Source organism: Bombina bombina, chromosome 11 (assembly GCF_027579735.1).
Source record: "Bombina bombina isolate aBomBom1 chromosome 11, aBomBom1.pri, whole genome shotgun sequence".
Taxonomy (NCBI): domain Eukaryota; kingdom Metazoa; phylum Chordata; class Amphibia; order Anura; family Bombinatoridae; genus Bombina; species Bombina bombina.
Genome location: NC_069509.1, coordinates 33,128,914 through 33,184,372, shown reverse-complemented (window position 1 = coordinate 33,184,372; position 55,459 = coordinate 33,128,914). Strand labels below are relative to the sequence as shown.

Here is a 55,459-nt window from a genome sequence, read left to right as displayed (position 1 = left end):
TACACCACGCTTGTTAATTAAATTATGTCTTCTCAATGGTAACCGAAGCCACTCTTGGACTTCACTTAACTACAAAGAGTAAAAAACTAGTGAAGACAATCATGAACATTAGGGGACCACTTTTGGGTCTCCAATGATAAACCTCTATTTCTGATTATATAGAGTAGTATTCTATAGAACTATTAACACAAACGCTATATCTAGACCACTATAAGCATTTAAGCATATAGGACCACTCTTGGGTCCTTAGGACTATAGTGATATGTCCTAGTGGAGAAAATTATACCTAAAGACTTGTCAGATGATCTTTAATATACATGTAGAGATACTAGAAAATTGAAATCCTTAAAGTTAAACGTGCAACTGTTATATAATATACACAATCAGCTTACAATGACCGTAGCCATCCAAACCAGTGTATATCTCCTCATATGACAAATTAATGGGAGGAAGCAAATTTGTCATTAATTCAATTATTAGTGCAGAAGTTAGTCACATAGCTTTTGTTTTACTTCAGTGGCCTTAATGGCTTTGTGATAGGTGTAACTAGGCCTTTAACCTTTTCCCCTAAAAACTATTTCAGAGGTCTTAAAACCATAACAACTCAAATAATTACTGTATATGAGCATTATAATTACTACCTTCACCTCAGTAGATCCTTTACTGAGATATCTAAAAAAGGGCTGAACCAGAAACATAGCACCTTCTAATATAGAGCAAAAGCTCTCATATATACTCAGTGCTGTATAGAAAGTTGGTGTAAACTTAGAGCTAAGATACAGCTATAGTAATATGAGAGAAAAATTACTGTCCATAGTAACATGTAGTTATACCCAATTTCCCTGGCACGGGCCCTATACCCAGGAGACCGGTGAATTTATCGTATTAATTGTTGGGGAACGATAGGAAATAAATGTTTAGCTTTAGATTATGTTCTACATTAACTAGGGTTAGCATTAACTTTCTGATTAACTTAGATACTATCCTTGAAGCATAATGGAGCACATATACAGTGTTAACATGAGAAGGCACAATTCAGTATGATCAAGTATGCTGAGAGCTATCCGGCCCTAACATGTAAAAACTAAGTAGCCCTAATAATAGAGGTAAAGAATTGCGGGGCTACATTAAGATAGGAAAGAAGTATGCATTAGTCCCTAGCTAAAGTTTAAACTAAATTAAGTGTGGGTTGGCACAAACATTGAAGTTAACAAACCAGATAACCTATAAGAGGTAAATATCCACTAAAAATATTTCTCCTGTAATATGCAGTTCAGTATTTCACGGTGCACAAATATCAAAGGAGTCACGAGCATACAGCAATGCTAGTAAGGGACAAAGTAGCTCAAGACTAACTTGTCAATAAAAAATAAATACAAAACCAACAAAACATACTGTTCAGCTCGGGAGTTAATCTGATAAATAAAATTCCAGAAATATATTGTGCCTCATGCGTCGATAGTATAGTTACTCATAATTGCATTATGGCGGGTCTACAACTGTGAGGATCTATCCTATTCCAACTCTCAAGTGTATCCTCAGTCGGACATATAGCAATATTCCAGGTCGAGAATGCTTTTATGTCTTCCAGGATGTCATGAATAAAGCAGTGTATTTCATACGTATGGTATGCCTTAGTCTGTGTGCAAGGTACCTGATCTGGATAGTACATCCGCAAAACAGTCTGTATTCAAGGCTTCTCTTTTTCTGTCAGTGTTGACAGTCACCGCTGCATAAGGATCTGCTGCCTCGTCTGAGCTACTATGTCGGTAATCGGATAGCGGCTGCAAGTCGCGTGGACCTCCGATCTCCTCTGTGGCAAGGCCTGTTTCCAAACCATCCTTCACTGGTTTGCCCAGGGCCTCTGCAGCATCATGACACTCTGTGGGACTCTGAGATCCATATGAATGTCGGGCTAGTGGGACCCAGCCTGTGTAGCGATACGGTTTGCAGGGTAGAAGTGTTTGGAGATCTTTTAGTTGTTGTTGGAAATTGCTACAGCAATCTCTAATTAGCTGTGAGGACTGACGTTCCCATCTGTCAAGTAATTAACCCATTTCCTTGGCATACAAATATTTTAGGTAGGTTTGTTCTTGACATCCTTAGTATCTATTGAGCAGTATTGGGCATTTGATGAAGACAGTCATGGTACTATTCACTCTCTCTTGTACTGTAAAATTTGTAAGATTTATCACTCAAACTCTGTTTGCTTACCCCCGAGGGGGGGGGGGGGTGTTGCATCTCGTGTTAGGCCGCCACCTAAGATCCAACGGTCCAGTGCAGTCCATGAAAGTACACAAAAACAGTGTGTTTTGCTAGAGATAAAGATATATTCTGGTTGTTCAGTGTCCAGTCCTAGAATGTCGTTATAAAAAGTAAATTATGGGATATTCTACTGATAATTGGCGGATTATCCTCAGGTATCTCAAAGCTTTTCTTTTTTTTTTTTTTTTTGTCTTTCATGGCTGAAAAAAAAAAAACACACCCTGTTTTTTTTTTTTTTTAATGTGTTTGTTTTATTTATATTTTTATATATACAGACATACCTTGAGATTTCCACTAATACCAGACAAGTAATAAATTGCAAAGCACAAGTAAAAAAAAAAATTCTCTTAACATTTAATTTACTAGTATTTTTTTCTTTCCTGATTAGTAAACTATATATAGATTTTTTTTTTCTACCCCAAATATTTGCCATGGCATTCATATAAATTGCTGAGTAGAAAGTATGACTGCATACAGCCCACTCTAAGGACATGATAAATCAGAATAAAACTTTCATGATTCAAATAGAATGTACAATTTAGGTGGCCATTATAGTTGAAGAAATTACCTGCTCAAATCTGTTAATGTGACCCAGAACCTCCTGTATTTAAAGGGTCAGTTTACTTAAAAAAATTTCTCTCCTAAATTTGTTCCCAATGATCCACTTTACCTGCTGGATTGTATTAAATTGTTTACAAGTATTTCCTTTACCCTTATATTGGCATTTGAAAAAGTTGAATTAGCCAGTGGTATCCTCACCTATTCTGAAAGTTTTTAGCCTTAGGGCCAAGCTATAAATAAGATGTGTAAACACCGCCAGCAGAAGAAATTACTCTCCCTGTGGGAGTATAGAAGAGATAAGGTTATACATTTTGTTAAATTTCCATTGCTCTCCAAGTATTGGTGATCGCTAGTTGCACAGCCGAGTCGTGATCCAATCGGCATCGCTAGTTGCACAGCCGAGTCGTGATCCAATCTGCATCGCTAGTTGCACAGCCGAGTCGTGATCCAATCTGCATCGCTAGTCGTGCAACTAATGATACCAAGATAAGATACAGTAAATTGGATTTTTAAATTGTACACTCAGATTAATTTTGAGATATATAGTTTCCTGAGAATCTCTCTAGCTGTTTTAATAAAGCTACTCTTATTAATACATCTCCCTTTATGAATACTGGCATCAAATTCAATTCAAGCTAGAGTTCACATGTTTTTTCTTTTGATGTGCAAATACTACATCAAAAACAGCTCTAATTCCACTTATCACTAAAATAAATTACAAAACTGGTTATTTAACCCCTTAAGGACTGGGCACTTCAGACAAAAACTTCCCCAAAAGACCAGAGCAATTTTACCATCACTACATTTAAACAGAAATAGAGCCTCCTTTTTAACCTATAAAAACTATAAATATTTTTTTTTTTGCCTGGGAAGGCAGCTGTTGTAAAAGACCAGAAACGGATTTGTCAAGAAAGCAGTGACTTATCCGTAAAGCACACAAACTTTTGACTGGCACTTCCCTTCTAGAAGGCCTGTGCAGAGACTGTCTGTGATGCATCTTTCGCATTTCTTCCTGGGAGTGGAGTGGGCTCTTCGTCTGGGAATTTTTTCTCAAGAGATATTCCTAACATAGGGGTGGTCCAGAGTTAGAATCATGAGTTCTTGTAGTCTCCTTGACTGTTCCGTGAGGTCCTTCCTCACAGGATCTTTGCCTGCATCAATCAGGAGTGGGTCTCTGTGATCTAATTGCTTGCAGGGCTTGGTTTGTGGATCTGATGAAAATGTTGTCCTCTGTGGGTATTCCTGCTGAGGGGGGACCTTCAGGATCCGTTCTTCTTACAAGCCTAGATTCTATGAGGCTGACTGCAGTGAGATTGATTGCCTAGTCTTGTCTAAATTAGTTTTTTCTTATAGGGTTTTCGTTACCTTGATCCAGGCTCGTAACCGGTAACTCGCTATATATTCCATAAAGTTTGATGCACATATTTATTCTGGTGTGATTTTCGGGGGTTTTTCCTTGGCATAAATGAGAGTTCCCATTATTTTGCCTTTTCTCCAGGAGGGTTTGGAGAAGGGTTTGTCAGTTAGTCCTCTGAAGGGTCAGATTTCTGCCCTTTTGGTTCTATTGCTTAAACGTTTGGCCGATTTACCAGATGTTCAGGCCGTGGTTTGAATCAGGACTGTGCTCAATCTGGTTGCTCCACTTTGGAATCTTAATCTTGTCCTTCGGGTCTTGCAGCAGGCTCCCTTTGAGCCTATGCATCCTGTTATCTTGGATGGTTTTGTTTTTATTAGCTATTTCTTCTGTTTGTAGTGTCTCAGAACTTTCGGGTCTGCAGTATTTCCCTGATCTTTTTTTCCCATGCGGCTAAGGCGGTCCTTTATACCAAGTTGGGGTTTCTTCCTAAGGTGGTTTCGGACCACAATATCAAGCAGGAAATTGTTGTTCCTTTGTGTCCTAATCCTTTTCAGAAGGAGTGTCTGTTTCACAATCTAAATGTGGTTCATGCTCTAAAGATCTATCTCCAGGCTACTAAGGAATTTTGTCAATCTTCTGCCCTTTTTTGTGGAATTTGCTGGCAAACAAAAGGGCCAGAAGGCCTCATCTACTTCTCTTTCTTTTTGGTTGAGGAGTATCATTCGGTTGGGTTATGTGACAGCTGGACAACAGCCTCCTGAGAGGATTACAGCTCATTAAATTTGGGCTGTTTTCTTCTTCCTGGGCCTTTAAGAACGAGGCTTCTGTGGATCAGATTTGCAAGGCGGCCTCTTAGTCTTTGTTATATAATTTTTCAAAATTCTATTTTTGCCTCAGCTAAGACTCTGTGGGGGAAAAAGTGCTTCAAGCGGTGGTGCCCTCAGTTTAGATCTGCCTGTCTTGTTTCTCCCTCCCTTTCCATTCTGTGTCCTCTAGCTTGGGTATTGGTTCCCACTAGTAATTAGAATGGATTTATGGACTCTCCATGCCATTGGAAAGAAAACAACATTTATGCTTACCTGATAAATGATTTTCTTTCTTGGCATGGAGAGTCCACGACCCGTCCTTGTCTATTTCAAGACGGCTTATTATTTTGGTTTCTAAACTTCAGGCACCTCTATACCCCTGGTATTCTTCTTTCTGTATTCCCTCGGCTGAACGACTGGGGGTTATGGGAAGTGGGAGGAATACTTAAGACTTTGCTGGGGTGTTCTTTGTCTCCTCCTGGTGGCCAGGAGTTGAATTGCCACCAGTAATTAGAATGGATTCCTGGACTCTCCATGCCAGGAAAGAAAATAATTTATCAGGTAAGCATACATTTTGTTTTTTTAAATAACATTGTACTGATTTTTAGACTCCTAACCAAGCCCCAAAGTTTTAGATGTATACTGATGTATACAGACTGCTTCTGTTTTTATAATGGTTCTTTTCATATGTAGGGGATGGTTTCTGCTATCATCCCCTTTCAGTGGGTGTCCCATGCTTATCTTAACAGAGCTAAACTGGGAGCTTGTGAGTTTTTTTTAAAAGGTTTTACATTGTTTTTTTAGATCAGTATCTGCATATTATTTTTTTTATAGTAGTGTTTATTACACGCAGTTAAATGGAAATTTGTGTATTCTGCCCCTTTAAAATATCAGTTGAATTTCAATCCTAAAGGAGATTTTAAAGGGAATTACCCAAGAATGTTTGTTTAAAAAGATAGATAATCCCTTTTATTACCCATTCCCCAGTTTTGCATAATCAACATTGTTATATTAATACACTTATTCCTGGTGATTATCTTGTATCTAATCCTCTGCGGACTGTCCCCTTATTTCAGTAATTTTGACAGACTTGCATTATAGCCAATCAGCGCCCTCTCATAAGTAGCTAGTTTATACATGCATTTATTTTAGTACTTTTTATCTATGTTCTCACAGAACTGCAGGCTGTGCATAGCTGGAAGAAGGAAACCATTTTAAATAAAAACTTTATAGTTATGACTTATTCCCAGCATTAAAGTATGAGATCGACAAGACAAAAAATTCAAAACCCTATATGCAATAATAATTCCGGAAGCTGGTTTCTATGGCAACAACATCAATACACGTGTCAGGCACGTTAGGTTAACTCAACGGTTCCATTTTGTAATGTCTGTTGGCCTCTGCGCGTGCGCAACGTGCTTCCGCGTTAGTGTCCGTTGCGCATGCCCATTAGAAAAGCTGAATCTAGAACGGGTAATTGCAGCGCTTTCCTATTGTGAATATGAGTAATAATACAGAGGGGTACATGGGGTAGGTGATGAGGAGGGATAGACACATTGACTAGTATTTTGGCTACCAAAGAAGGATATGTTGCTGTTTTTCGTGGTTTGCGATAGCTCCCGCGATGCTTTGCAGTTATATCCATAACCGTAGTGCATTGTGGGATATACACGGGTTCAAATCCTCCCATTAATAATCATCTGGGCGTAAGTATGACGTTGATCACATGGTTAATGGTTATCACTGCTGAGTGTGCTGAGACAATGCTAGTATTAAGCTCCCACTAGTGAGGTGGGACAGTATACTGAGCCCCACGGCTGCCCTGGTAATGTAACTGTCTGCTTTACTGGTGCGCTGTAATGGGACAGTATACTGAGCCCCACGGCTGCCCTGGTAATGTAACTGTCTGCTTTACTGGTGTAATACACTTAGCTCCCAGTGCTGTAATGGGACAGTATACTGAGCCCCACTGCTGCCCTGGTAATGTAACTGTCTGCTTTACTGGTGTAATACACTTAGCTCCCAGTGCTGTAATGGGACAGTATACTGAGCCCCACGGCTGCCCTGGTAATGTAACTGTCTGCTTTACTGGTGTAATACACTTAGCTCCCAGTGCTGTAATGGGACAGTATACTTAGCCCCACTGCTGCCCTGGTAATGTAACTGTCTGCTTTACTGGTGTAATACACTTAGTGCTGTAATGGGACAGTATACTGAGCCCCACGGCTGCCCTGGTAATGTAACTGTCTGCTTTACTGGTGTAATACACTTAGCTCCCAGTGCTGTAATGGGACAGTATACTTAGCCCCACTGCTGCCCTGGTAATGTAACTGTCTGCTTTACTGGTGTAATACACTTAGTGCTGTAATGGGACAGTATACTGAGCCCCACGGCTGCCCTGGTAATGTAACTGTCTGCTTTACTGGTGCTGTACACTTAGCTTGCAGTGCTGTAATGGGACAGTATACTGAGCCCCACGGCTGCCCTGGTAATGTAACTGTCTGCTTTACTGGTATAATACACTTAGCTCCCAGTGCTGTAATGGGACAGTATACTGAGCCCCACTGCTGCCCTGGTAATGTAACTGTCTGCTTTACTGGTGTAATACACTTATCTCCCAGTGCTGTAATGGGACAGTATACTGAGCCCCACTGCTTCCCTGGTACTGCAACTGTCTGCTTTACTGGTGTTGTACACTTAGCTCTTAGTGCTGTAATGGGACAGTATACTGAGCCCCACGGCTGCCCTGGTAATGTAACTGTCTGCTTTACTGGTGTAATACACTTAGTGCTGTAATGGGACAGTATACTGAGCCCCACGGCTGCCCTGGTAATGTAACTGTCTGCTTTACTGGTGTAATACACTTAGCTCCCAGTGCTGTAATGGGACAGTATACTTAGCCCCACTGCTGCCCTGGTAATGTAACTGTCTGCTTTACTGGTGTAATACACTTAGTGCTGTAATGGGACAGTATACTGAGCCCCACGACTGCCCTGGTAATGTAACTGTCTGCTTTACTGGTGCTGTACACTTAGCTTGCAGTGCTGTAATGGGACAGTATACTGAGCCCCACGGCTGCCCTGGTAATGTAACTGTCTGCTTTACTGGTATAATACACTTAGCTCCCAGTGCTGTAATGGGACAGTATACTGAGCCCCACTGCTGCCCTGGTAATGTAACTGTCTGCTTTACTGGTGTAATACACTTATCTCCCAGTGCTGTAATGGGACAGTATACTGAGCCCCACTGCTTCCCTGGTACTGCAACTGTCTGCTTTACTGGTGCTGTACACTTAGCTCTTAGTGCTGTAATGGGACAGTATACTGAGCCCCACGGCTGCCCTGGTAATGTAACTGTCTGCTTTACTGGTTCTGTGCACCTAGCTTACAGTGCTGTAATGGGACAGTATACTGAGCCCCACTGCTGCCCTGGTAATGTAACTGTCTGCTTTACTGGTGCTGTACACTTAGCTTACAGTGCTGTAATGGGACAGTATACTGAGCCCCACTGCTGCCCTGGTAATGTAACTGTCTGCTTTACTTGTGCTGTACACTTAGCTTACAGTGCTGTAATGGGACAGTATACTGAGCCCCACTGCTGCCCTGGTAATGTAACTGTCTGCTTTACTGGTGCTGTACACTTAGCTTACAGTGCTGTAATGGGACAGTATACTGAGCCCCACTGCTGCCCTGGTAATGTAACTGTCTGCTTTACTTGTGCTGTACACTTAGCTCCCAGTGCTGTAATGGGACAGTATACTTAGCCCCACTGCTGCCCTGGTAATGTAACTGTCTGCTTTACTGGTGTAATACACTTAGTGCTGTAATGGGACAGTATACTGAGCCCCACGGCTGCCCTGGTAATGTAACTGTCTGCTTTACTGGTGTAATACACTTAGCTCCCAGTGCTGTAATGGGACAGTATACTTAGCCCCACTGCTGCCCTGGTAATGTAACTGTCTGCTTTACTGGTGTAATACACTTAGTGCTGTAATGGGACAGTATACTGAGCCCCACGGCTGCCCTGGTAATGTAACTGTCTGCTTTACTGGTGCTGTACACTTAGCTTGCAGTGCTGTAATGGGACAGTATACTGAGCCCCACGGCTGCCCTGGTAATGTAACTGTCTGCTTTACTGGTATAATACACTTAGCTCCCAGTGCTGTAATGGGACAGTATACTGAGCCCCACTGCTGCCCTGGTAATGTAACTGTCTGCTTTACTGGTGTAATACACTTATCTCCCAGTGCTGTAATGGGACAGTATACTGAGCCCCACTGCTTCCCTGGTACTGCAACTGTCTGCTTTACTGGTGCTGTACACTTAGCTCTTAGTGCTGTAATGGGACAGTATACTGAGCCCCACGGCTGCCCTGGTAATGTAACTGTCTGCTTTACTGGTGTAATACACTTAGTGCTGTAATGGGACAGTATACTGAGCCCCACGGCTGCCCTGGTAATGTAACTGTCTGCTTTACTGGTGTAATACACTTAGCTCCCAGTGCTGTAATGGGACAGTATACTTAGCCCCACTGCTGCCCTGGTAATGTAACTGTCTGCTTTACTGGTGTAATACACTTAGTGCTGTAATGGGACAGTATACTGAGCCCCACGACTGCCCTGGTAATGTAACTGTCTGCTTTACTGGTGCTGTACACTTAGCTTGCAGTGCTGTAATGGGACAGTATACTGAGCCCCACGGCTGCCCTGGTAATGTAACTGTCTGCTTTACTGGTATAATACACTTAGCTCCCAGTGCTGTAATGGGACAGTATACTGAGCCCCACTGCTGCCCTGGTAATGTAACTGTCTGCTTTACTGGTGTAATACACTTATCTCCCAGTGCTGTAATGGGACAGTATACTGAGCCCCACTGCTTCCCTGGTACTGCAACTGTCTGCTTTACTGGTGCTGTACACTTAGCTCTTAGTGCTGTAATGGGACAGTATACTGAGCCCCACGGCTGCCCTGGTAATGTAACTGTCTGCTTTACTGGTTCTGTGCACCTAGCTTACAGTGCTGTAATGGGACAGTATACTGAGCCCCACTGCTGCCCTGGTAATGTAACTGTCTGCTTTACTGGTGCTGTACACTTAGCTTACAGTGCTGTAATGGGACAGTATACTGAGCCCCACTGCTGCCCTGGTAATGTAACTGTCTGCTTTACTTGTGCTGTACACTTAGCTTACAGTGCTGTAATGGGACAGTATACTGAGCCCCACTGCTGCCCTGGTAATGTAACTGTCTGCTTTACTGGTGCTGTGCACTTAGCTCTTAGTGCTGTAATGGGACAGTATACTGAGCCCCACTGCTGCCCTGGTAATGTAACTGTCTGCTTTACTGGTGCTGTACACTTAGCTCTTAGTGCTGTAATGGGACAGTATACTGAGCCCCACGGCTGCCCTGGTAATGTAACTGTCTGCTTTACTGGTTCTGTGCACTTAGCTTACAGTGCTGTAATGGGACAGTATACTGAGCCCCACTGCTGCCCTGGTAATGTAACTGACTGCTTTACTGGTGCTGTACACTTAGCTTACAGTGCTGTAATGGGGCAGTATACTGAGCCCCACTGCTGCCCTGGTAATGTAACTGTCTGCTTTACATGTGCTGTACACTTAGCTTACAGTGCTGTAATGGGACAGTATACTGAGCCCCACTGCTGCCCTGGTAATGTAACTGTCTGCTTTACTGGTGCTGTGCACTTAGCTTACAGTGCTGTAATGGGACAGTATACTGAGCCCCACTGCTGCCCTGGTAATGTAACTGTCTGCTTTACTGGTGCTGTGCACTTAGCTCGCAGTGCTGTAATGGGACAGTATACTGAGCCCCACTGCTGCCCTGGTAATGTAACTGTCTGCTTTACTGATGCTGTACACTTAGCTCTTAGTGCTGTAATGGGACAGTATACTGAGCCCCACTGCTGCCCTGGTAATGTAACTGTCTGCTCTACTGATGCTGTACACTTTGCTCCCAGTGCACTGTAATGGGACAGTATACTGAGCCCCACTGCTGCCCTGGTAATGTAACTGTCTGCTTTACTTGTGCTGTGCACTTAGCTCCCAGTGCTGTAATGGGACAGTATACTGAGCCCCACTGCTTCCCTGGTAATGTAACTGTCTGCTTTACTGGTGCTGTACACTTAGCTCTCAGTGCTGTAATGGGACAGTATACTGAGCCCCACTGCTGCCCTGGTAATGTAACTGTCTGCTTTACTGGTGCTGTGCACTTAGCTCGCAGTGCTGTAATGGGACAGTATACTGAGCCCCACTGCTGCCCTGGTAATGTAACTGTCTGCTCTACTGATGCTGTACACTTTGCTCCCAGTGCTGTAATGGGACAGTATACTGAGCCCAACTGCTGCCCTGGTAATGTAACTGTCTGCTTTACTGGTGTTGTGCACTTAGCTCCCAGTGCTGTAATGGGACAGTATACTAAGCCCCACTGCTTCCCTTGTAATGTAACTGTCTGCTTTACTGGTGCTGTACACTTAGCTCTCAGTGCTGTAATGGGACAGTATACTGAGCCCCACTGCTGCCCTGGTAATTTAACTGTCTGCTTTACTGGTGCTGTGCACTTAGCTCCCAGTGCTGTAATGAGACAGTATACTGAGCCCCACTGCTGCCCTGGTAATGTAACTGTCTGCTTTACTGGTGCTGTGCACTTAGCTCCCAGTGCTCTAATGGGACAGTATACTGAGCCCCACTGCTGCCCTGGTAATGTAACTGTCTGCTTTACTGGTTCTGTGCACTTAGCTCCCAGTGCTGTAATGGGACAGTATACTGAGCCCCACTGCTGCCCTGGTAATGTAACTGTCTGCTTTACTGGTGCTGTGCACTTATCTCCCAGTGCTGTAATGAGACAGTATGCTGAGCCCTACTGCTGCCCTGGTAATGTAACTGTCTGCTCTACTGGTGTTGTGCACTTAACTCGCAGTGCTGTAATGGGACAGTATACTGAGCCCCACTGAACTGGTAATGTAACTGTCTGCTGTACTGGTGCTGTACACTTAGCTCCGAGTACTGTAATTAGAGTAAACTGAGCCCTCACTACTGCTTTTGTTTATATTGCTAACTACTTTACTGGGAAAATATACTTAGCCCTCAGTGCTGTAATGGGATCGTGTAATGAGACAGTATGCTGAGGTCTCAAGTCAAGTCAGGAACACTTTATTAGCATGACATTACATGTGTTGCCAAAGTAATATACTACAATAAAACAGATCAATAAACATTTATAAAACAGGAGTGTAGTGGAGTAAATATTATGACAGTTTATTGACAGTCTGTTACATATTTTGCTACTATCCTGGTAGCTTTGTTATATTTCTCCAAAAAGTATAAACTGCTGCCCTGGTAAATGTAACTTATTGCCTCTGCTGTCCTGGGGCAGTGCACTTTGCTACTAGTAGATGTAATAAAATACCACTGCTGTTCTGGGGCAGTGCATTTTGCTACCAGTACTGTACCGGTAGATGTAATGAAATACCACTGCTGTACTGGGGCAGTGCACTTCGCTACCAGTGCTGTACCGGTAGATGTAATGAAATACCACTGCTGTTCTGGGGCAGTGCACTTCGCTACCAGTGCTGTACCGGTAGATGTAATGAAATACCACTGCTGTCCTGGGGCAGTGCACTTCACTACCAGTACTGTACCGTTAAATGTAATGAAATACCACTGCTGTACTGGGGCAGTGCACTTCGCTACCAGTACTGTACCAGTAGATGTAATGAAATACCACTGCTGTACTGGGGCAGTGCACTTTGCTACCAGTACTGTACTGGTAGATGTAATGAAATACCACTGCTGTACTGGGGCAGTGCACTTCGCTACCAGTGCCGTACTGGTAGATGCAATGAAATACCACTGCTTTACTGGGGCAGTGCACTTCGCTACCAGTACTGTACCAGTAGATGTAATGAAATACCACTGCTGTACTGGGCAGTGCACTTCGCTACCAGTGCTGTACCAGTAGATGTAATGAAATACCACTGCTGTACTGGGGCAGTGCACTTAGCTACCAGTGCTGTACCGGTAAATGTAATGAAATACCACTGCTGTACTGGGGTAGTGCACTTCGCTACCAGTGCTGTACCGGTAAATGTAATGAAATACCACTGCTGTCCTGGGGCAGTGCACTTTGCTACCAGTACTGTACCAGTAGATGTAATGAAATACCACTGCTGTACTGGGGCAGTGCACTTCGCTACCAGTGCTGTACCGGTAGATGTAATGAAATACCACTGCTGTACTGGGGCAGTGCACTTCGCTACCAGTGCTGTACCGGTAGATGTAATGAAATACCACTGCTGTCCTGGGGCAGTGCACTTCGCTACCAGTACTGTACCGTTAAATGTAATGAAATACCACTGCTGTACTGGGGCAGTGCACTTCGCTACCAGTACTGTACCAGTAGATGTAATGAAATACCACTGCTGTACTAGGGCAGTGCACTTTGCTACCAGTACTGTACCGGTATATGTAATGAAATACCACTGCTGTACCGGGGCAGTGCACTTCGCTACCAGTGCCGCACTGGTAGATGCAATGAAATACCACTGCTTTACTGGGGCAGTGCACTTCGCTACCAGTACTGTACCAGCAGATGTAATGAAATGCCACTGCTGTACTGGGGCAGTGCACTTTGCTACCAGTGCTGTACCAGCAGATGTAATGAAATACCACTGCTGTACTGGGGCAGTGCACTTTGCTACCAGTACTGTACCGGTAGATGTAATGAAATACCACTGCTGTCCTGGGGCAGTGCACTTAGCTACCAGTGCTGTACCAGTATATGTAATGAAATACCACTGCTGTCCTGGGGCAGTGCACTTCGCTACCAGTGCTGTACCGGTAGATGTAATGAAATACCACTGCTGTACTGGGGCAGTGCACTTTGCTACCAGTACTGTACCGGTAGATGTAATGAAATACCACTGCTGTACTGGGGCAGTGCACTTCGCTACCAGTGCTGTACCGGTAGATGTAATGAAATACCACTGCTGTCCTGGGGCAGTGCACTTCGCTACCAGTACTGTACCGTTAAATGTAATGAAATACCACTGCTGTACTGGGGCAGTGTACTTCGCTACCAGTACTGTACCAGTAGATGTAATGAAATACCACTGCTGTACTAGGGCAGTGCACTTTGCTACCAGTACTGTACCGGTAGATGTAATGAAATACCACTGCTGTACTGGGGCAGTGCACTTCGCTACCAGTGCAGCACTGGTAGATGCAATGAAATACCACTGCTTTACTGGGGCAGTGCACTTCGCTACCAGTACTGTACCAGCAGATGTAATGAAATGCCACTGCTGTACTGGGGCAGTGCACTTTGCTACCAGTACTGTACCTGTAAATGTAATGAAATACCACTGCTGTACTGGGGCAGTGCACTTTGCTACCAGTACTGTACCGGTAGATGTAATGAAATACCACTGCTGTCCTGGGGCAGTGCACTTCGCTACCAGTGCTGTACCAGTAGATGTTATGAAATACCACTGCTGTACTGGGGCAGTGCACTTTGCTACCAGTGCTGTACCAGTAGATGTAATGAAATACCACTGCTGTACTGGGGCAGTGCACTTTGCTACCAGTGCTGTACCAATAGATGTAATGAAATACCACTGCTGTACTGGGGCAGTGCACTTTGCTACCAGTGCTGTACCAGTAGATGTAATGAAATACCACTGCTGTCCTGGGGCAGTGCACTTCGCTACCAGTGCTGTACCAGTAGATGTAATGAAATACCACTGCTGTACTAGGGCAGTGCACTTTGCTACCAGTACTGTACCGGTAGATGTAATGAAATACCACTGCTGTACTGGGGCAGTGCACTTCACTACCAGTGCCGCACTGGTAGATGCAATGAAATACCACTGCTTTACTGGGGCAGTGCACTTCGCTACCAGTACTGTACCAGCAGATGTAATGAAATACCACTGCTGTCCTGGGGCAGTGCACTTCGCTACCAGTGCTGTACCAGTAGATGTTATGAAATACCACTGCTGTACTGGGGCAGTGCACTTAGCTACCAGTGCTGTACCAGTATATGTAATGAAATACCACTGCTGTCCTGGGGCAGTGCACTTCGCTACCAGTGCTGTACCGGTAGATGTAATGAAATACCACTGCTGTACTGGGGCAGTGCACTTTGCTACCAGTACTGTACCGGTAGATGTAATGAAATACCACTGCTGTACTGGGGCAGTGCACTTCGCTACCAGTGCTGTACCGGTAGATGTAATGAAATACCACTGCTGTCCTGGGGCAGTGCACTTCGCTACCAGTACTGTACCGTTAAATGTAATGAAATACCACTGCTGTACTGGGGCAGTGTACTTCGCTACCAGTACTGTACCAGTAGATGTAATGAAATACCACTGCTGTACTAGGGCAGTGCACTTTGCTACCAGTACTGTACCGGTAGATGTAATGAAATACCACTGCTGTACTGGGGCAGTGCACTTCGCTACCAGTGCCGCACTGGTAGATGCAATGAAATACCACTGCTTTACTGGGGCAGTGCACTTCGCTACCAGTACTGTACCAGCAGATGTAATGAAATGCCACTGCTGTACTGGGGCAGTGCACTTTGCTACCAGTACTGTACCTGTAAATGTAATGAAATACCACTGCTGTACTGGGGCAGTGCACTTTGCTACCAGTACTGTACCGGTAGATGTAATGAAATACCACTGCTGTCCTGGGGCAGTGCACTTCGTTACCAGTGCTGTACCAGTAGATGTTATGAAATACCACTGCTGTACTGGGGCAGTGCACTTTGCTACCAGTGCTGTACCAGCAGATGTAATGAAATACCACTGCTGTCCTGGGGCAGTGCACTTTGCTACCAGTGCTGTACCGGTAGATGTAATGAAATACCACTGCTGTACTGGGGCAGTGCACTTTGCTACCAGTGCTGTACCAATAGATGTAATGAAATACCACTGCTGTCCTGGGGCAGTGCACTTCGCTACCAGTGCTGTACCGGTAGATGTAATGAAATACCACTGCTGTACTGGGGCAGTGCACTTCACTACCAGTGCCGCACTGGTAGATGCAATGAAATACCACTGCTTTACTGGGGCAGTGCACTTCGCTACCAGTACTGTACCAGCAGATGTAATGAAATACCACTGCTGTACTGGGGCAGTGCACTTCGCTACCAGTGCTGTACCAGTAGATGTAATGAAATACCACTGCTGTCCTGGGGCAGTGCACTTTGCTACCAGTGCTGTACCAGTAGATGTAATGAAATACCACTGCTGTCCTGGGGCAGTGCACTTTGCTACCAGTGCTGTACCAGTAGATGTAATGAAATACCACTGCTGTACTGGGGCAGTGCACTTTGCTACCAGTGCTGTACCAGTAGATGTAATGAAATACCACTGCTGTCCTGGGGCAGTGCACTTTGCTACCAGTGCTGTACCAGTAGATGTAATGAAATACCACTGCTGTACTGGGGCAGTGCACTTTGCTACCAGTACTGTACCGGTAGATGTAATGAAATACCACTGCTGTACTGGGGCAGTGCACTTTGCTACCAGTACTGTACCAGTAGATGTAATGAAATACCACTGCTGTCCTGGGGCAGTGCACTTCGCTACCAGTGCTGTACCAGTAGATGTAATGAAATACCACTGCTGTACTGGGGCAGTGCACTTTGCTACCAGTACTGTACCAGTAGATGTAATGAAATACCACTGCTGTCCTGGGGCAGTGCACTTTGCTACCAGTGCTGTACCAGTAGATGTTATGAAATACCACTGCTGTACTGGGGCAGTGCACTTTGCTACCAGTGCTGTACCAGTAGATGTTATGAAATACCACTGCTGTCCTGGGGCAGTGCACTTCGCTACCAGTGCTGTACCGGTAGATGTAATGAAATACCACTGCTGTCCTGAGGCAGTGCACTTCGCTACCAGTACTGTACCGGTAGATGTAATGAAATACCACTGCTGTCCTGGGGCAGTGCACTTTGCTACCAGTGATGTACCAGTAGATGTAATGAAATACCACTGCTGTCCTGGGGCAGTGCACTTTGCTACCAGTGCTGTACCAGTAGATGTAATGAAATACCACTGCTGTACTGGGGCAGTGCACTTTGCTACCAGTGCTGTAACGGTAGATGTAATGAAATACCACTGCTGTACTGGGGCAGTGCACTTTGCTACCAGTGCTGTAACGGTAGATGTAATGAAATACCACTGCTGTCCTGGGTCAGTGCACTTCGCTACCAGTGCTGTACCAGTAGATGTTATGAAATACCACTGCTGTACTGGGGCAGTGCACTTTGCTACCAGTGCTGTACCAGTAAATGTAATGAAATACCACTGCTGTACTGGGGCAGTGCACTTCGCTACCAGTGCTGTACCAGTAGATGTAATGAAATACCACTGCTGTACTGGGGCAGTGCACTTCGCTACCAGTGCTGTACCAGTAAATGTAATGAAATACCACTGCTGTACTGGGGCAGTGCACTTTGCTACCAGTGCTGTACCAGTATATGTAATGAAATACCACTGCTGTCCTGGGGCAGTGCACTTTGCTACCAGTGCTGTACCAGTATATGTAATGAAATACCACTGCTGTACTGGGGCAGTGCACTTCGCTACCAGTGCTGTACCGGTAGATGTAATGAAATACCACTGCTGTACTGGGGCAGTGCACTTCGCTACCAGTGCTGTACCAGTAGATGTAATGAAATACCACTGCTGTACTGGGGCAGTGCACTTTGCTACCAGTGCTGTAACGGTAGATGTAATGAAATACCACTGCTGTCCTGGGGCAGTGCACTTTGCTACCAGTACTGTACCAGTAGATGTAATGAAATACCACTGCTGTCCTGGGGCAGTGCACTTTGCTACCAGTACTGTACCAGTAGATGTAATGAAATACCACTGCTGTACTGGGGCAGTGCACTTTGCTACCAGTGCTGTACCAGTAGATGTTATGAAATACCACTGCTGTACTGGGGCAGTGCACTTTGCTACCAGTGCTGTACCAGTATATGTAATGAAATACCACTGCTGTACTGGGGCAGTGCACTTTGCCTTGTTTTGATTGAAAAATAATAGTTTTCTCATGTACTGTTAGCATCTTATACCTGAAACCGTTTGTTGATGCATCTTCTAATGTTACATTTATACAACAGGTTCTAGTAAATTGCTGGATATAATTTAACCAAGATAAAACCATGGTATGGGGTGCGTGACTCACCCTGCTTAATAAGAATAGTGTATATAGCCTTTAGAGCCCAACACAGTTTATTAAAGATTTAGGCAAACATAGTAATGCACACTAAATCAGCAAGCGCTATCCAGGTTCTGAACCAAAAACCCAGTTTATTAAAGATTTAGGCAAACATAGTAATGCACACTAAATCAGCAAGCGCTATCCAGGTTCTGAACCAAAAACCCAGTTTATTAAAGATTTAGGCAAACATAGTAATGCACACTAAATCAGCAAGCGCTATCCAGGTTCTGAACCAAAAACCCAGTTTATTAAAGATTTAGGCAAACATAGTAATGCACACTAAATCAGCAAGCGCTATCCAGGTTCTGAACCAAAAACCCAGTTTATTAAAGATTTAGGCAAACATAGTAATGCACACTAAATCAGCAAGCGCTATCCAGGTTTCTGAACCAAAAATGGGCCGGCTGCTAAGCTTACATTCCTGCTTTTTCAAATAAAGATACCAAGAAAATGAAGAGAAATCGATAATAGGAGTAAATTAGAAATTTGCTTAAAATTGCTGCTCTATCTGAAACATGAAAGAAATAATTGGGTTCAGTGTCCCTTTGTATTTAAATTAAAAATATTTAAAAGAGCAGTAATAAATACTAGAGCATTTCAATATTGCACTACGCATTATAGTGCAAACATTAAAATGTGTTAGATCGTGTCATTTTAGCACTAGAGACATAGTTAAAGTACCGCTCAGGTGCCATAGACCGCTGGTCCGGATTGGATATTACCAGTAAGCCAATCAGCAGCTGCCTCCACTGCTCAGGACAATGCACCAAGTTTCCGCTGCATTCCCGGGACAGAATGTCTGCTCAGAGATCCAGCGTTCCGTTACCAACGGTTTAGTTTGTTTTGGGGTTTTTAAATGCTTGTGCACAAAGCATATCTGTATATGATCCATGTGCTTGCACACAAGAAAGCTCTCACAGAGACACAGAAGAAATGTTGTAAATACACTTTTATGTCCCTTTAAACAACTTCTGTGTGAGAGGCCTGGAGGAAGCATTTATTTGAGCACTCAGTTACAAAGGCTAAAAGAGGAATTGTGTGCTATCACTAGCTACTGTAACAATACACAGAATGCACTCAAAGTGAAAGTATTCTAAAATACAATGACATTATAACTTGTTTAGCATTAAATTTGTGCTTCAGACAGAGTGTGTAGCTTTAAGACACCGTCACATTCAGTTTTATTATCAAATTTACTTTTTTCTTTTGGTATCTTTTGTTGAAAAGCATACCAAGATATGCTCATGAGCTGCAATGCTAGAAGCTGATTGGTAGCTGCACATACATGCCTCTTGTTGTTGGATCACCACATGTGTTCAGCTAGCTCCCAGTAGTGCATTGGTGCTCTGAAGGCGACTTTAGCTTCTTTGCAGGGGTTAAACACACAGTTAAATACAAGCAATAGTGCAGTTGTAAAATGGTAACATATTAGAGCATTTTCTTTCTCTTGTAAGGTGTATCCAGTCCACGGATCATCCATTACTTGTGGGATATTCTCCTTCCCAACAGGAAGCTGCAAGAGGATCACCCACAGCAGAGCTGTCTATATAGCTCCTCCCCTAACTGCCACTACCAGTCATTCTCTTGCAGCTCTCGACAAGATAGGAAGTAGCTAGAGAGATGTGGTGAATTTATGTAGTTTATCTTCAATCAAAAGTTTGTTATTTTCAAATGGTACCGGAGTTGTACTGTTTTAGCCTCAGGCAGAAAGTTGAAGAAGAGTCTGCCTGTGGTTTTTGATGATCTTAGCAGCTTGTAACTAAGATCCATTGCTGTTCTCACACATAACTGAAGAGATGAGGTGACTTCAGCTGGGGGAATGGCGTGCAGGGTCTCCTGCTATGAGGTATGTGCAGTTTAAATTTTTCTAGAGAAATGAATATGCTAGAAAATGCTGTTAATACCGGATTTATTTAAGGTAAGCCTGATTACAGTGATTTAATAACGACTAGTATCATGCTTGCTGTAAAAGGTAATATTCTTATTACTTTCTCACATTACTGAAAATAAGATAACGTTTGCTGGAAGTGTTTAAACGTTTTTTTCTACATATTGGTGATAAAACTTTATTGGGGCCCAGTTTCTCTTGTTAAGTGTATCCAGTCCACGGATCATCCATTACTTATGGGATATTAACTCCTCCCCAACAGGAAGTGCAAGAGGATTCACCCAGCAGAGCTGCTATATAGCTCCTCCCCTAACTGCCATTACCAGTCATTCTCTTGCACCCAACGACTAGATAGGATGTGTGAGAGGACTATGGTGATTATATTTAGTTTTATACCTTCAATCAAAAGTTTGTTATTTTATAATAGCACCGGAGTGTGTTATTCCTTCTCTGGTAGAATTTGAAGAAGAATCTACCTGAGTTTTTACTATGATTTTAGCCGGCGTAGTTAAGATCATATTGCTGTTTCTCGGCTATCTGAGGAGAGGTAAACTTCAGATCAGGGGACAGCGGGCAGATTAATCTGCAAAGAGGTATGTAGCAGCTTATTATTTTCTGACAATGGAATTGATGAGAAAATTCTGCCATACCGATATAATGTAAACTCAGCCTTAAATGCAGTAGCAGCATCTGGTATCAGGCTGTCATGTATGTATATTTTACACTTCAGTATTCTGGGGAATGGCACTTCACTGGAATTATACTGTGTGCATAAGACTTTAGCCTAATTTGCAGGGACTGGCAACAGGCTCTTTAATAACACTTAATTTATGTTAAACGTTTTTTGCTGGCATGTAAAATCGTTTCATTTTCTGAGGTACTGGGTGAATAAAATGTTTTGGGCATTATTTTTTCCACTTGGCAGTTGTTTTATTTAATTTATGACAGTTTACTGATCTCTCTCACTGTTGTGTGTGAGGGGGAGGTCAAAAAATTCAGTCAGAAGCTCATTGTATTTCCTGCATGATCCGGTTCATCTCTACAGAACTCAGGGGTCTTCAAAACTTGTTTTGAGGGAGGTAATCATTCACAGCAGAGCTGTGAGATTGTAGTTGACTGTGATAAAAAACGTTTATTTCTGTAACTTTTTTTTCTGCTATCAGGGTTAGTTATCCTTCGCTAATGGGAACAAGCCTTTGCTAAAATTGTGTTTTTTACAAAGATTTGATGCTATAACCTTTCAGTTTATTAACTTTCAACTGTCATAACTCTTTCTGTGCTTCTTATAGGCACAGTACGTTTTCATATTATAGTAAATTACTTGAAAAGTATTTCCAAGTTGCTAGTTTATTTGCTAGTGTGTTAAACATGTCTGATTCAGAGGAAGACATCTGTGCTATATGTGCTAATGCCAAAGTGGAGCCCAATAGAAATTTATGTACTAACTGTATTGATGCTACTTTAAATAAAAGTCAATCTGTACAAATTGAACACATTTCACCAAACAACGAGGGGAGAGTTATGCCGACTAACTCGCCTCACGTGTCAGTACCTGCATCTCCCGCTCGGGGGGTGCGTGATATTGTGGCGCCGAGTACATCTGGGCTGCCATTACAAATCACATTACAGGATATGGCTACTGTTATGACTGAAGTTTTGGCTAAATTACCAGAACTAAGAGGTAAGCGTGATCACTCTGGGGTGAGAACAGAGTGCGCTGATAATGTTAGGGCCATGTCAGATACTGCGTCACAACTTGCAGAACATGAGGACGGAGAGCTTCATTCTGCGGCTGACGGTTCTGATCCAAACAGATTGGATTCAGATATTTCAAATTTTAAATTTAAGCTGGAAAACCTCCGTGTATTACTAGGGGAGGTGTTAGCGGCTCTGAATGATTGTAACACAGTTGCAATACCAGAAAAAATGTGTAGGTTGGATAAATATTTTGCGGTACCGTCGAGTACTGACGTTTTTCCTATACCTAAGAGACTTACTGAAATTGTTACTAAGGAGTGGGATAGACCCGGTGTGCCGTTCTCACCCCCTCCGATATTTAGAAAGATGTTTCCAATAGACACCACCACACGGGACTTATGGCAAACGATCCCTAAGGTGGAGGGAGCAGTTTCTACTTTAGCTAAGCGTACCACTATCCCGGTGGAGGATAGCTGTGCCTTTTCAGATCCAATGGATAAAAAGTTAGAGGGTTACCTTAAGAAAATGTTTGTTCAACAAGGTTTTATATTGCAAACCCTTGCATGCATTGCGCCTGTCACGGCTGCAGCAGCATTTTGGTTTGAGTCTCTGGAAGGGACACTTGAATCAGCTCCATTAGATGAGATTACACACAGGCTTAAAGCTCTTAAGTTAGCTAACTCATTTATTTCAGATGCCGTAGTACATTTAACTAAGCTTACGGCTAAGAATTCCGGATTCGCCATTCAGGCGCGCAGAGCACTGTGGCTAAAATCCTGGTCAGCTGACGTTACTTCTAAGTCTAAATTTCTTAATATACCTTTCAAAAGGCAGACCTTATTCGGGCCCGGATTGAAAGAAATTATCGCTGACATTACAGGAGGTAAAGGCCATGCCCTGCCTCAAGACAGAGCCAAACCTAAGGCTAGACAATCTAATTTTCGTTCCTTTCGGAATTTCAAAGCAGGAGCAGCATCAACTTCCTCTGCTCCAAAACAAGAAGGATCTGTTGCTCGCTACAGACAAGGCTGGAGACCTAACCAGTCCTGAAACAAGGGCAAGCAGGCCAGGAAACCTGCTGGTGCCCCTAAAACAGCATGAATTGAGGGCCCCCAATCCGGGAACGGATCTAGTGGGGGGCAGACTTTCTCTCTTCGCCCAGGCTTGGGCAAGAGATGTCCAGGATCCCTGGGCGCTAGAGATAATATCTCAGGGATACCTTCTGGACTTCAAATACTCTCCCCCAAGAGAGAGATTTCATCCGTCAAGGTTGTCAACAAACCAAATAAAGAAAGAGGCGTTTCTACGCTGCGTACAAGAGCATTTATTAATGGGATTAATCCATCCAGTTCCACGGTCGGAACAGGGACAAGGGTTTTACTCAAATCTGTTTGTGGTTCCCAAAAAAGAGGGAACTTTCAGGCCAATCCTGGATTTAAAGATCCTAAACAAATTCCTAAGAGTTCCATCGTTCAAAATGGAGACTATTCGGACAATTTTACCCATGATCCAAAAGGGTCAGTACATGACCACAGTGGATTTAAAGGATGCTTACCTTCACATACCGATTCACAAAGATCATTACCGGTATCTAAGGTTTGCCTTTCTAGACAGGCATTACCAGTTTGTAGCTCTTCCATTCGGATTGGCTACGGCTCCGAGAATCTTCACAAAGGTTCTGGGTGCTCTTCTGGCGGTACTAAGACCGCGAGGAATTGCGGTAGCTCCGTACCTAGACGACATTCTGATACAAGCTTCAAGCTTTCAAACTGCCAAGTCTCATACAGAGTTAGTACTGGCATTTCTAAGGTCGCATGGATGGAAGGTGAACGAAAAGAAGAGTTCTCTCTTTCCACTCACAAGAGTTCCCTTCTTGGGGACTCTTATAGATTCTGTAGAAATGAAGATTTACCTGACAGAAGACAGGTTAACAAAGCTTCAAAATGCATGACGTGTCCTTCATTCCATTCAACACCCGTCAGTAGCTCAATGCATGGAGGTGATCGGCTTAATGGTAGCAGCAATGGACATAGTACCCTTTGCACGCCTACATCTCAGACCGCTGCAATTGTGCATGCTAAGTCAGTGGAATGGGGATTACTCAGACTTGTCCCCTACTCTGAATCTGGATCAAGAGACCAGAAATTCTCTTCTATGGTGGCTTTCTCGGCCACATCTGTCCAGGGGGATGCCATTCAGCAGGCCGGACTGGACAATTGTAACAACAGACGCCAGCCTACTAGGTTGGGGCGCTGTCTGGAATTCTCTGAAGGCTCAGGGACAATGGAATCAGGAGGAGAGTCTCCTACCAATAAACATTCTGGAATTGAGAGCAGTTCTCAATGCCCTTCTGGCTTGGCCCCAGTTAACAACTCGGGGGTTCATCAGGTTTCAGTTGGACAACATCACGACTGTAGCTTACATCAACCATCAGGGAGGGACAAGAAGCTCCCTAGCAATGATGGAAGTATCAAAGATAATTCGCTGTGCAGAGTCTCACTCTTGCCACCTGTCAGCAATCCACATCCCGGGAGTGGAGAACTGGGAGGCGGATTTCTTAAGTCGTCAGACTTTTCATCCGGGGGAGTGGGAACTTCATCCGGAGGTCTTTGCCCAAATACTTCGACGTTGGGGCAAACCAGAGATAGATCTCATGGCGTCTCGACAGAACGCCAAGCTTCCTCGTTACGGGTCCAGATCCAGGGATCCGGGAGCGGTTCTGATAGATGCTTTGACAGCACCTTGGACCTTTGGGATGGCTTATGTGTTTCCACCCTTCCCGATGCTTCCTCGATTGATTGCCAGAATCAAACAGGAGAGAGCATCAGTGATTCTAATAGCGCCTGCATGGCCACGCAGGACTTGGTATGCAGATCTAGTGGACATGTCATCCTGTCCACCTTGGTCGCTACCTCTGAAACAGGACCTTCTGATCCAGGGTCCCTTCAAACATCAAAATCTAATTTCTCTGAAGCTGACTGCTTGGAAATTGAACGCTTGATTTTATCAAAACGTGGTTTTTCTGAGTCAGTTATTGATACCTTAATACAGGCTAGGAAGCCTGTTACCAGAAAGATTTACCATAAGATATGGCGCAAATACTTATATTGGTGCGAATCCAAGAGTTACTCATGGAGTAAGGTTAGGATTCCGAGGATATTGTCTTTTCTACAAGAAGGTTTAGAAAAGGGTTTATCCGCTAGTTCCTTAAAGGGACAGATTTCAGCTCTGTCCATTCTTTTACACAAACGTCTGTCAGAAGTTCCGGACGTTCAAGCTTTTTGTCAGGCTTTAGCTAGGATCAAGCCTGTGTTTAAAACTGTTTCTCCACCATGGAGTTTGAACTTAGTTCTTAATGTTTTACAGGGGGTTCCGTTTGAACCCCTTCATTCCATTGATATCAAGTTGTTATCTTGGAAAGTTCTGTTTTTAATGGCGATTTCCTCGGCTCGAAGAGTCTCTGAGTTATCTGCCTTACATTGTGATTCTCCTTATCTGATTTTTCATTCAGACAAGGTAGTTCTGCGTACTAAACCTGGGTTCCTACCTAAGGTGGTCACTAACAGGAATATCAATCAAGAGATTGTGGTTCCATCTTTGTGTCCTAATCCTTCTTCGAAAAAGGAACGTCTGCTACACAATCTAGATGTAGTCCGTGCCCTGAAATTTTATCTACAGGCAACTAAGGATTTTCGACAAACGTCTTCCCTGTTTGTCGTTTATTCTGGTCAGAGGAGAGGTCAAAAAGCTTCGGCTACCTCTCTCTCCTTTTGGCTTCGTAGCATAATACGGTTAGCCTATGAGACTGCTGGACAGCAGCCTCCTGAAAGAATTACAGCACATTCTACTAGAGCTGTGGCTTCCACTTGGGCCTTTAAGAATGAGGCTTCTGTTGAACAGATTTGCAAGGCTGCAACTTGGTCTTCTCTTCATACTTTTTCCAAATTTTACAAATTTGACACTTTTGCTTCTTCGGAGGCTGTTTTTGGGAGAAAGGTTCTTCAGGCAGTGGTTCCTTCCGTATAAAGAGCCTGCCTGTCCTTCCCGTCATCCGTGTACTTTAGCTTTGGTATTGGTATCCCATAAGTAATGGATGATCCGTGGACTGGATACACTTAACAAGAGAAAACATAATTTATGCTTACCTGATAAATTTATTTCTCTTGTAGTGTATCCAGTCCACGGCCCGCCCTGTCACTTTAAGGCAGGTAATTTTTCCATTAAACTACAGTCACCACTGCACCCTATGGTTTTCCTTTCTCTGCATGTTTTCGGTCGAATGACTGGTAATGGCAGTTAGGGGAGGAGCTATATAGCAGCTCTGCTGGGTGAATCCTCTTGCACTTCCTGTTGGGGGAGGAGTTAATATCCCATAAGTAATGGATGATCCGTGGACTGGATACACTACAAGAGAAATAAATTTATCAGGTAAGCATAAATTATGTTTTTTTCCACATGGCTGGCTAGATTTTGCCTAGGGATAGTTTTTTATGGCCCTCTCACTGTGAATACGGGTTGGGAGGGGCCTATTTTCGCGCCTAAATGTGCATTAGATTTTGCAATTTGAGACATCCAGTTTCCCTGAAGGAGTTCCCTGAACACTTAGGACCTCTACAAAGGGTTTTTGTGCCTTCAAAAGTCGTTGTATGGGCAGGTAGGGCCACAGCAGAGCTGTGGCAGTTTGTTGTGACTGTAAAAAAAGGTTTATAGTTTTTTTGATCCGGTTTTGAAACTAAGGGGTTAATCATCCATTTGCAAGTGGGTGCAATGCACTGTTAGTCTATTATACACACTGTAAAAATTTCGTAAGATTTACTGCTTTTTATCACTGTTTTTCAATTTCTGACAAAATTTGTTTCTCTTAAAGGCACAGTACCGTTTTTATTTTTTGCTTGTTTACATTTATCAAAGTGTTTTCCAAGCTTGCTGGTCTCATTGCTAGTCTGTTTAAACATGTCTGACATAGAGGAAACTCCTTGTTCATTATGTTTAGAAGCCATTGTGGAACCCCCTCTTAGAATGTGTACTGATTTTACTTTAAGTTATAAAGATCATATTCTGTCTTTAAAAGATTTATCACCAGAGGAAACTGACAAGGGGGAAGTTATGCCGACTAACTCGCCCCACATGTCAGAACCTTTGACTCCCGCTCAAGGGACTCCTGCTCAAGTGGCGCCAAGTACATCTAGCGCGCCCATGACGTTTACTTTACAAGACATGGCGGCAGTTATGGATCATACCCTTACAGCGGTATTGTCCAAACTACCAGGGTTACAAGGAAAGCGAGACAGCTCTGGGACTAGAAAAAATACAGAGCTCTCTGACGCTTTAGTAGCTATGTCTGATATCCCCTCACAATATGCAGAAGCTGAGGCAGGAGAGCTTCTTTCTGTGGGTGATTTTTCTGACTCAGGGAAGATGCTTCAACCTGATTCTGATATGTCTACATTTAAATTTAAGCTTGAACACCTCCGCGTGTTGCTCAGGGAGGTTTTAGCTACTCTGGATGACTGTGACACCATTATAGTGCCAGAGAAATTGTGTAGATTGGATAAATACTATGCAGTGCCTGTTTACACTGATGTTTTTCCAATACCTAAAAGGTTTTCAGAAATTATTACTAAGGAATGGGATAGACCAGGTGTACCGTTCTCTCCCCCTCCTATTTTTAAGAAAATGTTTCCAATAGATGCTGCTACACGGGACTTATGGCAAACGGTCCCTAAGGTGGAGGGAGCAGTTTCTACCCTAGCTAAGCGTACAACTATCCCCGTCGAGGACAGTTGTGCTTTCCTAGATCCAATGGATAAAAAGTTTGAGGGTTACCTTAAGAAAATGTTTATTCAACAAGGTTTTATTCTCCAGCCTCTTGCATGCATTGCCCCGGTCACTGCTGCTGCGGCCTTCTGGTTTGAGTCTCTGGAAGAGGCCTTACAGGTAGAAACTCCATTGGATGATATACTTGACAAGCTTAAAGCGCTTAAGCTAGCCAATTCATTTGTTTCTGACGCTGTTGTTCATTTAACCAAACTAGCGGCTAAGAACTCAGGTTTTGCTATACAGGCGCGTAGGGCGCTATGGCTTAAATCCTGGTTAGCTGACGTTACTTCAAAGTCTAAGCTTCTCAACATTCCCTTCAAGGGGCAGACCCTATTCGGGCCTGGACTGAAGGAGATCATTTCTGATATTACTGGAGGAAAAGGTCATGCCCTTCCTCAGGATAGGTCTTATAAATTAAGGACCAAACAAACTAATTTTCGTTCCTATTCGAAACTTTAAGACGAGCGCGGCATCAACTCCCTCTAATGCAAAACAAGAGGGAAATTTTGCCCAGACAAAGCCGGTCTGGAGACCTAACCAGGCCTGGAACAAAGGTAAGCAGGCCAAGAAGCCTGCTGCTGCCTCTAAGACAGCATGAAAGATCAGCCCCCGATCCGGTAACGGATCTAGTAGGGGGCAGACTTTCTCTCTTCACCCAGACTTGGGCAAGAGATGTCCAGGATCCCTGGGCGTTGGAAATTGTGTCCCAGGGATATCTTCTGGACTTCAAAGCTTCTTCCCCAAAAGGAAGATTTCACCTCTCACAATTATCTGCAGACCAGATAAAGAGAGAGGCATTCTTACATTGTGTTCAAGACCTCCTAGTTATGGGATTGATCCACCCAGTTCCAAAGGAGGAACAGGGGCAAGGCTTCTATTCAAATCTCTTTGTGGTTCCCAAGAAAGAGGGAACCTTCAGACCAATCCTAGATCTCAAGATCCTAAATAAATTTCTCAGGGTCCCATCTTTCAAGATGGAGACTATTCGAACCATCCTACCTATGATCCAGGAGGGTCAATACATGACTACCGTGGACTTAAAGGATGCTTATCTTCACATTCCGATACACAAAGATCATCATCGGTTTCTCAGGTTCGCCTTCCTAGACAGGCATTACCAGTTTGTTGCTCTTCCCTTTGGGTTAGCTACGGCACCAAGAATCTTTACGAAGGTTCTGGGGTCACTTCTGGCGGTCCTAAGGCCGCGGGGCATAGCAGTAGCCCCTTACTTAGACGACATTCTGATACAGGTGTCGAATTTCCAAATTGCCAAGTCCCATACGGACATTGTTCTGGCATTCCTGAGGTCTCATGGGTGGAAAGTGAACGAAAAGAAGAGTTCTCTATCCCCTCTCACAAGAGTTTCCTTCCTGGGAACTCTGATAGATTCTGTAGAAATGAGGATTTACCTGACAGAGGACAGGTTGTCAAAACTTCTAAATTCCTGCTGTGTTCTTTATTATACTTCTCACCCTTCGGTGGCTCAGTGTATGGAAGTAATCGGCTTAATGGTAGCGGCAATGGACATAGTTCCGTTTGCCCGCCTACATCTCAGACCGCTGCAACTCTGCATGCTCAGTCAGTGGAATGGGGATTACACAGATTTGTCCCCTCTTCTAAATCTGGATCAAGAGACCAGGGATTCTCTTCTCTGGTGGCTATCTCGAGTCCATCTGTCCAAAGGTATGACCTTCCGCAGGCCAGATTGGACAATAGTAACAACAGATGTCAGCCTTCTGGGCTGGGGTGCAGTCTGGAACTCTCTGAAGGCTCAGGGGTCGTGGACTCAGGAGGAGGCACTCCTTCCAATAAACATTCTGCAACTAAAAGCGATATTCAATGCTCTTCAGGCTTGGCCTCAGCTAGCGGCAGTGAGGTTCATCAGATTTCAGTCGGACAACATCACGACTGTAGCTTACATCAACCATCAAGGGGGAACAAGGAGTTCCCTAGCGATGTTGGAGGTTTCAAAGATAATTCAATGGGCAGAGATTCACTCTTGCCATCTATCAGCTATCCATATCCCAGGAGTAGAGAACTGGGAGGCAGATTTTTTTTTTTTTAAGTCGACAGACTTTTCATCCGGGGGAGTGGGAGCTCCATCCGGAGGTGTTTGCACAGTTGATTCAACGTTGGGGCAAACCAGAACTGGATCTCATGGCGTCTCGCCAGAACGCCAAGCTTCCTTGTTACGGATCCAGGTCCAGGGATCCCAAGGCAGCGCTGATAGATGCTCTAGCAGCGCCTTGTTCCTTCAACCTGGCTTATGTGTTTCCACTATTTCCTCTGCTCCCTCGTCTGATTGCCAAGATCAAACAGGAGAGAGCATCGGTAATTTTGATAGCACCTGCGTGGCCACGCAGGACTTGGTATGCAGATCTGGTGGACAAGTCATCCTTTCCACCATGGACTCTGCCTCTGAGGCAGGACCTTCTACTTCAGGGTCCTTTCAACCATCCAAATCTAATTTCTCTGCGGCTGACTGCTTGGAGATTGAACGCTTGATTTTATCAAAGCGTGGTTTCTCTGAGTCGGTCATTGATACCTTAATACAGGCGCGAAAGCCTGTCACCAGGAAAATCTATCATAAGATATGGTGTAAATATCTTCATTGGTGTGAATCCAAGGGTTACTCATGGAGTAAGGTCAGGATTCCTAGGATATTATATTTTCTCCAAGAAGGATTGGAGAAGGGTTTGTCAGCTAGTTCCTTAAAGGGACAGATTTCTGCTCTGTCTATTCTTTTGCACAAACGTATATATTGCAGGCGTTTTGTCAGGCTTTAGTCAGAATCAAGCCTGTGTTTAAACCTGTTGCTCCGCCTTGGAGTTTAAATTTAGTTCTTAAGGTTCTTCAAGGGGTTCTGTTTGAACCTTTGTATTCCATAGATATTAAGCTCTTATCCTGGAAGGTTCTGTTTTTAGTAGCTATCTCCTCGGCTCGAAGAGTTTCGGAGTTATCTGCTTTACAATGTGATTCCCCTTATCTCATTTTTCATGCAGATAAGGTAGTGTTACGTACCAAACCTGGTTTTCTACCTAAGGTGGTATCTAATAAAAATATCAATCAGGAGATTGTTGTACCGTCACTGTGTCCTAATCCTACTTCAAAGAAGTAACGTCTTTTACACAATCTTGACGTGGTTCGTGCTTTAAAGTTTTATTTACAAGCTACTAAAGATTTTCGTCAAACATCTGCATTGTTTGTTGTCTACTCTGGACAGAGGAGAGGCCAAAAGGCTTCGGCAACCTCTCTTTCTTTTTGGCTAAGGAGTATAATACGCTTAGCTTATGAGACTGCTGGCCAGCAGCCTCCTGAAAGGATTACAGCTCATTCTACTAGAGCGGTAGCTTCCACATGGGCTTTTAAAAATTAGGCTTCTGTTGAACAGATTTGTAAGGCGGCGACTTGGTCTTCCCTTCATACTTTTTCAAAATTCTATAAATTTGATACTTTTGCTTCTTCGGAGGCTATTTTTGGGAGAAAGGTCTTGCAGGCAGTGGTGCCTTCCGTTTAAGCGCCTGCCTTGTCCCTCCCTTCATCCGTGTCCTATAGCTTTGGTATTGGTATCCCACAAGTAATGGATGATCCGTGGACTGGATACACCTTACAAGAGAAAACAAAATTTATGCTTACCTGATAAATTTATTTCTCTTGTGGTGTATCCAGTCCACGGCCCGCCCTGTCATTTTAAGGCAGGTGTTTTTTATTTTTAAAACTACAGTCACCACTGCACCCTATAGTTTCTCCTTTCTCTTGCTTGTCTTCGGTCGAATGACTGGTAGTGGCAGTTAGGGGAGGAGCTATATAGACAGCTCTGCTGTGGGTGATCCTCTTGCAGCTTCCTGTTGGGAAGGAGAATATCCCACAAGTAATGGATGATCCGTGGACTGGATACACCACAAGAGAAATAAATTTATCAGGTAAGCATAAATTATGTTTTTACACTTTTATGTCACTTGATTCCTGGATATGGTAAACAATCTATTGCTCATATAATAACTGCTGCTTCAGCATTAAAAACAACAGTAATTGCACCAAGAAGGAGAATGAATTAAGATGATATTGGGAGTGATTAGGTGGGTTACAAGGGGCACAGGAGTGTGTAATTAGGAGAAGTATATGGTTTGTGGAAAATATTCATCCTGTCCTAAATGAAACCAAATATTTACAACACTGTTTGCAAGGAGTCATGTAGCACTTTGTAATTATAAGACATTTGTGTGGCATTGCAATAATTAACATGCCAGGCAAATGTGAAATCTTTCTTAATATATTAACAAAATGTTTGCTGCTGCAGTTTTTCAAGTAATGCTACTTTCCACACTTTCATTATTTGGAGGAGCCAGTTTGGGTTTGTTACGGAAGAACTTGCTTTGCAATATCTTATTACTGCTGCTGAAGCCGATCAGGAACAGATATGTAGCAGGGTTAAGCTTATAAAGTCTTTTTCAGAGTTAAATTACAGGTAAAAGGGGCATAAACATAATGAAAGTGTTTGGCAATCTTAGTTTTATTTGCTTTTTACTACATACACATAAATATGTCACATTACAATATCAAAATTAGAAGATAGGGGGAAACCGTGGGGGCTGTTTGTTGGAAAACAAAATGCTTATTTGCAATTAGAAATCACATGTTCTTTCCTCTCTCTGTTTCCATTTGCAGGAGCTGAGAGGGAAATGCCAGCTTTGTGCCTGGTGTCCTCTATTAGGTCACCATGGTACTGTTCCGTGGCCTGCGAGCCTGCATACACCAGTATCCACCACTGGTCATGTTCTTTCTGTGTATTGCAACCCTCGTAATCTCCTTCCTGTGTCTTGGAGTCTATGTGAAGACGCACACTGTCAGGGATGCTGATGTCGCCCAGGTAGGGTGAGACATATGGCTGACAGCAAGAGGCATTTTATTTGTCATACACTGACCTAAACCTCTCCCTTCTGTCCTTCCCTTAGGATTGGGATTCCTTTATCCTTGCTCTCAGCATGCTTCACTTCTGCCCTAAAGGTAATATGACTGGGAATCTATCTAATGTCTCAGAGCTCAGCACAGTAGGTTTCCGCAAGAAGTCTGTTGTGGCTGTGCTGGGGCTGCACCCATGGGACTCTGCCAGCAGTAGCACCAGTCTGCGACTTGCTGTCAAAGGTATCCAGCTTGGTCTGAAAGGTAAAACAACTGTGAGGCTCCTCCTAACTGTATCACCTGATATTAGGGGCTGAGATATCTTGTGTGTGTGTTACCTCCTAGTGAGGATATGTGTGTTACCCCCTAGTGAGGATAAACATGTCTCTTATGTGTGTTACCTCCTAGTGAGGATAAACATGTCTCTTATGTGTGTTACCCCCTAGTGAGGATAAACATGTCTCTTATGTGTGTTACCTCCTAGTGAGGATATGTGTGTTACCCCCTAGTGAGGACAAACATGTCTCTTATGTGTGTTACCTCCTAGTGAGGATAGATAGGTCTCTTATGTGTGTTATCTCCTAGTGAGGATATGTGTGTTACCCCTAGTGAGGATAAACATGTCTCTTATGTGTGTTACCTCCTAGTGAGGATAGATAGGTCTCTTATGTGTGTTATCTCCTAGTGAGGATATGTGTGTTACCCCTAGTGAGGATAAACATGTCTCTTATGTGTGTTACCCCCTAGTGAGGATAAACATGTCTCTTATGTGTGTTACCCCCTAGTGAGGATAAACATGTCTCTTATGTGTGTTACCTCCTAGTGAGGATAGATAGGTCTCTTATGTGTGTTATCTCCTAGTGAGGATATGTGTGCTACCCCCTAGTGAGGATAAACATGTCTCTTATGTGTGTTACCCCCTAGTGAGGATAAACATGTCTCTTATGTGTGTTACCTCCTAGTGAGGATAGATAGGTCTCTTATGTGTGTTATCTCCTAGTGAGGATATGTGTGTTACCCCTAGTGAGGATAAACATGTCTCTTATGTGTGTTACAACCTAGTGAGGATAAACATGTCTCTTATGTGTGTTACCCCCTAGTGAGGATAAACATGTCTCTTATGTGTGTTACCTCCTAGTGAGGATAGATAGGTCTCTTATGTGTGTTATCTCCTAGTGAGGATATGTGTGTTACCCCCTAGTGAGGATAAACATGTCTCTTATGTGTGTTACCTCCTAGTGAGGATAAACATGTCTCTTATGTGTGTTACCTCCTAGTGAGGATAGATAGGTCTCTTATGTGTGTTATCTCCTAGTGAGGATATGTGTGTTACCCCCTAGTGAGGATAAACATGTCTCTTATGTGTGTTACCCCCTAGTGAGGATAAACATGTCTCTTATGTGTGTTACCCCCTAGTAAGGATAAACATGTCTCTTATGTGTGTTACCTCCTAGTGAGGATAGATAGGTCTCTTATGTGTGTTACCTCCTAGTGAGGATAGATAGGTCTCTTATGTGTGTTATCTCCTAGTGAGGATAGATAGGTCTCTTATGTGTGTTATCTCCTAGTGAGGATAGGTCTCTTATGTGTGTTACCTCCTAGTGAGGATAGCTAGGTCTCTTATGTGTGTTACCTCCTATTGAGGATAGACAGGGCTCTTATGTGCATTACCTCCTAGTGAGGATAGATAGGTCTCTTATGTGCATTACCTCCTAGTGAGGATAGCTAAGTCTCTTATGTGTGTTACCTCCTAGTGAGGATAGCTAGGTCTCTTATGTGTGTTACCTCCTAGTGAGGATAGACAGGGCTCTTGTGTGTGTTACCTCTTAGTGAGGATAGATAGGTCTCTTATGTGTGTTACCCCCTTGTGAGGATAGATAGGTCTCTTATGTGTGTTACCTCCTAGTGAGGATAGCTAAGTCTCTTATGTGTGTTACCTCCTAGTGAGGATAGCTAGGTCTCTTATGTGTGTTACCTCCTAGTGAGGATAGACAGGGCTCTTGTGTGTGTTACCTCCTAGTGAGGATAGATAGGTCTCTTATGTGTGTTACCTCCTAGTGAGGATAGACAGGGCTCTTATGTGTGTTACCCCCTTGTGAGGATAGATAGGTCTCTTATGTGTGTTACCTCCTAGTGAAGATAGATAGCTCACTTATGTGTGTTACCTCCTAGTGAAGATAGATAGGTCACTTATGTGTGTTACCTCCTAGTGAGGATAGATAGGTCTCTTATGAGTGTTACCTCTTAGTGAGGATAGATAGGTCTCTTATGTGTGTTACCTCCTAGTGAGGATAGATAGGTCACTTATGTGTGTTACCTCTTAGTGAGGATAGATAGGTCTCTTATGTGTGTTACCCCCTAGTGAGGATAAATCTTATATGTGTGTTACCGCCTAGTGAGGATAAACAGGTATCTTATGTGTGTGCTACCCCCTAGTGAGGATAAACATGTCTCTTATGTGTGTTACCTCCTAGTGAGGATAGATAGGTCTCTTATGTGTGTTACCTCCTAGTGAGGATATAAAGGTACCTTATGTGTGTGACACCCTAGTGACTATAGATAACTATTTATTTCCAATTGCAGGGAGAGTCCACGATTCCATTCAATTACTGTTGGAAAAATTCACCGCCTGGCTACCAGGAGGAGGCAAAGAACACCCCAGCCAGAGCTTAAAGGGACACTGTACCCAAATTTTTTCTTTTTTGATTCAGATAGAGCATGAAATTTTAAAGGGCCATAATACCCAAATGTTTAAACACTTGAAAGTGATGCAGCATAGCTGTAAAAAGCTGACTAGAAAATATCACTTGAACATCTCTATGTAAAAAAGAAAGATATTTTACCTCAAAAGTTCCTCAATAGCCACCTCCCATTGTAAAGGATTTCTAAGCAGCATTTTAGTGTGTTTGTCCTGGGACATCTGAAGGGACTAGCATCGTGCACTCTCATATTATTTCACCAATCAGGTAAAGGAAGCTTACTATGAAATCTCATGAGAGTTAAGTCAAATCTCATGAGATCACAGTAAGAGTTCATGACCTCAGCACTGCTGATGCTGATTGGCTGCTGTTCATTTCTTCATTTTTTTAATTTTTTTTACCTGCAGCTGGGAGCAGCTGAGTATAACTTTTTACACAGCACTTACTCTGCTGAGCTGAGGAAGTTGTGAGGTAAAATATCTTCCTTTTTCACATAGAGATGCTCAGGTGTCAGCTTTTTACAGTTATGCTGCATCAGTTTCAAGTGATTTAGCATATGAGTATTATGTCCCTTTAAGCAACTTACTAATTTGCTCCTATTATCAAATTTTCTTAATTCTCTTGGGATCTTTATTTTAAATGCACGAATGTAAGTTTAGATGCCGGCCCATTTTTGGTGAACAACCCTCCTTGCTGATTGGTGGATAAATTCATCCACCAATAAAAAAGTGCTGTCCAGAGTACTGAAACCAAAAAAAGCTTAGATGTCTTCTTTTTCAAATAAAGATAGCAAGAGTATGAAGAAAAAATGATAATAGGAGCAAATTAGAAAGTTGCTTAAAATTGCATGCTCTATCTGAATCACAAAAGAAAAAATTTGGGTTCAGTGTCCCTTTAAGTATCCTCCCCTTACCCATACTCCCCCAGACATTCTTTGCCTCTGTAACGAAGAGGAGGTGACGATGGTGCTCTGAAGAAAATTGAGTCCTTTAATGGGTGGCTTGCCTTTAAGATAGGACTGGGGTTAATGCTGTATCCATGTAAACCTCTTAGTGAGCAGCTGATAGAGGTCGCAGGGAACTTCTTTGTCCTCTCTCTAGCAATCTCTGCTAGCACCCTAATGCTGATAGATTGCTTCTTAGGAACATATCCAGCAAGGGATGAGGCTATCAGGGCATTTTATAATTTATATTTTAAATACTGATGGGTTAATATTCTTTATTTGTAACTTGACTTTCTGGGGGAATTTTATGTATAATAATCCCCTTATCAGTGGAAGTTCTTTATGAAGTAGTGCTTAATTTTTTTGGTCCGTTTTGTTAACAGACTTTACATTTATGGCGCAGTTATATTTTAATTTCACGCCATTTATTCAACACTCCGCTTCTCCTCCCTAGGATCACGTGACATTGCACACGTCAATCATCTTCCACCTTCACACGGAGCGGTGTACTGATTAGATTTTAATTTGCGTAGGAGAAAAATTTAGTTAGAAAAATATTTTTTTGTAACTTGCTAGTAATAAAAGTAAATGCTTTTTTTGTTTTACCAAAGTGTGGTTAATAGTAATTAACATTTATACAACAGAATTACGTTTGAACTTGCAGCTCTGTGTTTATACAAATTGTAGTAAGTAACAGCCCAATATACAAATTCACTTGCAATATAGTACTCCTTAGTATTTAATGGTACTGTTTGTATGCACAAAATATATTTTTCTCACTATTGGTATGCAGTAATCTACAAGCTGTGCTCTCTAAACAGCACCGAGTTTTACATATTAACTTGATACAAATATACTGATAATCTGTTGCTAACACGCTACCTTAAAGGTTAAAACATCGGCAAGCAGGAATATTATGCTTGTATCTGCAGTACACAGTAATACATGATTTACGGTGTAACAAACTGCAAATTAACTTGATCACACAGTTATGAATAATGATATGACAATATTGTAACAATGGCAGCAATTTATTAGTCATCTACGATTAACTAACTTTGTATCCAATAAGACACTCTGTTACTTTTGCAGTCATACTAAACATACAAGCAAGCACTGCTCCTTATATATTAATAGGAGAATAATTTCACAAATTTTAATTGAGTGTTTACTCTCTGCATGCCGAAAACTACTCTCATATTATATTTAACTATCGGCACGCAATAATCCAAAAGCTGTGATCTCTAAACAGCACCGAGTTTTACATATCAACTTGATACAAGCAAACTAATAATCTATTGCCAACACACTACTTTAAAGGTTAAAACATCGGTAAGCAGGAATACTTTCTTTGTATCTGCAGCATACAGCAATACATTACCTAAGGTGTAACAAACTGCAATTTAATTTGACCATATAGGCATAAAAAAAGATACAACAATATTATAGCAATGGCAGCAATTTATTAGTTATTTACGATTAACCAACATGGTATCCAATAAGACACTCTGTTGCCATTTAATTTATACTTAACATATGAGCAAGTTCTGCTCCTTACATACTCTTTGGTGATTCTATCTCTACACTCAAGAATAATTATACAAGTAATACAAGATTATTTGAGGAAGACATTAGATAGTAGATTATTTCAAGACTACAAATAATACTCAATTTACAGTCTACTATCAAGGGATCTCAGTAATCAATATCTACTACTTAGAATTGTTTTCAATTCACATATTACTAAGTGGACAAGTAACTGAAGTATAAATGATTATAAAGCCACAAGAATTGTAATTAATGGGTCTTAAAATATTATAGAACCTATTTTAGAACGCAGCTCTCAAGACACTATACCCACGAGTACATAGAGTGGGGTATAAAACCCAATTACCAACCTAGCTCAAGCAATCAAACAGTTACGCAACGAGTACTCTATACAATTTGGTTGCACTGATTACATTACTAATACATTCCTCAGGAGGTGATATAAGGGTTATCTGATAAAACAAATTCACCTTGTCTGATTATTTACAGACGTGCTACATAATACAAACTACTAGTTGCCTAGGGTTTTTAAGCGTGCCCAATTTTTAATTCATACTATTAAAGTTTAATTTTTAATGTGTAATTTCTTTAACAAACACACTTTTCACGTCATACATATTGATTTATTATATGAGGATGTGAGTGCTATTAGAGTGTACTCTTTTTTTACAACCTTCTTGGTTGTACAGTTTGTATATAATTTGGTACACAGCACCAACGGGCATGCACGATTGTTAATAAGGCCAAAATCAATACGATTACTAGCCCAACCCTCAATACCAATAGTAGTGCCATCGCACCCTCCTTTTCCTCTAGGAGTGTATATATGTGCCATTAATTGTTTTCTAATAATATTCAAAATACATTTAAATCTATTCAAGACATTTTCTCATTTATCTTTGAGACTTTTATCCTCACCATTTAGGACAGTGTTGATTTGGGAGATTTTTTACCATTGGGGGACAAATGCTTATATTATGAGGAGGGTCATGTGTCCCACCTGCACAACTTTGTTCCTCATGTTTGTCTACAATGTTTCAGTCAAAATCTAAAAAAAATCAAAATCTTTGTCAGCTGTTTCTAAAAGATTTACCCATTCAGAGCCCTGTACCTCTCAGGACTCTGCTGCCCTTGACATGCCTCAACTTTCTCCTCAGTCCTAGTCCCAAATTGTTGCAATGGCAGTGCCCTGTGGCTCAACTCAATCTCTTTCTGGGGGACTTTTTTCCCAAGAGATTTTGCTGCACAGCTTCAATCTGCTATATATGCTGCATTGAGCTCCTTACCTACTACAGGTAAGAGGAAGAGACAGACTAAACATGTTTCTTCTAATACAGATATCTCTTCTAACTCCAAGTCTGCGTTAGTCAGTATATCCCAAATCTCTGATGATGATCATACTTGAGAAGCCTCTGAAGGTGACATCTCTGATTCTGACTCTGCTTCGGACAGTCCAGTATATTCAGAGGAAGTTAATTTCAGATTTAATCTTGAACACCTTTGTTTATTACTCAAAGAGGTGTTAGCTACCTTGGATGTTCCGGAGTCCAAACCTTCAGAGACTCCTAAAATTCCTAAACTAAACAGAGTTTATGATGTTAAGTCAAAGTCTCTGGAAGTATTCCCTGTTCTGGATCGTATGTCTGACATCATATCTAAGGAGTGGGAGAAACCAGGGATTCCCTTTTCTCCATTTCCTAATTTTAAGAGAATGTTTCCAATCTCTGATACTATCCTGGAGATATGGAATACTGTTCCTAAGGTGGATAGGGCTATTGCCACCCTAGCTAAGAGAACTACTATTCCTCTGGAGGATAGTACCTCTTTTAAGGACCCCATGGATAGAAAAATGGAAGGGTTCCTAAGGAGAATTTTTCATCAACTTAGTCTTCTCTTGCAACCGGATGCGAGTATTGTGGCAGTTGCTGGAGCCACCACTTACTGGTATGACTCCTTATCTGACTTGATTTTGGAAGAGACTCCCTTGGAGGAGATTCAGGATCGTATTAAGGCTTTAAAGTTAGCCAATTCCTTTATCTGCTACGCTAATATGCAAGTCATTCGCCTGAGTGCTAAGTCCTCAGGTTTCGCTGTTCTGTCTCGTAGGGCCTTATGGCTAAAATCTTGGTCAGCAGACATGGTTTCCAAGTCGAGACTTCTTTCCTTACTGTCACGGATACCAGGCCAGCAAGGCTCAACCCCCACCCCCTAATACCCAGCCACTTCATTTTCACACCGGATTTGGCCTTTTCAGGGCATTTGCGATCTCCCAGACTCTTGGTTTTGCTTGTTTTGTGATCTGTACATCCTAACGAAAGAGCTGATCTCTGACCGCCTAACCCCTTTACGGCTGGCCGGGCTCCTGGAACTTCCGACCGGCCGTGCCTCCCTGAGTACCCGCTGACCTTTACCCCAGGCCACTCCAGCTTCCTTCACCCCAGAGCTCTGCTGTTTTGTGGGTGGGTACCCACTAGGGCAGGCAAGAGGTGGTGTGATTGCAGGAGGGGAGCTCCTTTGGGAACTTGGGGTTTCGGACCCCCTGCAACTCTTACTTCCCATGGCTTTCCCGTTGTATGTTTGATCACCCGTAGCTCCGGCCCCCAGCTACAGATCATGTTGCTTTTTGGACTGTGGCATCTGGGGACCGAGAACTTTCCAACGACACCCTGGAAGTGACACCGCTCCCCCGGGATCACCCTGGAATAACCACCTCCATATCACTGGGACTCTATGGGACTATAACTGCTATGGGGGATGCCAGCCTGTCTGGAGGGGTGGGAATGGAGGGAGATCTGGGGGTCTGATAAGACTCTTTATCAAGATGTGTTTGTGTATATAAGCAGTGTGTTTCTACAATAAAGTTGCTCTTTGTTTCACCCGAATACTGGTTCTGTCTGGTTATTTGGGTGGGCTCCGCTATAATCACTTTGCTCTGCTACATAGCGGCATGTTCCAGGTATAGGAAGGACCCTTCTGGCGGAGCTACCCAGTCGGGGTTGCTGGTGTCCATCACATTTGGTTGGCAGTGGTGGGATGCTTCCGTCTACCTGGAACATTCAAACCACCAACTGAAACCCTCTTAGGATGGAGCAGCAGTATGCTGAGCTCCGGCAGAATACACTGAAAGACTTTCTGGAAGCTCGGGGGAAAGTTGCCTGCAACAAGTCCAAGGCAGCAATCATCGCCGAACTGATGGAAGGCTACCGTGCTAACAAGCCGACCAGTGGGTCAGATAGCCACCAGAGCAGTAAACCACCCAGTGAGGCGTCCACGGCAGAGACAGTAATGTCTGAGGTACAGAGGGAGCTCCAGTGGCAACTGGCCCTCTATGAGACCACCCTGCCTGTGGTAATCACTCGGCTAATATCCGACACCACCCAACTCAAAATGATGGAGGTCCCCTGGATCCACCTTCCTAGCCAAAGAAGCTAACCCATTAAGGCTTCCCGAGCCTTCAAAGACAATGAAGAGGAGATCGACAGCTACCTCAAAATATTTGAAATACAGTGCGAATTGCAGGGTGTTGCCAATACTGAACGAGTCACCCTCCTGCTCGGAAAGCTGTCCGGATGAGCCCTAGAGGCTTTCAACACTGTTCCCTCAGGAGACCAAAAGAACTATGACCTGGTAAAGGAGCGCATCCTTGCCCGCTATGGTCTCACGCCAGAGGCTCACCGGCTGAAGTTCCAGGGACTAAAGAGGCAAGAGGGGCAGCCTTTTACAGAGTGAACACACCAGTTCACCCGGTCCTTGGACTCTTGGTTTGCAAGCTGCCATGTAACTACCCTGGCTGAAGCCACCCAGCTCATTCTGTTGGAGCACTTCTATAACCACTCCCCGGTGGAGGTACGAGAATGGGTCCGAGATAGGGGGCCCGAGACAGCGGACCAAGCGGCTGTCCTGGCTGATCAGTACTTGGATGCCCGGCGTCAGGCACGCCCTGAGCTGCGACCGGTGACCCGCTTCTATACCACCCCTGCTCACCCCCCCGGCGCCTCCTCCCCGGTACACCCAGACCCAACCAGCGCCTGCTCGCCTTTCAGGACCAGCTCACCCGGGGGGTGCTTTGGGTGCAGTCAGATGGGTCATATCCGAAGGCACTGCCCAGCGGTGGAGAAACCAAAGAATCCCCCTCAGGCTCAGTGGGCAAGGGCCCCGGCTGGAGGCTACAGAGCCGCCGCCCACTTCTTGGACTCAGAGGGCCCTGCGGATTATGCTGAATGGGCAAAGGAAGAGGTCGGGACCTACATGAGGTGGACCCCGCCACCGGAGACAACTGCCTGCACCACCGCCAGGTCGTCTGGATCAACGGCTGGCCCAGGGATTACGAGACAGTGGGGCAACTGTTACCCTTGTCCAGCCACACATGGTCATCAATTCGGACCAAACAGGGAAGCCCCTTGCAGTTCATGTGGCTGGGGGTACGGTGCTCTGGATCCTTACTGCACGGGTGCACCTGGATTGGGGTGCCGGCTCCTGTGCTGTGGAAGTAGGGGTTATGAACCATTTGCCCGCCAAGGTCTTGTTAGGAAACAACCTGGGACACCTCGCTTCCTCCTTTGTATAGGACAGCCCCCCCGGATGCTTGCCCTATCACCACCCGCCAGCAAGGCGGACGTCAGGCCACCACACTCCATCTGGGGACCCAGGTAAGTCACTCCGCCCAGACTCCTACCCTGACCACCGAACAGATCTTCTGGGCGTCCCTCACTGACTTCGCCCAGGAGACATTGAGAGACCCGATCCTACCCCTTACCGTGCCCGGGTAGGGACTGATCCTGTGGGCCCCAGGGGGGGTCCAATATCTAGGCAGAGACAGTGGCAGATGCCCTGCTCCGGATATTTGCCAGGGTGGGTTTTCCCCGGGAAGTGAGCTCAAACCAAGGAACCCAGTTCACTGCTGAGCTCACCCGGCAGCTGTGGAGGCTTTGCAGGATAAAACCCCTGCAAAGCGCTTCATACCACCCCAGACTAATGAGTTCTGTGAGAGGTTCAACGGGACCCTGAAGCAGTTGCTTAGGATGTTTTCGGCCTCTCACAAAGACTGGGAAAGATACCTCCTGTTTGCATACTGAGAGGTGCCCCAGGAATCTACTGGGTTCTCCCCCTTTGAATTAGTATATGGCCTGAGGGTGAGGGGGCTCCTAGATCTATTGAGAGTCCACTGAGAAGAATCCATGGGGGAGAAAGGACCCTCCATTGTGACACAACCTATCTGGTAGCCAAATGCTCAGATGACCGGGTCCGTCTGACCTTTTATGTGAACATGCTGAAGGTATACCAGGAAAGGGCAGAGGAAGTAGCCGCCATATGTGCCCCGGCCATGGAGGACTCAGAGAGTCTTCCCATGCCAGAGCTCCCTGCGCGAAATAGGATGCCCCCAGGTATGGGTGACATACAGTTAGATGAGAGGCTAGGGACTAGGCAGAGGTAGCAAGTCAGACAGGTACTAGGGAACCGGAAATACATGTTTTCCACTACTGGGTACACCACGGTAACAGTGCACCGAGTGGAGACCCCGGGACAGACACCCTTGTGACAACTGGCGTACTGGGCCCCCGAGGCAGTTAGGGAAAATATACACAGCGAGCTCAGGGAGATGCTGGACATGGGTGTTATTGAACTGTCCAACAGCCCCTGGGCATCCCCGGTGGTACTGGTACCCAAATGAGACGGGTTCACCCGGTTCTGCATAGACTACCGTAGGCTCAATGACAGAACCACGACCGATGCCTACCCTATTCCCCGGGTTAATGACCTTCTAGATCACATCGCCCGCTGCAACTTCCTGACCACCCTAGACCTTTTCAAGGAGTACTGGCAGATCCCCATGGATCCTGAGTCCATTCCAAAGTCGGGGTTCATCACCCCCTTCGGCCTATACCAGTTTAAGGTCATGCCGTTTGGGATGAAGAATGCTCCGTGACCTTCCAGAGGATGGTAGATAACCTCTTGGTTGGCCTCCAGGATTATGCCTGAGCATACCTAGATGTTATTGCAATCTACAGCGACACCTGGGAGAACCATTTTGTCCTAATCCTTCTTCTCAGAAGGAACCGTTGTTACACAACCTGGATGTCGTGTGTGCCTTAAAGTTCTACTTCCAGGCTACAAAGCATTTTAGGCAGTCTCCTGCCTTGTTCATGGTGTACGCTGGTAGGCGCAAGGGTCAAAAAGCCACTGCGACTACTCCTTTCCTTTTGGCTGTGTAGTGTGATTTGTTTGGCTTATGAGGAAGTTGGACAGCAACCTCCTGAGAGGATTACGTCTCACTCTATCCGTGCTGTGTCTTCTTCTTGGTCTTTTAAGAACGAAGCATCCATGGAACAAATCAGTAAGGTGGCCATTTGGTCCTCTTTACATACGTTTTCTAAATTTTAAAAATTTGATGTTTTTTGCCTCAGCTGAGGCTTCTTTTGGGAGAAAGGTTCTTCAAGCAGTGGTGTCTTCAGTTTAGGTCCGCATGCCTTTTAGTTCTCACTCCCTATCCATTTGTTGTCCTCTCTGGCTTGGGTATTGGTTTCCCAACAGTAATTGAATGGAATTGTGGACTCTCCATGCCATTGGAAAGAAAGCAAAATCTATGCTTTCCTGATAAATTCTTTTCTTTCCTGGCAGCATTTATTTATTTTTCTAATATTCAGGCACCTATATACCTCTAGTGTTCTCCTACTTTTCCTTTATTCCCTCGGCTGAATGACTGGGGGAGTATGGGTAATGGGGGGATACTTAAACTCTGGCTGGGTGTTCTTTGCCTCTCCTATGTCTATAAAAAACATTCATGTTTTTTATATATATATATATATATATATATATATAATACATTTTAGTATGGTCTTTTGTCTTAATGTCCTTTCAATATGTTTTTTCTTTTTTTTTCTTCTTCAGGAGACAGAGAGGATGCTAATATGGTTGTCACTGTGTCCAGATTCATAGAAACCGAGAAATGTAATGCCAGTGACCAGGCGTGTATTACAAGATTCTGTATCACTGTCTTTGGTCCAGAGTCGTCTCTGCCAAACACCAGGTGAGAAGTCGGTTAATGTAAATAAGCAATAAAGAAACAAAACCCGGTTGCTGAGGGTGTTCTAATACAAAAGAAAGGGGGAAAAAGTAAGCTCAACTACACATGATATTAAATGTATTATAATCCTTTTACCAATCTATACATGAGGAGGTGCATCCTGGTAAGTAAATATGCACAACAATTAAATAGAAAAGTGGCTATACCGATATAAGGTATGTCCAAAAAGACCAGGAAAATTGCACCCTCCTTAAATAAATAACACAACACAAGGCAGGGTATATATGCAAGTTAAAATAGTTTATATATTAATGCAGTTATAATTTAATAAATAATTACATATACAAAATAAACACAGAGACACACATAAAAGACAACACATGGGCCCCACATACAACCCTAAAAGTGACTAAGCAAAATAACAAGTAGCAAGTTGGTCAGTAGACATAAAGTATGAAGTTGGTTATCCCAATGTAACTCCTGGATAGCGATTACTATAGACAAAACATAGGTCAGTTCTAGAGTCACAGTTCATCTCATGTAATGAAATAGCAATAACAGCATGCAGCGGTAGAGAAAGCAGCAAGTCGTTCATGTAATGTTATGCTGTCAGTTAAGCATGAATGAAGTGACACCACGCATGCAAAGACACTTGAAGAGAGTAAATGAAACACTCCCGCTATAACCCTGTGTGGGGTATCCGCATGAGTATGGTTGGAATGGAGAGAATGTAAATGTTCGTAATCAATATCCGTTTAACAGACAGGTGATCCTACTATATCCAGGAGGCGTGCTGACCCATATATGTTACCTCTCCTTGATGAATATTTGGATACTGGACGTTCAACTCACTTCTCCTCCACACAGGGAAATCTTGAAAAATAGCGGGTAAGAGTGGGGGGATCCCACGGTTGTAGTGCTGCGCACCGACGCGTCCTTCTGCGCATTTCGCTCCATAGCAGAGCAGCAAGGAGCTTCTTCCAGGTGATACCACAGTGCTCTGAATGGTTCCTCTTATTGGCTGAAAAGATCATGTGACTATTGCGTCATTGATTCAACAGAAAGCGTTAAAGTGGCACTTGCTTAATTATTATTTCTATTTGCAAAGTCCGTAATTATGCTTCATATGAATAATTCATATCATAGCTGAGGGTGTTCTCACCAGATGCAGAGCTCCTCACATCCAGTACTGCTGTTGACAATACCCTATCCTCTTCCAGCAAACACCTAAGCACTGTACTGCTGCCGACATACCCGATCCTCTTCCAGCAAACACCTAAGCGCAGTACCGCTGCCAACATACCCTATTCTTTTCCAGCAAACACCTGAGTCCAGTACCGCTACCAACAATACCCTATCCTCTTCCAGCAATTACCTGAGCCCAGTACCGTTGCCAACATACCTTATTCTTTTCCATCAAACACCTGAGCGCAGTACTGCTGCCGACAATACCCTATCCTCTTCCAGCAATTACCTGAGCCCAGTACCACTGCGGACATACCCTATTCTTTTCCAGCAAACACCTGAGTGCAGAACCGTTGCCAACAATACCCTATCCTCTTCCAGCAAACACCTGAGCACAGTACTGCTGCCGACAATACCCTATCCTCTTCCAGCAAACACCTGAGCGCAGTACCGCTGCCAACAATACCCTATCCTCTTCCAGCAAACACCTGAGCACAGTACTGCTGCCCGCAATACCCTATCCTCTTCCAGCAAACACCTGAGCGCAGTACTGCTGCCAACAATACCCTATCCTCTTCCAGCAAACACCTCAGCCCAGTACTGCTGCCGACAATATCCTTTTCTCTTCCATCAAACATCTGAGCCCAGTACTGCCAGCTAGAATATTGTTCCAAGAAATAAACTTGCATAATCTTTAACCAGACTAATATTCCTTTCTATCACATGTAATTCTACAGTACATCCACCAACCAAAACAAAGGTTATCATTACTTGTACTCATTTAGAAGTGATGTCCATGTAACTTCAATCACTTGCATAAGAGCCTTGCATGATTTTTACCAATTAAACAGTATCCTAGAGAATAGGAAAACAAGAGGCGTCCGATAGTGTAGTATCGTAGAGACCAATGATGTTAAGAGCAATAAAAACAGCTGGATACTCACAAAAGTCGGTGCACATCCAGTGCAATAATGAGCAGACCGAAGCTTCAGAGCCACTCCAAGGCTGACGGCTGGGCTATATGTAGTGTGTCTCCAGGTCAGGACTGAAGGGATCCAAACAGGAAGTAGTACCTATGATAGGTCTACATTTTCCCAGTAGGTGAAGTACGGTCCGTGAGGGCAATAACCCAAGCTCAAGGCACAGGTAAAAAGAATTTATTAAAACAAATTAAAACATAATAGTTGCCCAGCAACGCGTTTCTTGGCAGCAATTCCGTTTCATCAGGCTGTATCGCACACATGTGTCTTGCTCTATTTAAACCTAAACCCTACCAATAGGAAGCACAGATCGTTACGTGCCCGCCAACACGCCACACTCCAAATAGCGGATTGCTACATAACCGTGTGGGCTTGTTCCAGCTAGGGCCAATAGGATCGCCGAAAAATCACATGCCCACCAGAGCGTGATGCCCCATAGGGCCATCGAACCAGCGAGGTGGTCCAATTCCTGACGGCACATGGAACGATCTGTTTACAAAAACAACAATTATACATCAGCACAATATTAAATATAAAAGACCATCTTAGAACAACAGCTAAAAGCATACAAAGAAATACAAATGTCAAAAATCGACACATCGCATGCCGATTAAAGGCTGAACAAATCATGACCTAATGCTATCCTCACCATATGTGAGACATCTTAATATCACAATCATGGCCAATATATAGGGTGATTATGATAGAAGGGAAATTAAAAATGAATAAAAATTGTATGATGATAAAGTGAAGGTTGCTAATCATAATTAGATTGGTGTAGCCCTAAAAGTGAAAAAATATATATAATAAGAAAATAAAATAATTGTAGATAGAAAAGGGGAGGGAGATAATAAAATACAGACATGTATACTAATGTGAGAATCAACCCAACACAATGTCTATTAATTCAATACAAATAATAAAAGTCTTGTGAGATACAAATAAGATATGAACAGTTGTTACAATCATATATTGTTTATATTGAACCTATATGCTAAGCAATCATTAGCAACATTGTGAGAATCTAGAACCTATCTATATAAAAAACACAAGGAAAAATGGGTGATGGAGGGGCGAAGGTTATATATTGTGAAACAGACCACTGAAACGTGAATATAAATAGGAACCCAAGGGGCATATATAGGAGATGTCAATGAACTGGAGTCATGGGGCATAAAGGAACCACAAGCCGAAGGGGTTAGAAAGCCGCCAAATCAATATTCATATTAAGTCCCAAAGGATGGAGTGTTTTCAGCTTGTGGATCCAATATGTCTCCCTCTGTCTAAGTCTCAAAAATCTATTGTACAGATATGATGTGTTTATACTTTCAATAGGGATAATATTGTAACAATCAGGGTTACCATTATGTTTAGTATAGCAATGCCGGATTACGCTATGTGATTTTTTGTTATTAGTAATACTGCGCGAATGTTCAGACTATCTATGGCTGAGGAGCCTAATGGTGCGGCTGATGTATTGTATGCCGCATACGCAGGATAACAAATAAATCACATAGTGTGAAGCACAAGTGAGCAAATTCTTATTAGGATAGATCTTTTTGCTCGTATACAAAGTAAAACAAGTCTGCCCATAGCCAATATGATGGCACATTTTACAATTTTTAATACCACACTTAAAAGCTCCTCTTCTTTTTTTAAAACAGTCGGTTAACTTATTATTAGTAAGCGTAAGATGACTGGTAGGCTTGTGGATATTTTTATGTTTTTTTATGTTTCACGATTAACGATTACCAATTAAATGAGAGCCTCACATGACCGTCACCTATCAGATGACCTTAAGCCAGTCAGATGAGTCCCACATTATCTGCCAATTTCCATCAATCAAATTAGAGGCACATAATTGCCAAAGGAAAACCTTGCGTTACCTAGTGAGAGCCCTGTTATATACTTGCAAACCACTATAGTCATCTTAAAACAGAGTCCTCTCCATTCAGTCCAAGAAATCCGATAGAAAACTCCACAGTCCTTCCACTTGTTACTTATAACTTACACAAAGAGAAATGCCCACTCTTTTATTAAGGCTAAAAGAGTCAGTAGCATTCAGCTAACTCCAATTCTTGCACCACTTTTCCCTATCAACAGTAACTCATATCTACAGCATCAGAGCCCTGCTTGTTTCACTGAGCTAAAGATGTCCTACATCTCAACTCCCACATGCCAGACAGATTATCATAATCATTAGTAGTGTGGCACTAAACAAGTACAGAACGTTGTCCTGTTCATGGTAATTGAGGGCTGAAGTTTGAAACTACATCACCAAAACCCTATGGGGGGGAGCAAGTGTTCCCAGTGTTCAATGAAACCCCTCCACAAGTCTCCTTGCCAGTTTCACCAAAATTGTGTGATAAAACAGCAACACAACATAGACGTGTACTTCACTTTGTGTTTCCTGTTGCAGGTTACTATCGCAGTGCTCCGAGAGTGCACCCAGTGCGGTGTCCTTACCTGACCTGTATGTGGCGAAGCAAAAACCGGACTCTCCCTCTCGGTGTTACAGAGTGAGGTATTCACCAGACCCTACTCTGCAAACCATGGTGTCTCTGGTGAGTTTAAACACTAATGTATAACTCAGGGCTGCCCCCTCTGAGCCAATGAATACTGTGTGGGGTCCAGCAGGCTTCATTCTTAAAACAGTAATACTACTTGACAAGTAGCACATGTGAAGATGTTAGGAAAAAAATGGAGGAATTTGTTTATATGTGAGTTTGTGCAATAACACAAGTGCGTCCTGTTGGTACTTGAGTTAAACAACAATGCTTCATATATCACACCAAACCATTGCTTTTCTTAAAGGGACATTCTAAACCAAAAATTACAAGCTATATAGTTATGTGTTCTTAAACCAGTGGTTGTTCTATACATTTGACTGACATTTTTGATTGGCTCACCAGCCTTGCAGCTCTCAACCAGGCTTTTACGTTAAATTAAACACATTTAGCTCTGTTTAATAGTCCAGAAAATTACATACTCTATCTTGTCATTTCTGCTTTAGTGTGCCCCTTTAAGTTTGAATACAGTAAACTACCGTAAATCTTTGTTTCAAATTATAGACTTTATTTTTGTATAATTGTCCTCTGGATCTACAGGTGAAATAAGTTCTATATTTATATACACAACTCTCCCTTGTATTTTGAGTTCTGTATAGATACAAATCAGTATAATCTCTGTGTAAAGTCAGGCCATGCCCTGTATGTGTGCCTTGTAATCACATACAACAGATAAGAAAACCAAAAGACGATCCTTGATGGTGGTAAAAGTAGAAGACATCTTTATTGGTATAAAGTGAAACTCACACAGAAGCTAAACATGCTAGTAAACACATGCAACAGATACACAAGAAGGCAGACGCTCGCAACCTTCGGCTTTTATCGATTTCTGCTTATCAAAGTGCAACACATTAAGATCTTTATTTGCACAGATCTGAGTGTGTTGCACTTACACAAGAAGAAACCCGGCTCCTAAAAGAGCCTAAGGGCGCAAGTGGCTGCCGAATGCACAGGCCTACTAGTGCCTTACAATAGATTACCGCTTACACATGACCCTGCAATACATTGTTTATTATACAGCACTGCTCACACCATGCATCCTGTGAAAGTCACGTGACTTCTTTCCTCTGCAGAATGAGCGGACACTCTGCTATACACGATTGATGTACACAGCTCTGGTTCTTTCCTTCCTCTTGGCATTATTCACCCTATCTGGTGCCCTCTGTATCCATATTTTCAAAGACAAGAGATCCCAAGGGCTGCTGTGAGAGAAAAGGCCACGTTCCTCCATATGGCAGCTGAACTGGTTCATCTGATTCAGAATGAGGTCCTTGGGAGGGAGAAATACTAATAAAACTGATGGGGTGTTTTTTTCTTTTTTACTGCAAATGGATGTAAAGTTTACCACAAATAAACAAATCTCGGTCTAGTAAAGTGTGAGTGTAATTTGTATTTCAAATGTAAAAATTTACACTACAATTCTTACCCCGATCTCAGAGCTGTGGTTTACTGTTTCTAAACTAAAAAGTGTGACAAAACATTTTATATATATTTATGTTTATTTATTTACTGTAAATATTCCACATTCCAATGTTTTGCACATAGCAGCAGAATATGTTCTATGTATTTCTTTCTAATGACACAGTCAGTCCACGGATCATCAATAATTACTGTTGAGAATATCACTCCTGGCCAACAGGAGGAGGCAAAGAGCACCACAGCAAAGCTGATAAATATCACGTCCCTACCCACAATCCCCCAGTCATTCTCTTTGCCTACAGTGCAAGGAGGAGGTGAAGTTTAGATGTCTGATAAGAAGTTTTCTTCAATCAAGATTTTATTATTTTTAAGCAGAGTATGTTTGCGCTGATCTTTCCTGGGGTCTAGCATTAGTCCACGTCTGCTCTTCAGTAGGGCAGTGGTGGCTTTTGAGCAATTGGGAACTTGTGAGGTACAATCCTCTCTGCATTTTTTCCCAAGGTTGTTGCTGCCCTAATCAGAAAACCTGAGTAGGTTTACTCAGATTCTTTCCTTTTCCACAGGTCCATGTGAGTTATGATAAACTCTCAAACCAGGTGAGCTGTCCTACTGCCGGACAGACTGTTTTTCAGGTAAGTGCCATTTATAATTTTCTTTGGAAAAGAACAAGCAGAAAAATGTTGGCACTTCAGCAGTTTAATGCTGCTTGAATAGGGCGCTTTACATTAACCAGCTATGGAAGGGTTAATTTATGGGCATTTTGGCAGGCACTGGGAGACAGTGAGGAGAGACTTTTTATTTTGAATTGGTGGCTCAGCTGTGTTTTTTTGCTCCAGTTGAGATCCGGGCAGAACTTTTACTTATTTGTTGTGGCCATGTTTTCTCCCTACTTTGTACTATGACCGCCGGGACCACTTATGATTAAAAGGGGAGGGTCCTTGTTGGAGGCGGGTTAGTCTGTTAGGCGCACTTTCAGTTGTGCTGTCGGCTTGAGTTGGTGACGCAGTTATCGGCTGCTCCGTGTGTGAAATTAATTTCTAAGTCGTTACAGGTTTGAAATGCACCTTTGGGAGTAAGACTTTTTCTGGCTGCAGGACAGGTAGGCACTTCAGTGAAGCTAATGAGGTGTTTGGGTTGCCTGGGGTTTATTGCGAGCTTTACATCATACATAGGAAAGCACACCATTTACAGAATGCTACAGAAAATTAAATAATAAAATTGAGTGGGTCACCACCATGAAATAAATAAATTTATCAGGTAAGCATAAATTATGTTTCTTTCACAAGGTGGTAAAAGTCCAAGAGCCATTACTCCTTGGAACTAATACCCAAGCTGTCTAGTCCATGAGTAATTGGGCTGGACAATTTATTTTGTCACCTAATTACCAGATACTGCTGTCTGGAGGCTTTTCCTACCAGAAAAGGCTTTAGTGAAGGTATTTAGTGAAGGTATGTAGCTAAAAACCATGTTGCAAACCCAGGAAAGAGTGTAATGAGTTTTGGACTTTCTCGCTTACAAGTAAGCCTTGTTAATATAAAGCTTTACCTAAGAATCTAAAGTAAGAGGGTTTTCTATGGAATTCTTTGGACTAGGACAAAGGGATGAAACTACAATCTCCTGATTTATGTTATCTGAAGAAAACACTTTAGGTAAAAAAAAAAAACATTTTGAACCCTTAAACCATGTTATCTTGATTAAGAATAAGATAATGAGGTTTACAATAAAAAATTAAAAAAAGACCAGACAATTCAGAAAATCTTCTGGCAGAAGGTATTGCTGAAAGCAACAAAACCTTCCAAGACAGAACCTGAATGTACAAAACCATTTCTAGGTTATAATTAGAAACCTGAAAAGCTCTTAAAAACCAATAAAGGAACCAAGGAGGAAACATCGGTTTAATCACTAGGTGTCAGGGTACCAGGAATCAGACTGAGATGTGATATGCAAAAATAATAACACCTTTATTAATAATTACAAAAAATAATAAAGAGTCCAAAAGCCAAACGGCAATCCAGGAGTCAAAGCCAGAGCTGGTAGTCAAACGAGCCGGTTCAGGAGCCAAAGAGAGTAGTCAGATGAGCAGGGGTCAGGAACTAATAGATCAGCAGAGTCAGGAACAAGCCAGGGATTAGGAACCAGAATGGACGTCAAACAAGCCAGGTTATACACAGGAACTGGAACACAGGAACTCACAAAGAAGTCTGACACAACGCAAGGGCAAAGGCAGACTGAACTGAGGCACTTTAAATAGTGATAACATCATAATTCTGGGACTGCAACTTGTCTCTCACTGATGGTGTTCTCCAGTTTGGCCATAAAAGGGCTCCTATGTGTAGTGAGCAGCGTTACACACTCTGCAGGAAGCGAGGGGAGAGACAGGTGAGTAAAACTGGAAGCAAGGAGAAAATAACAAATGAAAGCAGGGTGAAACCCTGACACTAGGTGTCAGGATTCCATTTCATGTTTTACTTCTCTCACTTCTTATCACATGGTTCTCTCACTTTCATGTTACTTAAGGCTCCACCTGTCAGCAAGCAGGTGCTTAGTTATTTTCATTAGCAGGAGTAACAGCTTACACGCAGTCTCTGAGCTGCATTGTTGTTCTCAAACCAACTGCTTTCACAAAGGACTGTTTGCTTGGATTACTCTGGACTATTTTCTACAAGGATTACATCCCCTGAAATATCCTGTTTGCATCCTTGGACTTACAGCTAAGTTACCTCTTAATTTTATTCCAGGCATACTATTAGAGAACTTAACTGCTGAATTGTTATTGTACACTTACAGCATCACTCTTAATTTAACTGAAGCTGACAGGCGTGCAGTTTTCTAAATTACTCTGCACACTATTTCATACTGGGGAATCACTGTCTCCTTTCTCACTTCATAATATATATGCTGCTTTAAGAACAAGACACTTTGAGCTCTAAGATTACAAGCTTGAACTGAAGAGGATTTAACTATTTCAAAATAAAAACTGTTTTTTGCAACCGCAAGTCTGGGCATGTTGCCAAATTCCTCTCTTACTCTGCAGCAGTAGCTCACAATAAACACAGCTACAAAGTAGCAGCTACAAGACAACTGAAGCATTCTCTGTGACTTGTTAAAAGTATATCTCTTGCAAACCAAGCTTACTTCTTACAAGGATTAACCAACTCTCTCCTGCAATACATGTTTATTTAATGTAAGCTTCAAAAAGAATTTTTGTTCTCTCAAGTTCTTTAAATTAGAAGCATATTTTTCTTCTATCATTTTTTTCATTATTTTTCCATACTGTGCCAGTCTAATAGTATTGGAAATATTGTGCTTAGAAGGATTCATGTTGTGATAGTACCAACAGCATTGAACCTCTAACTTAATATTAATTCACCACAGGTTTACTGGTCTATGCTCACCTAAATAGCCCAAAAACCCTGGAGATACAAAACAATAATTGATCTGTAGTTGCGTTCCACTTACATAGTTGAAATAGACTTTACACTAGGCTTATCCTGACTAAAGCCTGAACAAAGTCTTGAATGTCAGGACACTTAAAAATGTTCCTGTTTTTCATACCAGGAAAGAGAAAACTTTCCAAATATTGTGAGAAAATGTTCTGTAACAGGCTTTCTGGCCTGAAATAATGCGACCTGTACAGCATCAGAGAAACCGCTTTGTTTTAAAATGTGGTGTTCAGTCTGTAAGCCTTCAAGTTGAGAGACTTGAGATCTTTATGATAAAGGGACCATGGGACAGTAGTCATGCCAAAGTGGAAGAGAACATGAAGAAATCTGAACATCTGAATCAGATCCGCAAATCAAGTTCTATGGGACCTTTCTGAAGCAATCAGAATTACTGAAGAATGTACTTATTCAATATGAGTTATGGCTCTTTGAAATAGAAACCATCAAGTCTATCTCTGGGAAACCTCAATGTTCAACATTCTGGTTGAAAACTCCTTGATGGAAAAACTATGCCTCTGGACAAAGGGATTGCCATCTGAGGAAATCTGCTTCCCAGTTGTTCACTCATAGGATGTGACTTACAGAAAATTGTACAAAAAATTTCTTTGCCAATTTCAAAAATCATGAGGCTCCTTAATTGCTAGGGAACTGCAAGCCCCCCTTGATGATTGATAATAGCCATAACTGGGCCAGTTTCTCTTTTCAAAAGAATGCCAGCTCTGAAGGAACATGAAGATTGCACAGAGTTCCAAGATACTTATTGGTAACATTGCTTCACGAGGACACCAAACTCCCCAGACTGCACCCCAACCCAAGAGACTGGCTTTTATCATTATTATCCAAGTTAGGTGAATAAAGGGCACCCAGAGAAATGGATTGGTGATCTATCCACCAGGCCAATATGATTCTTTGAGATAGCTAAGTGCAATCCTTGCACCACTGTCATAACATGTAAAGTTGTAAAGGTCTCATATGAAACCACAGAAAAGAAATAGTATTGTCAGGCACAGCTAAGAAAGAAAAAAATGTGTGCAGCTTAGTTATTTGGACCACAACTGCTGGGAATGAAAAAACAATAAAAATTGTATGGTTGTTTG

The 55,459-nt window shown here is 43.0% G+C and overlaps 1 protein-coding gene across 6 annotated transcripts; it reads left to right on the top strand.

Annotated features, from left to right (window-relative positions):
- Nucleotides 1-6,420: 6,420 nt before the first annotated feature.
- Nucleotides 6,421-50,874, top strand: TMEM219 (transmembrane protein 219). 6 transcript variants are annotated; one of them, XM_053695073.1, is made up of 6 exons: nucleotides 6,421-6,462; nucleotides 32,321-32,522; nucleotides 32,608-32,818; nucleotides 44,633-44,771; nucleotides 49,353-49,497; nucleotides 50,574-50,874. In XM_053695073.1, exons 2-6 carry the CDS (start codon nucleotides 32,373-32,375, stop codon nucleotides 50,706-50,708), a joined length of 780 nt encoding a protein of 259 aa, XP_053551048.1. In that variant the 5' UTR covers nucleotides 6,421-6,462; nucleotides 32,321-32,372; the 3' UTR covers nucleotides 50,709-50,874. The 6 variants fall into 6 exon arrangements, with proteins under 6 accessions (XP_053551048.1, XP_053551051.1, XP_053551052.1 ...); XM_053695077.1 differs by lacking the exon at nucleotides 6,421-6,462 and adding an exon at nucleotides 6,534-6,695 and having other exon boundaries at nucleotides 32,608-32,659; XM_053695072.1 differs by lacking the exon at nucleotides 6,421-6,462 and adding an exon at nucleotides 6,534-6,695.
- Nucleotides 50,875-55,459: the final 4,585 nt, after the last annotated feature.

What these genes read in the sequence shown, in the direction of transcription:
- TMEM219 (XM_053695073.1), top strand. Translation starts at nt 32,373, where the DNA reads ATGGTACTGTTCCGTGGCCTGCGAGCCTGCATACACCAGTATCCACCA. An exon ending in TCGTCTCTGCCAAACACCAG is followed by an intron (nt 44,772 to 49,352) that starts GTGAGAAGTCGG and finishes TTCCTGTTGCAG; the next exon opens with GTTACTATCGCAGTGCTCCG. An exon ending in TGCAAACCATGGTGTCTCTG is followed by an intron (nt 49,498 to 50,573) that starts GTGAGTTTAAAC and finishes TTTCCTCTGCAG; the next exon opens with AATGAGCGGACACTCTGCTA.